Consider the following 71,908-nt stretch of genomic DNA (forward strand, 5'->3'; position numbering starts at 1 on the left):
CCGATCTGGATAATAATTTAATTTAATTAATTACATTAAAACGTTTAAAAGTGAAGTGAGTGGGGACGTTTGCACCTTTTTCCATCTACATGTTTGTTCTAACGATCTTTGACGGGAACATTCCTGCCTTTACTGCAAATGTGCAAATTTAATGTGATGTGGACATGAATAAGTGAGTGATTATATGAAAGATTTTCTTCCTGTTCCCCTTGACGACCTTTAACCCTCAACACAATAGTGTATGTTTTCCAAGAGAATTGTGACTCAGTGTGAAATATTATGTGTTTCATATTAAAGGGAAAAAAGAGCCACACTTTATTTCAGACGGCAGAACATGAAACATGAATTGTACGAACCGAGATGTCTCCTGGAGAAGACGTTAGGACGTCCTCTGGTTTTCTGCTGCTGGTCAAACTTACTCAATTTCTCTGTACTTTTTCACCAGAATGTGTGAAACTGTCTCTGTTATCATCGTCTTATCACGCGGCAGAGCTGAGTTTGTCTGCACAGGGCGGTGTGCGCGTGTGTGGGTGGGGGGGCGTGAAACATTAACTTTGATCATTTTATGTGTTTAACCCCTCGACCTCCAGCTTCCTCCTTTTCCAACCTTGAGATGCTTAAAAGCTGGACAATCTATTTCTACCTCTTGTATCCTGTCTCAGCTTTATTCATTCTACTTTAAATATGCTTCATATGCAGCATTCTTTCTACTCCTTATATCCTGTAATAGCATACATTCTAACATGTTGTAAAAAAACAAGTTAAATGACAATAAATAAGCGTTTTATTCATAAATGTGATATCTTGTGACACATATAAGGAAAGCCTGTCCCAAAGCAAGATGATTGACAGCTTTCCCCTTCGAAAATGAGCAAAAGGTAAATGGCAACGTACAAAAAAAACAATTAACCAAACTTTAAAATATGAACAGACAATGAGCAAAACTTTATGCATACAGAAATACATGAAAGTGAAATTAACCAAAAAAAGGAGGCACAAAGGGGGATATATTAAGAAATCGCAGTAATGATTTAGTAATGAGTATACCAGTCAAAGGTTTGGACATATTTAATTCAAAAAGAAAATGGATCGAGACCTTGGACTGGAACTGGTATTATTGGTTTATTCTGGTTTCAGACAGGTTTGTGATATATTATATAAAAGTCAGCTCTCACCTCGTGGCTCATTTCCATGACGGACTCTCTATTGGCTGCGCGCAGAGCTCGCAGCTGATTGGCTGAGGGAAAGTGATGGGCTTCTCTTATCGAAGCTCGCACACACACAAAAACACGGACACACACTCACATACACACACACGCACACACAAGACCTCGCGTTTTATTTTTGTCGGACACAAGGTGGAGCGGCTGAGGACCTGTGGACTGATGAGAGGCGCTCTGCTCCGACCGGAAGTTGCAGACCTCGAAGAGCTTTATGATGGATGACTTCATCGCGGGATGCATCGGCGGTGAGTTTTTACCAACTTTACTAATTCATGGTAGTACGTGAGAAGCTCTCAGTTATGGGTGGAGAACGGTTCTCGTAGATGCATGAGGAGGAGGGGGGGATTAAATCATGTCAAATAAAGTTTGTTGCATAAAAAAAATCTGATTTGCATAAAGAAAACAGGGCGCCCCATGATCCAGTGTAAACAAAGCCCCCTCTCCGCCCCCCCCACTCCTCACACCGATGGATAAACACTCTCCCACGTTTTGCCTCTGAACTCCGATTAAACCAGCAGAGCCGCGCGTCATCTCCCCCCCCAGGCGCGTGCAGATGATTTGCGGCTCCGCTGATTTTGCAGAATCAATCGATTCTACCGACAGAAAACGTATTTTCTCTAAGTGGAAGACCTGCTGCGACGGGCCCGGCCGCTGGGGGCGCTGTTTATGCCCAGAGTCAAAACAAGTAGGCCGCTGGTGCTGAGACCAGTGTGGCTGCTCCGCTTGTGCAACACAACCTGACTCAATACGGCTTTGAATGCATTTCTACTCTAATTAATAATATTTTCAAGAGTTGCATGTACAGATGAAATAAAATAAAAGATCAGTTTAAAGTTCAAACAGCGGCTTGCTTTGGGACCCTGTGAAAGAGACAGTGTTTAAAGTACAATAAGTGCCTTTCAGTATTGTCAAGTGAAATACAATGTTGTAAATTTACAATATCCATGAAATAAAAGGAGAAAAATGCTCTAAATGCTCTAAAAGTCTGAGCCTGCTGAAGCTCTGATTGGCCGGTCATGCAAAGCAGGAACATACCAATGAACTCAGAAGAGATCAAAACGATGGCATCCAAAACCTTATTTTTCCCCCTGAAAGAACATAGAATCACAGCTTTTTTATTTATTGTGACATAACAGGAGATTATTACGTTTTAGAAACTCAAAGAACCCTCAGTCACAAACCATTTAAGTCAATGGGTTAAAGTTATAAAAGTTGCATCTTTGTCTTGCCCTTGAAAGTGTAATCATGGTGAAGCTCGTTATGAAAGACGTCTCTGAACGCTGTGTGCTTGTTAGGTATTTGGAGGTGGAGTGGGGAGGGTTAATTATGGGACAAAGGCTTGTACCCCCCCCCCCCCGGGGGCCTCATGATGGCAAATGTTGTTACGGCATCAGCGACTCAAACTGAGGACGGACCGAAACATGAAATAAAAAGTACTTTTAAGAGAATCTCTTCTTCTTCCGCAGTATTTCCATGGAAACATTTTCTTCCTCTGGTATTTCATGCATTTATTTTTCTATTTATCTTTCTTTTGGGTTTTTGGTTTCAGGAGGCTGCAGCGTTGTTGTGGGCCATCCGCTGGACACAGTAAAGGTATCTGTCCCAGAACTAATAGAATAAATACAATCGTTGAGGAAATATGAAGTGAGTTATAAACCTTTTAATGTGTCGTCCAGACGCGGCTCCAGGCGGGGAAAGGCTACAAGAACAGTTTCCACTGCGTCCTCACCATCTACAGAAAGGAGACCGTAAGCATATTAAATATTAACGGAGATATTAACAGAATACTCCAATGATTGAACAGATTAAGTAGTGCATATCGCTTTGAATATAACCCTCAAAACAACACAGTCAAACAAATAAGGATTCTCAAAACGACACATAGCATAAATGAAACAATCATAATATGATCTGTAATCTCAAGTTATTATTGCACACTACTGATAACATGATAGAAATAAAAAACAACGAATTGAAATGTCATTATTTCTTTTGAATGTTCTTGTTCTTTTTTTTTTCCTCATTCGGAGCAGCCTGCTCTGTTGCACATTTGAATAAAACATTCTTGCTTTTCAATGTGCCCCCTGAATGAATCACCGAGAGTAACGCCCCCCCCCCCCCCCCCTTCCTTGTTCTTCCCCTCGGTCTCCCAGGTGACGGGCTTCTTTAAGGGCATGTCCTTTCCACTGGCCAGCGTCACCGTGTACAACTCGGTGGTGTTCGGCTTCTTCAGCAACACGCAGAGGCTCATCAGCCAGTATCGCTATGGCGACGGCCGGCGGCCCTGCAGCATGGCGGACCTGACCTTGGCCAGCATGCTGACCGGTCTGATGTCGGTGGGCCTGGGGGCCCCCGTGGACCTGGTCAAGATCCGACTGCAGATGCAGACGCAGATGGTTCTCGCGGGTAAATCAGTGTTTATTTTGGAGTGGCAGGAGGAGATCTCGCTCCTTCCTTTAGAATTCCCTCTGAAAATGGAATGTGAAATGTGTAGATAAATGAACTGAGCGTTTACATCTGACGATGATGACCATGAATCCCTTATGTTAGCAGTTAGCATTTGATAGCCACGGGTGCTTCTCATGCCCCAGAAGCCCAGTAGGACTAAAGTTGTCCCAGAAGGATGATAAATATCTGCCGGGCCTCTTTAAAGGCACCACAGCCGCCCCCCCTCATAGAGCCATTGAAAGGAGTTCAAGCGATGACAGGTTCAACTATAGTGCTTGATTGGACGTGCCGGAAGGAGTTCAATTGGTCTCAGAGCTTGAGATTTGAAATATAGTGCTGGAAGCTATTGAAGTGGAGGTCTAACTGGACGCCCTGAAAGGTCAAAGTGTAAATGCTCCATGGAGTTGAGGAGCCAAAGTGAGACGCAAAGGAAGTGTAGCACTGAAAGGAACTGAAGTGTTGCATCGCTGGTGGAGTTTAAACGAGTCTCTTTCTTCCATCTTACTACTGGTGCAGCACTTATTCGCTTGTCCTCAAGTTGTCGTGTCGTAAACCATAAGGTGGGAGGTAAAACCCTCGTATCTGTTTGGTTACTTATGAGTCGGACATGAAGGCAATGCATCCTACATTCTCTCACAAGTACAAGTACAAGTACAAAATGTCTTCTGCGCTCATGACAGGACACAGGTCAGTGCAGATTCAGTTAAAATAACTTGAGTCTGCAGTTTCCGCCAAAATTCCACAATAGTCCAGGTAGGAAGAGGGCGAGGCCACCGCAAACGACGAACCGCCCTCAGGCATGCTCTCCCCCCTCCTCACAGAGAACCTGCACCTCGCCACCAACGTGCCGAGCGGCACCACCATCCCCCTGCGCTCCGTCGCCCTCCCCGCCCCGAGGCTGTACCGGGGGCCCGCGCACTGCATCGCCAGCATCCTGCAGACGGAGGGCCTGCAGGGCCTGTACAGGGGCGCCGGCGCCATGATCCTCAGGGACGTGCCCGGGTACACGCTCTACTTCATCCCTTACACCCTCCTCTGCGACCTGCTGAAGCCCGACGGCACCTCCAGCCTGCACCCCGGCTCCATCTGGCTGGCCGGAGGACTCGCAGGTATGAACGTCACCATGTGCTCACCGTGGATGTTGGAGTCAAACCCCCCACCCTGCCCTCCCGATGGGTCAACTAGCAGAGTATCCTGGTGACCACTGAGAAGCACTGTGAGAGGCCAAGATGCATTTGGTTCAGAGCTAAGTCGGCTTCAGTTACCACTGGAATCTGCTGCTGTGCTGCTGTCACAGCTATATATATTGTATACACACCCTTATCCATGAAGAGAGAGAGAGTTTTTCTTCTACATCTGACGGGTTTTTCAAAGTAAAAGCTCCTCTCTGCACTGATCTGCAGAGCGGGACTTGGACCCGGGGTTCATCATAACACTTTAAATACCAGTTCATCATTGATTATTGTGCTAGCTATTTCCTTGAATAATCCATGGCTTCTGTTATCAATAAACCTGTAAAACAGATTAATGGATGACATTAGAAAAAAACTCATTTAGAGAAAACGGCCTTTAAAAAGAGGTTTAGTCAAGTTACAGACATGTTGGAGGCACCACGTGCGTGGGAATTTACCGATAGATATCAACATATAACGTCACCAGTTCACCACTGACCTGTTGGTCTTTAATGTTATGTTTAAATATGCAAATGAAGCCTTATGTGATGGTAAGTTCGTCCTTGTCCCAGGTCCTCAAACCTGACCGAAGTCCTCTCTCCTCCAGGGTCCATCTCCTGGGTCACGGCCACGCCGGCCGACGTGGTGAAGAGCCGCCTGCAGGCGGACGGCCAGCTGCAGAGGAAGTACAAGGGCATCGTGCACTGCATCGTCAGCAGCTACCGGGCGGAGGGCGCTCAGGTGAGCCCCCGCCTCGCCCTTTCAGATCGAGAGGCCTCTGAATGCTAATGCTAAGCCGTTGCTAACGATGTGCTAAGAAATTGTTTTTTTTTTTATAAAAAAGCCTCAACAATGATTATTATTATTTTGTAATTTATCTCGTAGAAGTAATAATTGTTAAAGTGGAAGTATCATGTGTTGCTTCAGTGGAGGTCAGGTGATCGACTGTAACAGCACGGTCACGACCACGGGTTAGGGTGATCGCAGTCAAAGGTCAAAGGTCGCAGAACGTAAACTGAAGCCAGCAAATGACCGACGTGGAAGCCCTGTAATAAAATATGTTTTTGCTGGTGTGATCAGTAACAGGAGGTCATTGGTGCTGGATTAGAGTGAAACTGGACCTCGTGGGTCAGGTTATTACAGTATACACTGCTTAAAGTAGTAAAAACACGTAATGACAAAAAAAATGTGTATATTTATATATTATTAAAAAATATATATATATATGAATATAACATGCTGAGGCTGACCGATGTTCATCATCTTGTCACAACTCTAAAATTAGATTAGCGGCCTGAAATATGAATCTATGCACCACATATCACATTGGTACTTTTTCACAAGCTATAGCTCCACATAACACAGATGTCATGAATTTGATAAAGCAGTGGGATTATATAAATTCAAGTTTAACTGCATTTGATGTGACGCAACCTAGATTATTTTATCAAGAGAAGAAAAGTTTACAGTTTTACATTTTGAAAGTCGCTGAACATAAATGATTTAAGATGCTGTCCATAACTTCCGCCTCCACTTTTTAATTCTACATATACATTCTGAAATATATATACATGAAAACTAAAAGCCGCTTTCTTGTGCGCAGGTGTTTTTTCGCGGTGCGTCGGTCAACGCCGTCCGAGGCTTCCCGATGAGCGCCACCATGTTCTTGACCTACGAGCTCTCCCTGCGCTTCTTCAGGAGTTTCTAGGACGGGGCACCATGTCGGGGGGGTGGGGGGGCGTGACTGAAATCAGATATGCAAACAGGCCGCAGTGTCTTTCGGACACCAGACCGTCACGCTAACCTGCGCTTAACAGTTTGACCTCTGCGACGACCTTAATCAGCGATTGGTTGTTTCATTATTGGAGCGTGATTACTGATTGATTGGGTAGTGACAAATTTGATGAAAAGTTATATTATTCATCACAGTGGATGTAAAAAAAAAAAAGTTTCTTCACATTTGAGTAAATTACTTTAATAGAAATGGTCTTTTTCTGCACAATAGCTATGTTCTAAATAGTTTTCTTGACATGTAAATATTTGTAAATATGTAAACTGCCATTTCAGATGGCAGAGAGAGAAAAGCGTTTTATTGTAAATAAAGCTTTGAAACAGACGCTCGTTCCTGCTTCTCAATGGATTCTTCTCAGAATAGTGGGGGGTGGCCCGTCACGTGTCACGCAGATACGGATTTGCTACTAGATAAACATTAAATTCTCTTGCAGGCACGTTGGCCCGTCTCCTGCAGCCTGTTGATAAGAGTCTGAGGCTCATAACATCAGTAAACCCATTGCTCCGTGTTTGTTGTGTGCGTTAATCGGAACGTGCCTGTAGTGTTGCACAGTGTCCACTAGAGAGCAGCGTTTTACAGCCCTGAGACACTCAAAGTGGTTCATTATCTGCATTAAAAAAAAACTTCATGTCCACCAGAGTATGTAAAATATGTCTGCAAGTACATACTATAATGATAAAAAGCTGTTAGAAATAGTAATCAGTAATACACAAGAGCGGGGCCAAAAGTTCCCCATGAATCTAAATCAATCATCTTTGGACTAGTTTTTTGCTTTTATACAAATTGGTATTTATTACTTTTACACTAGTTTGGTCTCCCTTTCACATTGCAAACAGAGCCTGGATGTAACAAGTGGATTTGTTTTGGAAAAAAAAAAGAAATCAAAAGAAAGTTAGCATTTGGAAGAAAATCATTTAAAAGTAATAGCATTGTAAATAAGTCACAGTATTTCAAGTATACATACATTTAAAAGGAAGTAAAAGGAAGTCATATCAATGCAAGTTGAAGAAATGTCATTAACGTTCAAGTATTCTATATATGCATTTAATATTAAAAAAAAAGTAAAAAAAATGATTTAACAGCCTCTCATGGTGACACACGACCAAATGAAAGAGCCTTGATTAAAACAAAAGGTATTTGAAATAGAATTTTTAAACTGTTTTATTAGGAAGTTATTTTACAAGAAATATGCGAGAATTGGAAATATTTAAACATTTCTATTTAAGAAAATGACAAACTAGCATTATTAATGTGTTATTTTCTTTTAACTGAACAGACATAACTTTGGGACTGTATCACCTGAAAAAATATTTGGGTTGATTTGGGTTGGACCTTTGATAAAAAGTAGTTCTAAAGGTATCCGTAAAATTCAAGCGTATGAATCTTTTGTCCTTGAGAAAAAACTATATACAGAGAAATAAAACTAAATAAAGTTTAAATTTCTTACAATTGGATGAATCAGAATAATGCATCAAATTGTTTGAGTGTTGTTCAGCTCGCCCATGGATCTTTTCCTGTCTTTTCCTGAAACAAAAAAAGGCTTTTGTCACAATCAGCAGAAGTGAGGCGAGATCAGCACCAAAAAAAAAGTTAATTACACAAATATTAACAGATGTAATATAACACCTGGTACTTCCTGTAGTGCGTCAGGGTGCTGCAGTGCTTCAGCTTGGCTTCGTCCTCGTCAGCGTAGATCAGCTGGCACAAATTACAGAAGTATCCGACCACCGGACGGACAAACTCTGTTCCTGTAAGAACGACAAAGAGAGGGGACAGTGAATGCACCGCTGATTTTGACCCAGCGACTCAATCTCGATTTATTAAGATTGAATCTACAAAATGCACTCTGGTGTGTGGTGTGGTGAGGTGTCTGCCCTGCCCCCCCCCCGCAAAAAAAGCTCTTTTTTAGCTCCAGAGTGGACTCAAAAATCCCTCTCACAAACCCCAAAAGGACCAGAGTAGTCGCCCCCTGGTGGACAGCAGGGACAATGCAGGTTTTAACTGCAGAACCGGAGGTTTCCTCAAGCTGTGTCTCAAAGTCGCCAGGCTGCATCTTTCTAGCCTCCAGCCTCCATATCTGGGATATGCTAAGGCGCAAAGGAAAGATCACATGTGTCCTCCAAATCGGCTCCTGGAGGGCTGCGTCCGGAGGAGCCGACGGAACGGAACAGGCGAGTCGCCGCCGACGAATGCGTCCTTAAGGATGAAGCCCAGCGACTTTGAGACACAGCTTCAGCGCACACAAACAAGGTGGACTTCTTACCAACTGGTCCGGTGGGATCCTGCCGCTCAGCAGCGCCCCCTACAGATTGTTGCTGCTCTTGGAGTGCAGCCTCAGAGTCCTGCAGCCCGTCAACAGCAGCTCCCTGTGGATCTGGACTCTTCTTCAGTCCAGGCTCCTCCCCCTGAGCTTCAGAGGGCTCGTCCTTGGCTGGAGTCCGCTCAGTTGATACTTCATTCTTGTGGATCGATAACCTTTTTTTCTCATCGTTTGCCGACTCGTTCTTTTCTTTTTTTCCGGGAACAGAGTCGTTCTCGCGAGAACCTTTTCTTTTTAAAGTCTTTTCTGGACTAGTTCTAGAGAGGGACTCTGCCTGAAGTGTTCTAGCAGCGGACTCCTCGCTAGAGATCTTCTCGTCAGTCTGTTTTAAATCTCTTTCTGAAGTATTTTCATTGACAGATGTTTTCTGTGATGTCTCTGTAGACAAGTCTTTCTCCACAATATTTTTACAAGTCGACCCTTCCACTGGAGACTTTTCACGAGTCGCCTCTTGCCCTGGAGGCTTTTCACGAGTCGACTCTTGCCCTGGAGGCTTTTCACGAGTCGACTCTTGCCCTGGAGGCTTTTCACGAGTCGCCTCTTGCCCTGGAGGCTTTTCACGAGTCGACTCTTCCCCGGGAGGCTTTTCACGAGTCGACTCTTCCCCTGGAGGCTTTTCACGAGTCGACTCTTCCCCGGGAGACTTTTCACGAGTCGCCTCTTGCCCTGGAGGCTTTTCACGAGTCGCCTCTTGCCCTGGAGACTTTTCACGAGTCGACACTTCCACTGGAGACTTTTCACGAGTCAACCCTTCCACTGGAGACTTTTCACGAGTCGACCCTTCCACTGGAGACTTTTCACGAGTCGATCCTTCCACTGGAGACTTTTCACGAGTCGACCCTTCCACTGGAGACTTTTCACGAGTCGACCCTTCCACTGGAGACTTTTCACGAGTCGACCCTTCCACTGGAGACTTTTCACGAGTCGATCCTTCCACTGGAGACTTTTCACGAGTCGACACTTCCACTGGAGACTTTTCACGAGACGACTCTTCCCCGGGAGACTTTTCACGAGTCGACTCTTCCCCTGGAGGCTTTTCACGAGTCGCCTCTTCCCCTGGAGGCTTTTCACGAGTCGACACTTCCACTGGAGACTTTTCACGAGACGACTCTTCCACTGGAGACTTTTCACGAGACGACTCTTCCACTGGAGACTTTTCACGAGACGACTCTTCCACTGGAGACTTTTCACAAGACGACTCTTCCCCTGGAGGCGTTTTACAAGTCGACTCTTCCTCTTGAGTCTTTTTAGAAGTTGACACTTTCTCTGAAGTCTTTTTGGACGATTTTCTCTCTTGAGGATTTTTAGACGAGTCTTTGTTTTTAGACGCTGACTTTTTCTCTGGAGTCTTTTTCAAGGACTCCTCTCTCCCCTCAGACTTCCTCTCCTTAGATCGGTCAATGTTTACTCTCTCACTCCTCCTCCTCCTGCTGCTGCTGCTGTCCTTCTCCACGTTCCACTTCCCCTGAGGAGACAACCTGTGAAGAAAGGGATTCAGGGGTTAACAGCCTGAACCAAGATCTGAACGCTGAAGAGGACGTGACGGTTTTGGGACTCTGACCCGTTGGTGAGACGCTTGTATCTGTTGGAGATGTGTGCGCTGACTCTGAAGCCGGAGACGCTGAACGATTTGGACCTCATCTCTTCAACGACTCGGAGAGCCTCAGAAGAAGTGGACATCTCAATGAAACCCTGGAACACACAATAATGTTGAAGAGATGTCATCGAACCCAAATCCCATCGCTGTTTCCCTCAATTCAAAATCCACTTTTACAATGAACGTGCTATCCAGTATCTAGTATTCAGTTCTGGTTGTTCATCAGTCACGGCCCTGATGGACGTGACCTTTGCATGGCCACACGGCGATGTTACAGGTAGAACAGGTTCTGACCGCTCTGCGTCCGCTCACTCGGTAGAACTTCACCGCCGTCCCAAAGTCTTTCACCAGCTCGACGAATTCCGCGTCGTCGAGGGAATAAAGGTTGTTGAAGTAAACCACCCGGGAGGAGAAAGTCTTGTGAAAAGAAATTAAAATAATACCATCAGGGCACGTGTGACAGGCGAAACAAAGCGCTTTATTTAAGGGATTATTTCTTCCTTACGTTGGATCCATCTGAGTCTTCTTCATCTGCAGGAGATCCAAATAAAACAGGAAGAGATGAATTATACATAATATAACCAAATTAAATCACATTACAGTATATACAGTCTGGGTTTACCTTGTTCATCAGACTGGTCTTCTCCCAGTTCATCCAGAGTAATGCAGTTCTCCAGATCTATGGGGAAATCGGAGTCTTTCTCCTCGCTCTCCACTGCTTCCTCCTCCTGCTGCTGCTCCTCCTCCTTGATTTTGGTAGGTTCCCTCTCTTCTTCTGTCTCCTCCTTCTTAATCTGCATCACTTGCTGCTGATCATTGACCTCCATCTTTATCGCTATTACTTCCTCCCGATCATCAGCCGCTTCCTTCTTTATCTCCATCACTTTCTCCTGAACCGCCGTCTCCACCTTCACCTCCTCCTCATTGACTAAAAACCAGAAACGTTTGTTTAAAAATCCATCTCATGTTTTCCTTTTAAGGACAAAGTTTATTTTTTTTTACCCTCTTTAGGTAAGTCTGTCCTCTCTGCAGGACAGTCGTCTTCGTCTCCATCTTCATCATCCAGACTCTCTCCGTCCTCTCCAATCACCTCCATCCCCTCGATGTCGCTCTCCTCGGCAGACGACCTGCAGCACGCCGCGACACCATTTGTGCGTTGAAAGCAGCAGTCGGGTTTAAACGTCAGTGAATCGTACAGAAAGAGAGAAACTCACCCGTCTTCCTCCTCAGTGGCGTCTTTGTCTTCCGCTTCGGGTTTGGAGTCCTTGACAGGAACAGGATCTGGATCGATCCTGGACTCACAGTCTAAGAAGGACAAAAAAAATCTTCATGTTAGAAGATTTTGAAGTGGAAAAACTCTGTTTCCTTGATCCTGTTCTTTTCACTTCACTAATACTTGATTTGATTAGTTAAGAGTTCCAACCTTCTAACTTATTTGCTGTGTAGATCTCAGAAAACAAAGCCAAGTTAAATACTATTTTCATTTCACAATTTTCATTATTGATTGACCTATATTTTCTTGGTCAATGTCAGAAAAGAGTGAAAAATGTTCATCACAGGAACAACGTGTCTTTAACCGTATTGGTTCATGACTTGTTTAGCAAAACAGAAGGCAGCTAATAATCATTTATCTGCCATTTTCTACAATTCTTTTAATGATCGATTCTTAAAATATTGGATAACAGGCTTGACTTAAAGTCAAAACTTAATATTGTAAATAATGATACAAAATACATATAAATACACATTGCTTTTTTTACCAGTGGTTTTCTCTGGCACCACCAACTCTCCAGTGGACCGGCTCTGCCCAGAGGACTTGCTGCTGGATTCCTCTCTGGACCTGGATCTGGTCTCTCCAGTGGACTTTTCTCTGGAATTAGACTTGGTTCTGGTGTCCTCGTCTTTGCTGGATTTGTCCCTAGACCTGGACCGACCCTCCCTGCTGGACTTTTCCATTCCTTTATGTCCTGATCCAGACTTGGTTCTGGGGCTTTTCTCTTTCGTAGACTTTTCCCTTGATTTTGACCTGGTTCTGGTTGTCTCGCCACTGCTGGATTTACCTTTAGACCTGGACTCCTCATCTTTGCTGGACTTTTCTCTAGTTCTATCTCTTGATCTGGACCTCCTGTCTTTTCTGGACTTGTCGCTGGATCTGGACTTCTCCTGAATAGACTTGTCCCCAGATGTGTCTCTGGATCTGGACCTGGTTCTCGCTTCCCTGCTGGATTTCTCTCCCTCCTTCCTTTCTTTCTCCCCCTCCTCACTGCTCCTCCTCCTCCTCTTGGTCTCGTTCTTCTTTTCTTCATTCTCTCGACTGGAACTCTGTGTCCTTTTGGACAAGGACGTTTCCTCGTCGTACCTCTTGGCCGAGGGGACCCGCCTGCAAGAACAAGTAGTGTACTTACTGATCCGTGATCCATGGATTAGGATCAGCTGATCAATTGGCCCTCAGATGGGAGGTACTCACATGAGGCTCTTGTATTCTACAGAGAAAGACACTTTGATGGACTCATTGTTGACCATCAGAGCTTTTGAGGAATAGAAATCCACCATCTTCTGAGCATCGGGAGTATTTTTCATCTCTACAAAGGCCTGAATGATAAATACTAATCAGTGTGAGAATGGTATTATAGAATGCTACAGTACAGCACTACGTACTACAGTACTACACAGGTATTACTACTACTGGACGGTTCTGCAGTATTGTTCTAAATACCACAGTATGTTACTTTATTACAATATGACATCCAGGCACAACAGTGAGGTACTAGAGTATGTTACTAGATACAATATAGCACCGCGTTGCGGTACAACTACAACAAGAAGTCAATTTTTTCTTTCAAAGGAGGACTTCTGTCTCTAAATAAAATGTTTCCGCTTTTACAAATTTTGTTAAAAGCAGGAAAGCAGTTGTCTCACCTTCGACGGCAGGAACAGGGTGTAGAGCGGTGAGCCGAAGTTCTTGATGATGGTCATTAGATCCGAAAGGCTCTCTTCTCCCACTGGAGCCGGAAAGAAACTCACTACCCGAGAACTCTGGGAGGATAAACAGAGGAACTCATCAGATTGGAAGAAAAAAAAAAAATAAAAAAAATAAAAACTTTTACTAAATTAGGAGAAGAGAGTTTTGTTCTCTTGTTCTCACTCACTGGGGAGCATTTGTGCTTTTGTTTGTTTACAGATTCTTTGTGAACTTCCCAATAGTTGTGCAGAACAGAATAAGGACTAATAAAAAAAAAGTAAAGTCCTCCTCATATGAGAGTTCAGACGCCCGCTACGCGGTGCTGACAACGCAACAGAAGCTGCTTCCTCCACATGTCGGCAGTCTGAGAATGACGCATCATGCCGGAGGAACATCTACCTGGAGGAAGTTGAAGGTGGTGGAGATCCTGAACTCCAAGTTCTCCCCGTTCACCACTGGTGGACAGCCCGCGTAGAACTTCACCAAGTCTTTGGCCTGGTCGACGGTGCCCAGCTCCACAAACGCCTGCAGATTTCACAGCAGAGGGGGAGAGAAGGGGGCCGTGCTTCAAATAATCGGCTGAAACCCATTTTTAAACGTCGTCGTCACTGACGGAGAGAAGAAGAGCATCGATGTAACACACAGCGGACTCACTAGAGACGGAAACATGAGGACCGTGACGATCTTTCCGAAGGGTTCGGCCAGCTTCCGGAGGTACGCCTCGTCCACGGACTGAGCCGGGAACCTCACACACACCACTTTGCCTTTCCCTGAGGCCTGACAGGAAGGAAGGAAGGACACACACACACACACACACTTTAAGAGCTCAGAGGAGCAGTTGCACTATAAGTCAATGCTTTCCAAAGTTTCCAAGTCTTTACCTTCTTTTTATTCGGCGGCGGGACTGTTAAACGCAGAAAAACAATTATAAGTATGATAAGAACAAGAGGAACATAACGAGCAGTGAACCGGTGCAAAAGAAAAATATGTCTTTACTGGAGGCGCTCTGATTGGCGGTTTGCAGCTGCTGGGGCGCTTTTTCTTCATCTTTTTTCTTCTCTGGTTGGTCATCGGGCCTTAAACAACAAGACAGATAGCATTTAATGATAAGTAAAAGTCATCATCAGAACAACATGAAGAGACTTTCTAGTTAAAGGGATGAAACAAATTTAAGTTATGGGGTTCAGAGACGTCACAGCTTCTTTTTGAAAATTTGGATTGACCTCTTCCCGCCAGAGGTCAAAGTGAGAAACCTATAGCAAAATTTGTGATTCCTATTGCATTTATTTTGGTTAATCCACGGTTCATTGACAAAAAGAAATCTTGTAAATAGATCCAGCTTTTTGTCTTGTATATTACTTATTTGTACCACTTAAATCTATATATTGTCTGTGTGTAGGTCTACACCAGTCGTCATGGACAGGAGCATCCGTTGACAGTCACCTGCTGATTGTCTCCATGCGACAGTCCCAGTTAGGAAACCTAAAGAAGAGACGCACCGTAGTTATTAAAATGCTGAATGACAATTCAAAAATTAAGTCCTAAAACTACAAATGGTCAATTCACAAACTGATAATTAACTTTTTCTGCAGCTAAGGCTCCTAAATCATTTTAGGTCCCCGAGAACAAACCTCTTGCTTTCAAAATGAAGATGTCCAGAAACCTTTAAGTGTTGGCGTATCCACAGGTAAACGGACGTTTGGGCTGGTGCCGTCAGAGTGTGCGCTTTGATCTCCTCTATGGAGGCACCACTAACGAGGAGACACTTTGTGCATGGCCGGACGTGACTGACGTCACCGCTACACAACCCAACATTATGAAAAATAAAATTGGTTCATCTTTGTAAGTTTAGGGAGAAAATATAGAAGCGTTGAAAGCCCATTTTTTATTGGTAAAGAAAGTTTGAATATGGACATTAATATCACTGAGCAGGGCGCATGTGTGGCTTTTAGTGACCGCGGCTAAAACCCTCTGAACCACCAGCAGTTTTATGCTCTGGTGACAATTCAGCCTCTTTGGCCTTGTTTCTCTCTACACTCACCGGCCACTTTATTAGGTACCCCATGCTAGTAACGGGTTGGACCCCTTTTCCCTTCAGAACTGCCTCAATTCTTCGTGGCATAGATTCAACAAGGTGCTGGAAGCATTCCTCAGGGAGTTTGGTCCATATTGACATGATGGCATCACACAGTTGCCGCAGATTTGTCGGCTGCACATCCATGATGCGAATCTCCCGTTCCACCACATCCCAAAGATGCTCTATTGGATTGAGATCTGGTGATTGTGGAGGCCATTTGAGTACAGCGAACTCATTGTCATGTTCAAGAAACCAGTCTGAGATGATTCCAGCTTTATGACATGGCGCATTATCCTGCTGAAAGTAGCCATCAGAAGTTGGGTACATTGTGGTCATAAAGGGATGGACATGGTCAGCAACAATACTCAGGTAGGCTGTGGCGTTGCAACGATGCTCAATTGGTACCAAGGGGCCCAAAGAGTGCCAAGAAAATATTCCCCACACCATGACACCACCACCACCAGCCTGAACCGTTGATACAAGGCAGGATGGATCCATGCTTTCATGTTGTAGACGCCAAATTCTGACCCTACCATCCGAATGTTGCAGCAGAAATCGAGACTTATCAGACCAGGCAACGTTTTTCCAATCTTCTATTGTCCAATTTCGATGAGCTTGTGCAAATTGTAGCCTCAGTTTCCTGTTCTTAGCTGAAAGTAGTGGCACCCGGTGTGGTCTTCTGCTGCTGTAGCCCATCTGCCTCAAAGTTGGACGTACTGTGCGTTCAGAGATGCTCTTATGCCCACCTTGGTTGTAACGGGTGGTTATTTGAGTCACTGTTGCCCTTCTATCAGCTCGAACCAGTCTGGCCATTCTCCTCTGACCTCTGGCATCAACAAGGCATTTCCGCCCACAGAACTGCCGCTCACTGGATGTTTTTTCTTTTTCGGACCATTCTCTGTAAACCCTAGAGATGGTTGTGCGTGAAAATCCCAGTAGATTAGCAGTTTCTGAAATACTCAGACCAGCCCTTCTGGCACCAACAATCATGCCACGTTCAAAGTCACTCAAATCACCTTTCTTCCCCATACTGATGCTCGGTTTGAACTGCAGGAGATTGTCTTGACAATGTCTACATGCCTAAATGCACTGAATTGCCGCCATGTGATTGGCTGCTTAGAAATTAAGTGTTAACGAGCAGTTGGACAGGTGTACCTAATAAAGTGGCCGGTGAGTGTATAATAATGAAGTCCTGCACCTCAATTGAAAGAGATCAAGCGTGACTAGAAGTAGAGAACTCAAACATGATTTTAGTACAGAATAAATTGGGGAAAAAACGCTAGTTGAATTGGAAAACAATGGACTTCCTTATTTTCAAGTGCTGACTAATTGAGACATGTACTTGTATTTTGATGAAATATTACAATTTGGAGGTTGCTATTCCCAACCAAAAGCGTTTTTTTTTAACATAAAGTCTTTTGGAAAGATGGAAATCTGACGATACTGTTAACATGTTTTGTCAAATGCAAAGAAAACAGCCTGGTCAATACTGCTGGTGGGTTTTGAAGGGTTTGAAGTGGGCTTTACAGAAGAAACCGGCAGAGAGAAACTTACTTCTGCAGCAGGTTAAGTTGTCCGTCTGCATGGTGAGGCCCGTTTATGTGTTTAATCCACACCTGAAGCACAAGAATAAACAAATATAAATAAATCCACGTCACTGGACTGCGTTCACCCGACACCTGAGGCCGCTGCATGCAACTTCCAACCCACCCCTCATCAGACCCTGTTGGGAGTGGTTTCGGAGGAGGAGGAGGAGAACAGGTGGACTTACCTTCTCTGACATCACAGTAATATCACACAGAGAGCATGAGTATGGGAACCCCGGTGGAGACGTCCCGTGGAAGTCCAGAGCTTCTTTCTTAGAGGGCATCGGGCCGGCAGTGGCTGCGCCGGGTGCGATGGCGAGCCGGCTGCAGCTGCTGCTCCTAATGGAAGAGATCTCTGGCTTGCCCTGCTGCCCAAGAGTGGTTGGATAGTGCTCCTCAGGAGGAGGCACTGCCATGTGATCAACTGCTTCAAGCTGAGAGAAACGCGAACGCCGAGTTCTTTTGGGTCCACCTGCAGAGCTGAAAGGGGGTTGATCCTGTGAGAGCGCTGGAACAGCGTCTCTGCCTGTCTTACCATAACCAGAAAGTCCTGGGGTTTTATTGTAGTCCAGAGAGGACACTGGATCGGCATCTCTGCACCCCTTGCTGTAATCAGAAAGTCCTAGTTCATAGTTGTAGTCCAGAGAGGACACTGGATCGGCATCTCTGCCTGTCTTGCCATAATCAGACAGGCCTGGTTTGTGGTTGTAGTCTAGAGAGGACACTAGACCGGCATCTCTGCTCGTCTTGCCGTAATCAGACAGGCCTGGTCTGTGGTTGTAGTCTAGAGAGGACACTAGACCGGCATCTCTGCCCGTCTTGCCGTAATCAGACAGGCCTGGTCTGTGGTTGTAGTCTAGAGAGGACACTAGACCGGCATCTCTGCCCGTCTTGCCATAATCAGACAGGCCTGGTCCGCGGTTGTAGTCTTGTGAGGAAACTGGACCGGCGTCTCTCCCAGTCTTGCCATAGACAGAAGGTTGTGGTCTCTGGATGTAGTCTTGTGAGGAAACTGGACCGGCGTCTCTCCCAGTCTTGCCATAGACAGAAGGTTGTGGTCTCTGGATGTAGTCTTGTGAGGAAACTGGACCGGCGTCTCTCCCAGTCTTGCCATAGACAGAAGGTTGTGGTCTCTGGATGTAGTCTTGTGAGGAAACTGGACCGGCGTCTCTCCCAGTCTTGCCATAGACAGAAGGTTGTGGTCTCTGGATGTAGTCGTGAGAGGATACTGGACTCACGTCTGTCCCCGTCTTGCCATAGACAGAAGGTTGTGGTCTCTGGATGTAGTCGTGAGAGGATACTGGACTCACGTCTCTCTCCGTCTTGCCATAGACAGAAGGTTGTGGTCTCTGGATGTAGTCGTGAGAGGATACTGGACTCACGTCTGTCCCCGTCTTGCCATAGACAGAGGGTTGTGTTCTGTGGTTGTAGTCCTGGGAGAACACTGGACTTGCGTTTCTGGCGGTCTTACCATTATCAGAAGGTCCTGGCCTATAGTTGTAGTCCACCACGAGCGACAATAATGACTGTGGTTGTGTTCTAACTGAGCTGCCAGGACTGGGATTCCCCCAGCAGTCCAGCTCAGGTGAAAGAGGACCATGTGTTACCTCTCCTGGAGCTGGCTGGCTGCGGGGATAATCCCAGTCGCTAGCCGTGGTGTTGACGCTGGATCGACGGGAGGAGCTGGGGGTGTAGGAGGAAGACGAGGAGTAAGAAGGAGGATGACTACCGGAAAGATGTGGTTTGACGGTCCCCCTTTTCCCCTTGATCTGCTGGAGGACTTGGGGCAGCGACTCAACGGTGAGGACGTCTTCGGGAAGCTCTGCCAGCAGCGCCAGGTCGGCGGGCTCCAGACCGCAGCTGTTCAGGATGCTGAGAGCGCCGTCCTGCGGCAACTGAGCCCCTCTGGAGGAAAAGGATGTAGGCGGATGGGACACAGACAAGGACTCCAGAGGCGGCCTGTGAAAGTCGCGGTCCGATGCGGCGCGGCGGCGGTCCGACGAGGAGTAACGGCGGTCCGGAGAGGCGTGCTGGCGGTCCGGAGAGGCGCGTCGGTGGCCCGATGAGGCGTTCCGGCGGCCCGATGAACCCTGCCGGCGGTCCGGAGAAGGGTGCCGGCGGTCCGGAGAAGGGTGCCGGCGGTCCGGCGAAGCGAGCGGCGCGCGATCAGGTCTGCGATCGGAGTCGCCCGCAGGTGGTCTGAACCGGTGGTTGTGAGACATGATGGAAGTAGGAACGGTCAGGGGAGGGGGGGGTGGGGTGAGGGGCGTTTTCTGCAGACAGAAGGTGTCAGGGAAGACAGGAGATGTAAAATCGGAAGAAATGTGGACGGTTCGTCTGAAGGGAAAAATACTCAGGAACTGATCAGGTGAGTGAGAAGGACACAGGAAAGGGAATGGTACCTTTTTGACATTGACCCGAAGAAAATGAACAAGCAATGAGTTTTAAATACATCAACTTTAAACTTCTTACCAAAGTGTTAAAGTAGCCAAAAAACAAAACCTCAATGATCCTGAAAGTGTTAAATCATTGAATTACCATCAGAAATACGTACATTAACGCTATCAACATGACCTCAAGACACAAGTGAGAACGTCCCAACGTTATATATAATTTCATGGTGAAACTAATAGTAATATGTTATATAGTAATAACACTGGTTTGCCTTGATGTTGAATGTTTGTGATAAACTGAAGGAGAAAGTGTTGCTTTCTGTGTTTAGAAATCCTTTTAACTTACACCTTCATGGCGTTGGTGGGGCATTCAAGAATATGTTCGAATGAGCCTAACACTGATAGGCTAACAGTGTTAGCCTCTTTCTAACGCACCTAGCATACCTTATGCTCTCCGCAGTTAGCTAACGGCTAACAAACCTCCATTAGCCTACAGAGACAACAGCTTATACGGCAGCAGACTTACCACAAATGAAATACTCAGTTAAGAAACCCGCAAATTCTCTTTCTAAAGTCAGCCGGTAAAAACCCGCTAAGCCGTGAGAACGTCGTTTGAAGCCGAGGTCAGAGAGTCGTCGAGCTATTGTTGTTTTGACAAGCTAGCTACGTCATCGAAACGGTCCACTTCTTCTTCTTTGGTAATTTGTTAAGCGCCACCTGCTGTTGCGGAGGGCACATTGGAACCTTTATATAATGAGATAAAGTAGAATTGAATAAGTAAAACATTTTGAAATACTATATTATTTATAAGAGATACATATGTAATAATATAAACTAATATTTTATATATGCGTATATGAATTTTATATTTGAAACAGTAAAATAATTATAAAAACCAGCACATTTCTGTGAGGGGTGTGCATGTTCTCCCTGTGTCTGCGTGCGTTCTCTCCGGATACTCTGGCTTCTTTCCACAGTCCAAAGACCTACTCCAGGGTTTAGGTTACTTGCCCGTTGGTGTATAAATGTGAGAGTGAATAATTGTCTGTCTCCATGAGTGATTGACTTTTAGAATAGGGATGATACATGCTCATTTGTACTTTTACATCATTTTATTTTATACCCTTTCATTACATTATCTTTGCACATTGGCCAGGATGCGCTCTATGCTCATTGGTAATATATATATTTTTTGGACACACTTCAAGAAAGTAATTCATTTTCATTTTATCTTAATTCTAATTAATTGTCTAATGAATCTTTCCCTCTTGCCTGTTAGTAAATACCAATGAATGAAGTAAAATTTGGGCAAAAAAGTTGGCAAATTATGTTTTCAGTTTTAACCACCAGGTGGCGGCTGACGACTATTAATTCAACATTCCTCATTTATACAGTAAATAAAAGGGATGTGAAAAGCCTGACTAAAGGTAACTCAACAAGGGAAAGTAATTAATTTAAAACCTTATATTGAAAAACAACGTCTGATAGATTAACCGTTTAATGAATGACATATCATAACCCTCTTGTAGATAGTTTAAGACTGAAAAAACTATATATTTAAATATTTGAAATTACTTTTCCTTCTCTTCAATTTTTTTATTTTTTTGTTTTTTTTATTTTTTATTTTAATTCAATTTATTATGTCCAGATATATTTGTTCATACTGATTATGAAATAAGAAAACATATGTTATTCATCTGAACAATAATATGTAACAGTAATATATACCATCTGCTACTCTGTTCTGGAGCTTTCAAGTCAATCTCATGGTTTTTCTCCAAAGATGGACCACTTCAAGTACTCAATGTTGGCTTAAAATGGACTATGATATATAGTATAAATACACAATAAATTAACAATACATTTAAAACGTATAAATGAGGAGGAAAAACAATAATAAAAGATGATATGACTATTCACTGTGAAGAATCATTCTTCGCTCTTTGCGTGGCCAGTAGTACTGGTAGTACATATACATGTAGTAGTAGTGCTAGTTGTACAACAGAGTACAGCAGGTGGAGCCACAGACCGCATGTTAAATATAGCGGATTCCGCTTCAGTTTGTAGAAATAAAGATAATTGCAGTTACAGTTGATATTTAACATTGAAGCTGGACTAAAAATAAGTTAGATTTAAAATGTTTGTATACCTAGAATATGTAAATTTGCTTATTTTATGTTGATATATTTGTTAAAGTATTAAACACGACAATAATCCTGATGTAAATTTGATGTTAATGCCTTGTCAGACTTCAATTTTTCACATGAACATTTGCAGAAATGTACTTTTTTCAAACGGCATATTTTGCGTTTGAGTTTAAGATTTATTTTTCTTAACCAGCACGAAAAAATCAAGAGGAATACTTTGAGTTCATCGTGTTTGAATAAATCTCTCAAGTTCCCACTATCATCTATACATTTTGCACAGTTGATGAATTGCTATATTAAGACTTTATTAAATATAGTAGAACAATAACAGACGCAATGTAATTCAAAATGTAGCACAATGAAAACATAATTAAATCACATTATTAGTAGAAATGACAGAAATGTTAATATATCAAGTTGTTTATAACAAATCAACTTTTATAAAAAGATTATAAGCATAAATCAAGGCTAAACGTTTTTAATTAACATTACCTTCCTGATTTATAACACTACATATTTCTTTGCTTTCCTCCTCCGTGCTGTTCTCATAAATATTGTGTGAACGTTAAATTAAGAAGACTATTTTCATTCTTCTTAACATTTAAGAACATTCTCCTTTGCTCGTTTTATATCAAACACTTTAAATGCACAAAGAACAACTCAAATAAATTCACAATTATAAAAAAATAAATTGAACCGTCAGCCAGTAGTTTTGGTCGAATTGTGTTTATTTTATTTCCTCCTTCATGTGTTTGTGATGTAACTCTATTGTTGTGTAAAGCACATAAATACCAGATAGATCATTGTGAAGTACAGATAAAGACTAAGCCGTCAGGCCACGGGAATTACATTTCAAATGTTTAAAGATGTTGGTTTTACTTTAATCTCATTTGTTTTAGTGTAAATGACACATGTTGCATCTGTGAAGTAAGTTACATTATAAGCCTGCACGTTGAAATCAATTAATAAACAGTTGTGAATCTATTGTGTTAATTACATGAGCTGTTTTCATAAACAAGACAGTAGAAATGGGGATTCAAAATATATATAAAATCCCCCAAAATACAGAAAAAATCCGTGAAAACATGAATCGTTCCGCCTGCTTTCCTCTAAATCTGATTCTTGGTATCATTTGTACACGTATTGCTGACTTGTTGACGTGAAGCTAATCAGTAATTAGCTGCTTAATCGTCAGCATGTGGAGGAGCTGATGCCACCGGATCACCTGTATTTAAACACCTGTGTGTGAGTGAGTCTGATTCTGAGGCCTCGGTGCCTTTGAGGGTTTCACGAGATTAAGGAAATGTATCGACGGTGTCTAATTCATAGTTACTGATTGAAATTTAAATAGAAGGATAAATGTATGGCTGCACATCGGCTAACAACCTAAACTCTCTTAGCTTTTCAGTATTACCTTCCACAACATTGTTTCCCCTTTAAAAAAAACCTGAATAACTTTCTAAGACCATCTATAGCTTATCTATTTTTGTAAAATTCCATATTTAAAAGGTGACCAGAACATTTTGGGCACCTTTTTTTTAATAAAACAAATCAAAATGATAATGAAGGATTTCAAATGGAGGCGTATTATTTCGGAGAAAGATCTATAAAACATTTTAATAAATATATATATATATATATATATATATATATATATATATTCTGTGTAGATCTTGAAGTTTGTCACCTGCTGCAGAGGCAATACAATAATTTGGTTTTGTAAAAGATGATGACAGAATACATGTTTGAATCCTCTCTCCTGTTTGCCATCACTCACATTGAGGTGCACCACTTGTTTTCTGCTTTTTGCCCGGGACTCCTCAGTGATCGCAATGCTGCGTTCTCTCCAGTGACCACCAGGGGGCGACTCCTCTGGCCCTATAGAAGTCTACGAGAAAATTACTTTACTTCTCCCTTGATTTACTCCCTCAGTAAAACATTGTTAACGTGAGTTTATGGTCTCAATCTGCAGCTTGTAGTCTTCTCCAACACAGCGTGATGTTCATTTAGTAAACGATGGTTCATTTAGAGTCGAGGGGGGGGGGGGGGGGGGGTGCGCTTTAGGGTGAGGCCAAAGGCCGATTGAGTACTTTGACTCAGAAAACTAGCGGACTTTAGCTTTTAATAAAGCGTGAAATAAAAACTTTCACGCGTAAAATAAAATAACTTGAATTCTCCAATCAGTGTTCAACCACACCGAAGAGCACGCGCACACACACACACTAGTCCATTGTGTGATTCAAAGTGGTTCCTGTCTCTAATCGTTTGACGGGGGTCCGGCGCGTCGTCCTGGGGGGATAATTAAGAACCTGCATCGTCGTGTCTCAAGTGTTTAATAACACCGACTCACGTGTCCTCCTCTTCAACGGAGGCCTTCCTTCAGCTGTTTCCTTTAAGATCTGACTTTTGGCTTTTGTCAGAAGCCTCTCAGACGGGGGGGGGGGGGTCTGCCTTTGTGTCTTTAACACTCAGAAACTCGTGAATAATGACAGCAACGATGAGCATTCAGAGATGACAAATGGAAGCGTGTGCATTATACATGGCCGCTTTGTTGGGACGATGTTCATCCCGAGCACTTAAGTCTCTCCCAACCTGATGAGCTCCTCCTTCAGGTTTCTGCCCCATTTCCCCCCCCCCCCCCCCCCCCCCCCACCTCCCCACCCTCCTCCCCTCCTCTTCTCTACTGGATATACATCTGCAGGAAGCATTAATGTTTAAACCCGATGTTTTGTCTGAGCGGCGGTTCGTTTTGTCATTAAAATATGGAGGAGCGGCTTTCATTGTTTCATGTCGGCCTTTTCTGAAAGACAAATCTGCTAAGTGAAATCACGGTGAAATATTAATCGGATGAGTTGATTTATATTTATGCAACACTTTGCATACGATAAATGGAACTAAAGTGAGCGAGAGCGGTTCTGTCACGAGGAAACAAATCGCACGAGTCCGAAAACAAGATGATGAGTCAACAGTTTGTTTACTTCTTGTTTCCACGTCTTTAAATTAGGTTTGGGTTCAATTTCTTACCAAAGTGTTAAAGTAGCTTTTTTCTTCCATATAAAACACGTTTTGTAGTATTGGAGGTCTAAATAATTGTCGCTGACCAAAGGCAACCAAAGCTCTAAAACTCAACGCCAGTGACAAAACAAAGCGAATAGTCCAAAACAATTGGGAAGGATACAATGGCTTTAAAACGTGTTTGTTTCTTGATTTAGTTCTTAAACCCATTCCAAAACAGCCAAAGCATCTAGTTCCTGAACGCACCATCACCATCTTAGTTCCTGAACGCAGCACCTTCATTTTAGTTTCCCGAACACCGCTCTGCTGTGACCTCCTGGGGGGCCGCGGGCCTCGGGTTGGGCCCCTGCGCTGGTTTATCTGCAGCCTGACGGCTCCCAGCGGGAGAATTCAACGTGATAGTTTCTTCTGAATGCAGCTTTGTGATTTAAATTGCTAATTATAATGGTGATGGAACAAATAAATAAAACATGACCTTAGCGTGTTTTTATCTCTCACTGTAAAAACTTTGGAGGTCAGTAAATCAGCCGCGGTGGCGTTACGGCGATGACTCGTCTGTTGTCGGGTAAATGCTCAGTAAATGTCACTGTGGAAAACAACGTTGCAGTGGGTTTAACGTATTTAATGATATGAACAGTTATTTACATCAAAACATTTTTGTGACTCTTGTTTTGGATGACGTTGAAAAAGACTTTCTTGTGTTTTTTTAATAATGTTTTATCTCCAACATTTTTATTGTGTCCATGTACTTGATCGTTGCTATTTTTGTTGGTTTATGTTGTATTTAGTAAAATTTATTTTTGTTCTTCATTTTTGCAAGACATATTAATATTATATAATAAATAATGTTCCTGTTTCTTGAAGGCTGACTGTATCTTGTTCCTTTTCATTTGTGTCTCATAGTTTTTCAGGATCAATGAAGTTTTAATTGTTTCTTTTTATTTGACATATTATCTGAAATCAACCTTAATAATCTCCCTTTAAAGATCTAATTCAAACGAGAAAAAAAAGTTTCAATGTTTTACATTCCGCAATTGACACAATAACTCAAACAGGTCCAAAGTCTTTTGTAAGTCAAAAAGCGATCTGTTTAAAAAAGAACCCTCATTTTGCTTTTTTTATTCGATGTACTGGAAACACATGTGTTATTTTACTGTACGGCACTAAAATAGAAAACGCATCGACAGGATGTGAAGAGGCTGCGGCCCTCTCGGGGCTGTAGGAACTCAGCACATATGCAATGGATGAATGTAAGGTCTCCGACATCATTTATTGTCACCGTGCAACAGAATGCCCTCACAGCCCGTTTGCTGCAGAAGAGGAACGTGAGAAAAGCTACAAACAGTCATGTGTTCCTGCGGTGCAACGTTAAACATCTGCATCAGGAGGAATATAAACAGATGATCACAGGTCACAGTAGTAATACCTCATAGTACGGAGGTCACAGTAGTAATACCTCCTAGTACAGAGGTCACAGTAGTAATACCTCCTAGTACAGAGGTCACAGTAGTAATACCTCCTAGTACAGAGGTCACAGTAGTAATACCTCCTAGTACAGAGGTCACAGTAGTAATACCTCATAGTACGGAGGTCACAGTAGTAATACCTCATAGTACAGAGGTCACAGTAGTAATACCTCATAGTACGGAGGTCACAGTAGTAATACCTCATAGTACAGAGGTCACAGGAGTAATACATCATAGTACAGAGGTCACAGTAGTAATACATCATAGGTCGCCTGCATTGATCATGAGTGATGCCGTAAATCTGTCTCAAGGGTATTTTCCTCCTCCTAATGTATTTTACATGTTACATGAGAGACAAATGAGAGCATTGTCATGTTATCTCTTCTACAAAGCGCATTTTTACTAGAGCTTAAACTTCTTTTATTTTAAAAGGCGTTTCTGTGTTTCCTGCGGATCACCTTCACAGCGCCGTGTTTTCACAACTGGAGGATTTGTTCCCTTCTGATCTCCATCGACAGAGTGGAGGCTTGGAGCAGAGGCCTCGGCCGCCGCGAAAGCCTCCATCGCGGAAACAAAGACGCGCGTTGAACAAAAAAACAACGATAAGCCGCCGTGAAAAAGGAGCTCAGCATCATCTCGTTTGCAGCGTGACGACACCACCACCACCACCACCTCCTCCTCCTCCTCCGCCTTCTCCTCCTCCACCTCCCACAGGGCCGCAGACGGCGAACATACCAAAGTGTAATTATGGGAAGCCTCGGAGGGACGGCCCGACACCGGGCTGATTAGAAAACTTATTTACGTCTTCAATAGAAAGTGACTTCATAATGTCATCAGACTGAAGAGAGTTATCGTCGCGAAAAACGACTGCTCTCAGATCAGCCGGAGGGTCTGACTCCCTCTCTCCAGGTGGGAGTCTCCATACAGATGTTCCTCAAAGACCAATTTGGGGATTGAGGGAAAAAAATAAGATCTTCTAGCGTATTGGCTTGGTGTCACTATGCTTTTATTTGGCTTTTATTTTGTTCTTTGTATAAACTGAGCAGTTTATCTGTCAATCTATATAAAACCCTGCTTTAAAACTATTTAAAAAGAATTGTGATGTATTTACAGAATTTCTTTCATCAATTTTCTCTGTGGAAGAAAACTTAAAATGTACCCAGAGGAGTCGTGAACAGAACCTTCTTCGTATTTTGTTATTGTCATCAGTACTTTCCACATGTCCTTTAATGACATCATGTTAATTTGACTGAAGTTATGAACTCATTTGTTTTCTTATAATTGTATTTTGTGGTTCTGTTTATGTCCGTTGGATTCCATGTGCAGGAATTATTTTTTACAGTTTCTTTTTAATTCAAATTTTTGTGACAAATAATGAGCAGGTAAATATCTCGGATTTGAAATGTGTTGAAAGTTTAACAAAACGGAAATAAAACCCAAAACATAAAAATAAAAACATGGTGTTGCATGTGATTTTTAGCAACTATTTGAAATAAGATAAATGTTAAATTGAGCCTAATAAATACACCTCATTGTGAGGTGGGCCGAGGATAAACTCCTTTCTCTCTTACTTTGGTCAAACTTTCCTGAATATTCCTGAAACAAAGAGGAGAAAAGAAATAAATCAGTAACGAGAGTGAGTTTGCTCCACGCCAGATCCACGGGGCGCTGTGATGTAATATTGATGACCCTGCTCGTCTCCTGACGACCTCCGTTTGGTCGTCTCATGTTTTATCAAATATTCATCGAGCCCTGCGTCCCCTCAGATCCCATAATGCATCTGTAATGTCCTGTCAGGTGAGGCATGATGGGAGAGCTGATGATGGAGTGAAGCTCCTGGAGGGACGGAGGAGGGTAATTCCTGATCACAGCTTGTTCCGCTCTTCTTCTCCTTCTCCCCTAAAGTTCTCCAACTGAAACTGAGGGGGACCTGAGGTGGAACCCTGAGGAACACCCAGCAAACAATAAATCCAAACTAATAGATAGTTACATGACGAAACACTGGTATAATTAACTAAACTTGCTCATTAAAATGCTGCATACTTAAGCACAAAGAACCTTATTATTTTAATTGGAAAGAGGCCTTCCTGCTGCCTGACCTTTACTTTCTTTAGCATGTATCTTTATGTTTTTGTTACGGTCATTTTGTGCATAACAATGAAAATGTCCATTTTTTTATTTCAATCTCTTTTAAAAGTTTATTGATCCCAACGTCTGAACCATTCATGGTGCCCATGTCTGGATTTTCATCACTTCAATCATTTACTCTCTCACTAGTCTAACTTTCGTCACCTGTCTTCACCTTTCTTCCCTCCTTCCTTCGGCCTCCTGATGTTTTCTTATTTATCACCCTGGCTAATATCTCTCACCTCCACCTGGCCTCATTAACACAAAGCCCTGATGGATGTCGGGGCGAGGCCCGGCTCACCCTCGACTCTGCTCCCGCCCCTGATGCTCAGTGCAGGAAACCTCTCGGTGGGGGTGGCAGTCGAAGTGGCCGTTTCGGTTGCTACCGAGTGGGGGGGGGCCCATCTGCTGCCACCTCCCTCCCCACACAGCTGCACGCCCGCCGCAACTGTCGCTGACGCCCCCGACTCAGCTTGGAGACCGAGGTGATGATGGGAAAGAGGGCCTGGTGCTGACGACGCATTCAGGGCCCACACGGAACGTCGTGCGTGTTGACTTCCAGAGAGGATGTGTGAGATGTTAGTAAACGCTACAGAAGGTACGGTTCAGTGTGTTGAGTTTAGGGTGGTGCGTAATGGCCTCTTTCATGTGGTGGGATGGGGTCACACGGGGCCCAACGGCAGGAGAAGAACAAGATGTGGGATGTAAAGCGCTGTGAAGTATTGATTCCTTCTCCGATCTGCCACCACCAGAGACATATTCATGCAATGGAATGATGTTTCATCAGAGGACGGATTCTTATATGTCACCCTCATGTTCTTGTACCATCAAGAGTTCATGTTGAGAACTCAGCAGTCATTTGGAGGATGCTACGTCCTGGTGTGTAGATGCTAAATTTGACTTGGTGTACAGACGAGGTAACACACTCAGGACTTCTCCTTCAGTCTGTGACACGTTCAGTGGGCACGTTCTATGTGTTTAACGTGTTTTAATGTGTTGTGTGTTTAATGTTCAGTGTGTTTAATGTGTCGTGTATTCGGTGTATTTAACATGTTGTATGTTTAGTATATTTAATGTGTTGTGTGTTTAATGTTCAGTGTGTTTAATGTGTCATATATTATGTGTATTTGACGTGTTTTATGTTCGGTGTGTTTGACGCATCGTATGTTCTCTCCGTCACATGTTCATCCTCTTTAAAAGTTGTCCAGCCTCTGGTGTCCTCTCCAACTTCCTGATCTCCGCTCGTGATGCTACTGATGGTGGATGATGATGATGATGGTGATGATGGTGATGATGCAGATGACCACAGAGTCATTATCATTCACTCCACTCCCACAATCCTCTGCTCCAACTCCAATTACCGTGTGATTGTATGCTTGGCACTGAAAACATAATTAACAACAAGCCTCTCTGCCAAAACCAAGCAGCCAACGCGCCGTTTGTGCGGCGCGTTCGATCCGCACGCAGGAAACGCAAACACAACAACGGCAACAACAACAACAACCACAGCCACACAAAACAGCTCGCCCCGTTTTTTTTTGGGAGGGGGGGTTGGAGGGGGGTTCAGAGGCAGAGCGCCGGCTCCGCGCTCCCCAGAGGCCCGACGCTATTCGGCGTAATGGCGGCGTCGGCTCGGCACTCTTCCCTCTGATGGACCGCAGGCTGCTGCGGGGAGGACACTTTGTGGTGCGGACAAGAGGAATTATGGGAGAGCACGCCAAGAGAGGCCCGCGGGGAGGCAGGGATGTGTGCGTTATCAGGCTTTAAAACACAGTGAGAGATATCAGTGGATCACAAACACAAATGTGCTTGTTAGAGGCTGTTCAAGTTTAGACACGTACATAACACACACACACACACACACACTGTGTGTGTGGTCCAGCCCGATATCCTGGACCCGAGTCTCAGACTCAAAACTAATTAACTTAAATAGTTAGATAAAGTTGTAACAACCCGCCAAGTTTCCGCGTCACTTCAGAGACAAGTTGATGTGTCATGATGAGAAAAGTTACTTGTTTTAGGAGTTCGGGAACGTAATGCAACTGTTTGTATCACATTACACAAACGGAGCAGAAATCTACATATTTGTCCCCCACATGCATACGGCCTTTTCAAAATGAATTTCATCTTAAAATTGAAAAACAAAACATAGGTCTCCCAACGGAAAGACACTTCCACCTCTGTGTGTGGTATGTGTGCTGGTCTGCTTCTGGCCTCTTTAAACCTCCTCATTAATGATATCCTGGATAACATAGTAAATCTTTTAATGGAAAAACCAAGAATTATGCTACATTATTTTTTGTAGATAAGGATCCATGTATGAAATCCGCCTGTTTTATTTCATATTTGCAGTTTTTTTTTTTTTCATCACCACCTGTGAACGATTTCAGGAAGTCACATATTTCCAGGCTTGTACACCTACAGTACCGTACCCACTAAATTACACACCGGGATACTGTTCATCATCTTCGTGCGCGCTAACATGCAGCCGCGTTTGCACAAACAGACTAAAGATCTCCGATAAAACACAGACGGACAGAAAGAGACTCGGAGAAGCAAATGTGCTCCAACAGCATCGCTGTAAAAGAACTGCTGCTGTGCAGAAACACGTGTACGTACAACACTACTGTGTGTGTGTGTGTGTGCGTGAATCCATCATATCTCATCAGCAGAACAACCAGGAAAACAATGTACGACTGTGTGTGTGTGTGTGTATGCAGATTGTGGAATCAGCAGAAAGAGGCTGCAGCTTCTTCTTCTTCTCCTTTTTATTTATCGGGTGGCAGCGAGTCGCTGCTGCTTATTTACAGCAGATTGTTTCTCCAGATGTTTTACAGGGAGAGAAATCCCTAAACACACACACTCCTCTCTTTGTCCAGATGGAAGTCATTCTTTATAAGACTCCATAATCCCCCCCCCCTCCTTCCCCCCGCCCCCCTCTCTCTGCGAGAGGAAACAGAGGGAAGGTGGAAGTGAAGCGTCTCCTCCTCTTCGTGTCACTGATGTTTTCCAGTTGTGTCGACATGTTTTTTGGTAAAACTCTCTTGACGCCTAAAATGTTTCAACTGAGGGTTTGAAAGAAGTAGATTTACGTAATTGAACCACTTGAGTGGATTGAAACGCAGTCGACCTCCTGAAGAGTGAAGAGACAGCGGCTGAAGGGACCTCTGTTTCCTCCACTATTACATCAGATGACATCACATGGTACACCTGTCTGATGAAAAATCAAGCGTGTATGTGTATGCTCTGAATCATCGAGGTGGACCTGACATCACTTCCTGTTTCGTCTGGATGTTTTGAAGGCCGTCTTTGGACCCCAGAGGTGAAGCTACAGTGTATTTTGATTTAGGAGAAGTCACATAAAGACCTGTCAATCACAAGGTGGCCCCCCTCTCACATTAAAGCGTTGTCAAACTGCGGCTTTTTGTCTTCTCCGCTGTTTTAGATGCTGAACTAAACAATAATCCAACAGTTGCCAAACGTATTGGGACTTACCCACTAAAGAAATTTCCATTGTTTCCGACAGCTTGGTTCTTAAAGAGATTGTAACTTTGATATCTAATTTGTGTAAAGAGGAGACAAATGGCAGAGGAGCTAAACTTCAACGTGCATAACAAAGACATTTCATAATATTCCCACAGCTTTATTGGAAAAACATCTACCTCTGTGAAGTCCAAGTTTCCTGTGAGATTTCCCCCCCAAAACAAGAGCTCATTTCTAAACTGAACTACAATAGAAAGGCTTTGTTCTGAGGCTCCTCTCAGTCTTTCCTCCCTCTCGCCCACACTGAGGGAGAAAAATAAAGAAAATAAATAAATAAAATAAAGGAAATGGCAGATTGATGAAAAGCCAAACTAGTCCCAGGATGACACGTTCTTCTTCTCTCCACAATATTAAAAACTCCCACCCGTTTCAGGAGGAGGGCAGAATTAGCCTTGCCGGGACACACTGTAAACCGCCGTAATGACTCATTTCTTTCATCCTGATAGATGGCTCTCTGGATGGAAGAGGACCTTGTCTAAAAAAAAAGAAAAAATGAAATGAAAAGGCGGCGGGGCGAAGAACGGCGTGCCGAATCACGGAGAAATGTCTACGGCTCGCCGCTTCAAAGAGGGCTCGGACCACCGGGGGACGCTCCGAGGGGCGAAGAGGAGGCCATAAAAAATCCTCTAAACAAGGAGCCAACACACACACACACACTAACACACTTTGAAGCTGATGTTTAACCGCGTGCGGGGGGGCAGGTGGTGCTGATGAATATTCAGATGGAGGGTCGGCACTCTGCTGCCAAACAAATCGCCTGTTTGCTTCCTGTCACCTTCCAAATTCTGATATATTGTTTTTTTGCCTCGGCGCGACTCAGATCAGATGTTTGTTTCCGTTGGTCTGGACGACACGGGGGGGCTCAGGTGATAATCAGGTGATTATGAAGTCAATTACCGGGTGGTGTGCAGGTGATGCTCGGGAGAAACCAGGCGGAGACGAGTTCTGACGAGTGAAGCCAAAGCTTCATGTGTCAGATCTGCGATCTCTCGAGCCACCACAAGGGGGCGACTCCTTCTCCCTTGATTTGTGACGTTAACATTATAAACATTAGTTTTTGATCTGAATCTGTAGATTCAAGTCGTCTTCAGCAAGGCGTGATGTTTATTTAGTCAATTTTGTTCTACTTAGAGTCAAACTTAGATGTTTTAGGGCGGGGCTTACTGCCATTACTTCTTGGGCCAAATATGGTCACTGGTTGCAAAAAAACAAGATGGCATTTGAGGCTTAAATATCGCAGTGCACAGAACAATGGATGACATCACCATGACTACGTCCATATTTTCACATAGTCTTTTAGCCGTTTATTTTGTTCCGTGACGTAAACTCAAATTAAACGTTGACTTCTGGTTTCACACAGGACACGAACAACAATCTGCTGGGCGAAAGTCCTGTGTTCCCTGTACGCTACGTCACTCAGATTAAAACACGTATCCCTGGTTGACTGTTCCAACCTCATCAACCATATTTTCTGCCAACGTGACGTTAAAAAAAAAAAAAAAAAAAATACACATGTGTTTTATTTTATTTTTTGTGCGATGCCGCTCTGTCACAGACCAACAGCCGCATCCGAATGTACTTCTTCTTCTTCTGCTCGGCTGTATTCCATATGCTTCATCATTAAAAAGCGCGGCTGCCGTAAAGGACTCATGTACAAATGTTGAATCGAGCGGCGGGCCTCCACAGAGACGACAGATGTTGGTGCGGAGACAATTAATTAACAAGCCTCTGAAAGCCGGCGAGAGTTTGGACGTCATGGTCTCGGAGATGTGGCTGTGATCCCGGGGGGGGGGGGCGGTCCGCCAGACCAGATAGCGTCTTCTGGGACGGGTCCGGTGGCACCGAGTGTCACCTCGTCTTACTCAACGATATCGTCGCTGTGTTCAGGAACCAAAAGCTGCCAGCGATGAGGATAAAGAATATTTACACTCCTGAAATACAAGACCGGGAGAGTTAGTCTAGTCAAAGAATGAATTCTTCAATGGCCATTTTCCTGTAAATCAATGACAAATGAATAAAACCTTGAATTTAATTTAATAAGTAAAATGTGCATATTTGTATTCATGCCAGCATAGTAATTGTATGGCATTAAAATAAATGTATTTATTACACTTGAATAAATATGTGTACATTAATTATTGCAATAAAATGAGTACATTCACGGCACTGTAATAATTGTATTTATGGCATTATAATAAATACAATACATTTATTGATTGAACTTGAAAAAATATTTGTGTTGCTCCAAAATAAATGTAAATTCTGCAATAGAATGTAAAAAGAGCATCATCAGACAGTTGCTGCTGCATATCGTGATTTAGTTTCCTCAACCCTGCAATCTTTAGCATTCCGTTAGCCGTTAGCAGCAAGCGTAGCACGAGTCTGAAGCTCTGTGGTCGGATGCTATTTGGTGAAATGCATCAGTAGGGAGCATTCATTGACTCTTGTCATTAACATTTTAACCCAAACCGGTTTGATTTTTAACAAAGAAGTATCTTATTTCAGACAGTTTTTCCTTCTTCACCTGGGCTTGATTCAACGGTAACACCTTCCAATGATGATGTCATGGCCAATAGACGCCATTCAAAGAAACCACATCTGCAGGAGGTCAACCGCCGATCAGTGACACCTGTTATTCTATCGTGTAACGCAGAGCGACACGCACACGCTTCCACGCTCATGCTGCTACAACCAGAACAACATTTCCCATCAGCCCCCTCTCTGACCCTGAAGAAAAAGAGGAATGTTGACTTTAAACTGGTTGGGATCCTGCAACAGATGCATTTTATCTGTGAGCTTTTTTAGTTAAGATAAACACACCGGATTAAAGCTTGAATTATTTTGAGCTAAAATGTCACTGAGTTCCTTTATAGCTTTACGTGAGGTCATGTGACCGTGGTGGAGTTATAGCCTAACGTCAGACAGATGTTGCACAACCACTTGTTTTAATTAATGAAACACTTGTATTTAATAGGTATCAAAGTGTTTTTACTTGCCTTCCATTAAAAGAAAGCTGGGTCGTGTTTGGGTTATTTTCATCATAATTCTTATTGATATTATTGATAATTACATGTATTACCCAAGAAAGCCGAGCAGTTCTTTCTCCCAGCATTTAATCAAGCACTTTGCCACCAGCTCAGCTTTAACGTCTGCCAGGTGAAAACAGTAAAACTTCATCTGCACCTTTTTGCTAAATACGATCCTCCGGGGAGACGCTGTAACGTTTCTTAATTCGATGTTTGACAGCTCTGCACTTAATAAAAACAGATCTGTTTCCATTCAGCCGCAGGAAGTGACATCAGGACTTTATCGTCCCCGAGAAGCTCTTAAAAAAAAAAACGAGTCGTGTCACGTTTGTCTCGGAGAACGGCGTGATTTAGTGGTTCCAAACGCCGCGAGGAGGCCGCGGGGTCGGAGAGGTCTGCCGCCCACGTGCTCCGCGCCGCCATCGCCTTTTTCGCTTTCGAAGCAGTCAGTCCGAATTAACCCGGCGCCTCCGCGACACGTTAGCGGTCCCGCCGCTAACGCTAACGCTCGGCAGCTGTGTGAGTGTTTCTGTGTGTTAACAGCTGTGTCTGCGGCTCAGTCTGATTTAACAGCTGAGAGGCTGCAGAGAAGAAACTGTTCTCCATGTCACTATATACATATATATATATATATATATATATATAGATGGCGAGAAGGTGTAAATGCTCTTTGGTAAGGTTTCCTCCTCCCTGCGTGTGGAACCTCAGTGGAACGTGTTACATTCAAAATTAGGGGCATGTATATTCCTTATAGAATCTAACAGCGTTCACCTGAGAGTTGGGAAAGTCATGAGGTCTCCTCTTAGCTGGAAACCCTTGAAGAGGACTTGATCGGACCACCTCGACTCTATTCTCTACACATGTGTGTGTGTGTGTGTGTGTGGGGTTGTCTTGAGTAGGCGATCGAAGGCCCCGAATGACATTGAGTCGCGTTCCCTCGGAGGTGCGTTCGCCCCACATCGGTGTTCGTGCAGGAGACTCAGCCACGCCACGGGAGGAGATTCCTCCACCCACCTCCACCAGCAGCACGGCCTGGCCCACATCCCTCCCTATGTGTGTGTGTGTGCGAGTGTGTGGTGGTGTGTGTGACTTCCTGTGGTCTCATTACGTTCGTCCCGTTTCCCTCCAGCGCACATCAGATGTAACAAAACCAGAGGACAAAATAAGAGCATTACTTTTTAAAGACGTGTCCTGAAGAAGGGAGACGGTGATGCGCGCTGACAGCGGCTGCTAATTGGAGTAAATTAATTTACCTCGGGCGCCGATGTTCGCACAAAGCGCCGCTCGCCGCGTGAATAAGTGATGATCGGCAGCGCCCGTATAAGCCCCGACTTTTTGAATCATTTAACGCCGCAATCTGCTAATTAGCAGGGAGAAAAGCCAGCTTTCAGCCACAATTAAGATAGGCCTCTGTCAGTCAGGGGTGGGGGGGGGGGGGTGGAAGGAAGGGGTGGGGCGGGTGGGGGGGTGGAGAGGGAGCGCTTCATTTATTCATCCTCTGAGCAGATGCTGAGTGCAGTGGGGGTTTGGATGGAGAGATGCAGGGATGGAGAGGGAGAGCTGAGGGATCTGAAGGGCCTGGATGGGGATGAGGGAAGGTGGGGGGGGGCAGAGGGGGAGAGGGGCGTGAGGGGGAGGTAGGGTGTTGGCGTGTGGTTGTAGAAGAAGTTTTCCAACCTCCCCTCCACACCCCCTTCTCCACCACCTCTCCCCTCTTTTTATTCTTCTTCTTCTTGTTCGGGGAGCCTCAGAGGAAGGCGAGCAGCGTGGAGGGGCCCGCCACAGACCAAAACAAAAGCAAAACAAAAGAGCCGATATGTGAGGAGGACGAGGGAGGAAGGGGCCGGTGTGTGTGTGTGTGTGGAGAGTAGGGGATGGTGGTGGTAGCGCTTTAGCATCTCCGAGGCGAACACGCTGGGAGGGTTCCTGCTTCACACGCAGAGTGTTAACCAGTTGTACAGCCCAAGGTCAAACACGGCCCGCAGGTTCCTCGGGTGATATCACCAACACACAGCCAGCCCCGCCCCCCCTCGCCCTGCACCCAGCGGCAGCTCCGCCTGGCACGTATTCAAGTGAGCATTCACGTGGTGGATCTTGCTTCAAAGTGCAAAGGCAGCCTCGGCAGCCGAGTGGCAGCACGGGTTCACCGGAGATTCCGACATCATCAACTGTTCACGCTCCGACCTGCTGAGGTCTTAGTTGACGCCGATTTGGGTCCAAAACGTGATTTAAAACCACACGTATCCCATCGAGAATCATCATCGGGTCTGATCTTCATGAAGCCCGACCTTTCGCTTTGAGGTGCGAGCGGAGAGCAGGCCGTCCACGCGTCTCTTCGGATATCCGGCTCACGGCCTCAATGGAGGTCACGTGACTCCTCTAAAGTTAACCACGGGTCTCACGTTGAGAGAGATGAAGAGATTTCAAAACAGTTCAACATAAGAGGAAAATGTCTCCACAGCTTCCACCATATGGCGTTAAACACAAAGACAGCAACAACGTTCAAGTCAATTTCTGTGGGGGGGGGGGGCCTGATTTAGTGTCACGTGATGTGCAACTTAAATAGGAGCTGATGCAGAAGAGGAGGAGGAGGAGGAGGCCAGTAAACCTTAAAACCACCCGACTCTCACGCTGCTGCTGTAAATAAAAATCCGTCCAACCGAGACATAAATACAGTTGATCACAGAGGGAGGGGGGTGGGGTGCCTCCTCCCGACATCGCCTCGCTCTCATTACGACACGGAGCGACCCGGTGAATTTATTCACACTCAGGCCCGGGGAGTCCTGCCCCGGACATCCGGCGCCGAGCATTAGCGCTGCTTAGCACCTCCGACTTGGAGATCAGCGGCGGGCCGGAGGTGATGAATATGTTAAAGCAGGAAGCCCTGAGGATTTATGTCCGACACGCGGCGCTGAATGTATGCATGGCAGGCCGGTGTTTATGCAGAGACGACCCTGTTGACTGCTGATTATTTATCAGCGGAGGAGGCAATGCAATTGTACAAGTAAAAGTACCCCGTAGCAAATGTTCCCTTTGTCTACTTAAAGTGCGTCAGCTTACTTGGCATAATGTTGACTGTTGTACTATATATTCCATCACTACTCATCATGAGATCATTATATAAGTATTTTTTCACATTCATGAAGTAATATGTAAATTTTTTTAATAACAAAACATCTCTGTATGTTTATCGACCCTAAAGCCAAGTAGCAGTATGTAGTAAAATCGTGTGTTTTTTACTGCAGTACATTTATCTGGATAAGGAAAACAAAGTACCTGGACGTGTATTTAAGTACACAGCACTGCAGGACATGTACACACGGTTGCATTCCACCACTCCTCCTGACGTTCCTGGATGGTTCTCTCTCGGCTTGGCAGCGCCGCTCAGGCCCCCCCAGCCTCCCTCCCTTATCCCATCCTAAAATAAAATTAAAAAAAGCCTCCTCGTGGCTCCTTCGGAGGCTGAAGTCTTTCACTTTGATCTGAAAGTCTTTGCAGCCTCATTGACTGTAATGAGATCTGGAGAATCCGTGAGGACGGCGAGGATTTGACGCCGAGCCGAAAAAACTCCGGCCGGGGAATCGGCGGCGGGCACAAACAAAATCGAAAAACGGGAGGGAGAGGAGGAGGAGGAGGAAGATCTCAGATGGCTTGGCAAGCGATTTGCCTCCAACACCACCGCCCTCCTACACCACCACGTTAATTTCCCCAATGTCTAAGATTCCAGGGTAGGTGGGAGGGGAGAGGAAGGGGGAGGTGGTTGGGGGGGGGGGGGGGGGGGGGGGCTGGTTGGCACCAGGGCTGCTGGATGTTTCTCTGTGCAGCGGCGTCCCCAGACGAGGAGGCGGCGTTTCTGTAATCTCACCAGCTGACTGCCGTCCAGTCCATTAATCAGTCAGTCAAGGTCTGGAGGGCCCCGAAGACCACCGCACACCCCGAGGTGGGGGGGGGTGGGAGTGGGGGGGACATCATGTCCGCCGGCTCTGGGTCAAGGAGACAACGTCGGTGTCAACGACACAGAAAACATTTTCATTGTTGTCGTTTCCCACAATGCACCTCAGCGTCTCCGCTGAGCTCCTCCGCCGACCGCAAGTCAGAGGCCTTGCAGCCAATCACGAGCCGGCTTGTCTTTGTTCCAAAGACTAGAAATGTGATGGTACCGACGTCCCACAACGCAACACTCGGCATGGAGAGGAGTGACGCAGGTCTGAGAGGAAGAGACGGATGCCTATGAAGGTCAGTTATTTTGAGACGGATTGTATTTATATGGGAAATAACCTGAGAGAAGCGTCAAAATAAGAATGCAAATTAAACATCCCATTGAGAAACCAAGCAAAATACACCGTACCATTAATTCGTTTTACCGTCAAACACCCAGGACGGAGAGCAGCATTGTGCATTCTCTCTAATGACCACCAGGGGGTGACTCCTCTGGTCCTATGAGAAGATGACTATTGAAAAAATTGGTTTATAATCTCAATCTTTAGTTTCAAGTCTTTTTCAACACAGTGTTATGTTTATTTAGTCAATTATTAATTATTTATTGTCACTTTGTCCCTGCTGGAGCACATGAACGCACCACGCTTTGTCTCTGCTGTAGCATTTGAAAGCACCACACTTTGTCCCTATTGGAGTACTTGAACGCACCACGCTGTCGCCCCCATGATGATGCTGCTGCTGTCGCAGGGTTCACCTCCTTCCCGCCTTCACGCCACCGCCACTAAATAAACTCTTCCTGTGTGTTTTGGATTTCACGCTGGAGTTCTTCATTTCATATTAACGAGCGTGTCAATAATAAGGGGCGTTAAATCCAACCCAGAGGTCTCCGGCTGAATTATTGTGGCGGTGTTTCGGGCTCTTTGGGGGTCTGAAGCTGCCCGGGACTGAATCCCATCAGCATCTGTTCAACCATCCGACCTCCCAGCGTCCCTTCTGACCTTCATCCCCTCTTTCTGTCATCACATAAAGTATATGGAAAAGATACAAACACACACATCATAACCAGGTAACACCTGACTTCAGGTTTTCCATGAATAAAGCAGTACCTGAAGATGAGGCCCCTTTGGATTAAAATAGAGCATAGGGCGGGCTTTAGGGCGGGTCTACATGCTGATGGACAGGTCTCTCGCCGGCGTTGTAACATATGGGCGTAGTCCTTGGTTTGTCTTTCAACTTTCACCCTTTGACCTGTGACTGAAACATCCACAAAGCATTAGCTGCTGTCAGGGTGGTCCGATGGACAGGCCCCTAACCCTTTTATTCATGTTTTCATGTGATCATCATTCACTCATAATTAACGCTGGTCAGATGCTTCATTTCAATGTGTAGTTTCTAATTCATGCAGTTGATGTTTTTTTTGTTTGAACCTGAACTGAAAACCCCTGCAAATATTCAAACGACACGGCCGGTTGCCGTGTCAAGTTCACCGTGAGCATGTTCAATAAAAAAGGTTCATCCAGAACACTGTGTGGTTTAGAAGAGACGCGTTCATTCCAGGAGGCGATAAAGAGACATTTAGCAGCATATAATCCTACATAAATAAATTGAAATCCTATTTCCCACAAGCACATGTGGATACGTGTACAACAATGTGAGAGTTGCTCGTTAATAACCTCACGACCCTTTCACAGTCATCTCGCGACCCCTCCAAGGGGCTCCCGGCCCCCAGGTTGAGCACCGGCGCAATGAATGCGGAGAAGATGGATTCAGGTGCACTAAACCTCTGGATGACAGTCTGTCTCCGTCTCCGTGTGCAGTTTAATTAAAGCAGTGCACGAGTAGGAGAGGTCATTAGCGCGGAACAGATGGGGCCCCCGGTTGCCACGGAGACGTTCCTCATTGTTTACCGCTCCCCTCTCTTTTGTTTGGCCGCTCCCTCCCTAAATGAGGCGCCGCTCCGGTCGACGTGGGACGCCGCCGGAGTTCGACGGCGCTTTTGTTTCCTCCAAACGTTCATTCAGCGCAACATCTGCACCTTTTTAAAAAAAAAAATTAATATTCTGTTTGCAGGGGTTTATGCTAACCAACTGACGATGTGCTAACGGAGACCACGGGGCTGGCGGCCGGCACGGAGGGCAGAAAGGGGTCACGTCCCCCGAGCCCGGGTCAAACCGGCCTCCTCCACCTCCACCTACACGCTCCCCTCCGACATCCATCTTTAATGTAAAAACCTGCGACAGAACAATGGCCCTTCCCCCAACGGGGTGAAGTAGGGGGGCTCACTCGCTAATAATTAGCCGAGGGGGTCATCACTTTTTGATAAAGCCGAGCGACGGAGAGACGGGGCCGGACGGAGGGACACATTTCATTTGCATCATCTCGTGTTAATGCGGCGACTCCTGGCGGCGCGGGGGATCGCCGGCGAGGTAATTAGCATCCAATCCCCGTTGCATCGTCTGAAATATTGAACATCGGTGGGCCGAGAGGCTGCAGAGAGAGAGAGAGAGAGAGAGAGAGAGAGACAAGGCAACTTTACTTCTATTGCATATTCCAACTACAAGGCGATTCAAAGTGCTTCACATCAAAAGCATCAAAACATCAGGCAAAAGAAAAGGAAATTAAAAAGGAAATTAACATTCTACACGGACATTCAAACAACAATTAAGAGTTTATTACATAAAAAGTAGTAAATTGCAGAGATTTAGGAAAAGACGTGGTTTCACTGAAGCAGGCAGAGGAAAGCATTTGTTGAGCTGGGTGGGGGTGGCAAACTGTCCCGGGAGGCATGTTTGCTCCCAGGAAGTTAACCAATGGCAATATAACATCAATAAAGCATAAGCGCACACGCGTTTGTGGGAAGCACAGGGAGCGATGGGCATCCTCAGAAGGCCTCATTCAGGACCTGTAGAGGCCCCACAAACACTGGTGTATCGGTGGAGAGAAGCTTGTATCAGATCTGTGTAGAATAAACTCCTACGGAGGGCATCCACGCCTGGAGGTCACACTCAACACGCGCTGCGTAGCAGAAATGAGGGTTGTGCAGTTGTGTGGTTTAAAATCGACGTTCATTTGTCTAAACTGTTTTTTAATTAATTTAATTTAATTATGTTCAGAGAAAATCGTGTTTCGTATTACGGTGAATTATCACAAAACAATCTGGTAAGTCTGTAACAAATCTTAAAGCCAGTACGATGAACTCTCAATAAGGTGTTGCTTCTAGCGCCCCCTGTGGACTAAAGTGGTAGTGAACCCCACCAGGGTCCCTTCAAAAACACTTCAAATCATTCTGCTGCAGCAGGCTCTCACAGTCTGACCCTTCCAGTCCTGGTTCTGTCGGGACTTCCTCCCCTCCAGCAGATGCAGAGCAATGCATTGTGGGTCCCCAGCAGCATGGTGTTGGCTCCCAGCAAAGAGAAGCTCTGCTTCTGGAAAAGTAGAAGGTTAAAATATTGTATTTATTTTATAGGAAAAAAAATGCTGGATTCAGGATGCTTAGCTTAGCATAAAGACTTCTACCCTCTTCCTCCTTCCCGTGCTTTCTCTCTCTGCTCCTTCTCCCCTGAGTAGATGAAGCATGGAGGAGATGTTTAAATATTTCATGCTACTTTCTCCCTAGTTGAGGAGGGAGTTTTTGCAGAAACAAAGACGAAGAGCCGCAGGTGAGTTCTGAACAATACGGAGCTTGAGAGGATAAAGTATCTGGGCTTTGGTGATATTTAAAGTTTCACAAACTAGAGGGTCCGGAGGTCACGAGGATTTGAAAAAAAACAGACTTCAAGACATTCAATTCGCAGAATAATTTCAAAAAGGGAAAGAAAAAAATGAACCAGAATCAGGAGAGAAATTATTATGTCCAAAACATGTTAGTAAGCAGTGTAATCAACAATATTATAATAAATGACAGAAGGGACCAAGTCTGGACTGAGGAGGACGTAGAGACACCGTCTCCGTTAGAGACCTGCCACTCAGCGTATAGCCCCTCCTGCTTTTTATGGACTCCAAATGGACCATCATCATAAATAAATGAACATCATGCTGTATTGAAAAAGACTTGAAACTAAAGAATAAGACCATAAACTCATGTTTACAATGTTTACTGAGGGAGTAAATCAAGAGGGAAGTAGAGTCATAGACTTCTATAGGACCACAGGAGTTCTGAAATGTGACTCATTAGATGAAAAATTCAAAAAAGATAAGAACTCTTATTTTGCAGTTAAATCTTCCTTAAATTAAAATAACTGAAACTATACAGTAATATGACATATAAAAACAACATTTAAAGGGGCAGAAGAGTTCAGTTCTGTAGAAACAGTCCCTCTGTCACTGGAGGTTTAGACTCTGTATACAGGTGCATTGTGGGAAATGTAGGGATTTTAATATCACAACATGTTTTAATCCGCTTTAAACCATTTAATCCCACAACAAGCACAGTATATTATACTTTGGATACCGCTGTATATTTTACTTGAGTTAGATTTTAATTTGATATTAGCTTGTTTACCTTATTAAAGTACCTTTAAACCACTACTAGCCACAGAAAGAAATACATTTTTGAAATGGAAGCAGTTGAACTCGACCCCTTCCAACACACCTTTGGGATGAACCTCATCACTGCAGCTTTTAAAACACTCTCTCCTGCATCACTGATCACAAACAGCTTCTTTATATTAAAAATCACATAATAACTCCCAGAAAGCTTCTTTATTAGATTAAAAAAAAAGATCCATATAGAAATTTCACTGCCGCATTTATGTTCTGAATATTAATTTACAGATGGATGGAAACTGGGGAGTCGTGGTGGAAAACAAATTATTTCAGAGGCAGCGATTACGGCGCGTTCGATTCCCGGGGGGCAGCAGATGATATTAAAAGTAATGTACATGCTGAGGTGAACGCCATGATGGACGTCTAAATTAGCCCAAGAAGAAGAAGAAGAAGAAAAAGAAGAAGAGGCTCTGCAGCGGGAAGCTGTCAGCCGCTCGGAGCGCTACACCCCGTAACACCGAGACTTCATTACGAGGAACCCGAGGTCCTGTCAGCTTCCTTCTGAATCCAGAGGGGAAGACGGACACAACCTCACATCGAGGTTCACAACAAGCACTCAAATCCTTTAATTATGGTGGTAAACGTACTGGGTAAGATACACACAGGGGTGTAAATATGCTGATGCATTAATGTATAATTAATGTGCGTTTTACCAGTGGTCGTGTACTCAGATCCTTTATTTAAAAGAACAAGTACACCAGTCTGTATTGAAATATACTCATAAGTACTAGTTAACCGACGCGGTGGAGCGGCGGCCCTCCCGCTGCAGAAATACGTGGTGCCTTCAACGCAGGCCTTCTAAAACCTTCAGTTCAACCAAACTCCATCTCCCCCTTAATTAGACGTGATTATCACAACAACAAAAAACCTCATGTTCGTGCACCCGAATGAGAATCACAGAATTATTTTCAGCCATCGGACACAATCAAAGAACATCTCGAACAGTAAGGGAAAACGCTGACTAATGTTCTGGGGGACTCGTTCACTCGTACGCGGAGCTCACGTCAGCGTAGCTTCTCTTCTCCAGATTCTGGAGTAGTCCAAATTTTAATTCAACGGCGCTAATTTCCTTTCCGGGGAGCTTTTGATGTGAATACATTTGAGTGTTAATTTTGGTTTACAGGCTAAACTTTAGTCTTTTTTTTTTGGTTGTATTGATGAAGGAACATTCTCTGCCGGATCTCATCGCGGCGACGGAGTGCGGCGGCCGAGCCGGATGGGAGCGAGAGGTTAACCGCCGCCCGTTTTGCACCGCGACAGCTGGGCAGAATTCCGGATTGCCATTTGGCCCGGGAGCGAAAGGGAGGAGACGCCACATGTTCTATTAAAACGTGATGATCCCGGCTCCCAACCGGTTTTGATGTCCTGCTCTTTAGGGCCTCAATGGGAGACGACTCGGCCGCCTGTCTCTCTCTCTCTCTCTCTCTCTCTCTCTGTCTTATTTACGCCGGCGAGTTGGCTTCCTGTTTTATTCACGGCGGTTTGCGATGTTCTCATTGGCGTCCAGATGTTGGTGGTGGACCCCCCCCCCACCACCATCCCACCATCCTATTTCCCGCTTTGTTTTATTTAAGAGATGTGAGAGGGGGACGCGCCGCGGAAAAACTAGTTAACAAGGAAAAGGTGACGGGTGTGAAGCTGACATGTTTGTTTCTGTCAGTTTTCGAGGCGCGGTGTCACTCTGCGTCGGCCTCCTCGTTGGGTCGGATGCGACAACAGCAGGAGGTGGAGAGGAAGGAGGAGGAGGAGGTGGGGCAGATGGCGCTTCAAATGGAAGATTTGTCCGAGACGTCAACTCACTCAGAGGTCTAAATGTGTCGACGCGTCGTCTCACGTCGCAGCGGCGAAGAAGTGACAGTTCAATCACAAATTGATTATGGTGATGATTTAAATACATGCAAGCATCTTTTTTGAAAATGTTACATTCAGTCCATCAGGCCGTGTTAGCATTTGTCTCTGATATGTGCTTTCCTCCTTGGTTTGGTTCTTTATAGAACTTTAGATTTGGACTTAATCAGAAAGTTTTGAAAAAAAACGACATTGTTGCGGCTGTTTCCCACCCCGTCGATCGGACCATCTGGAACGGCCACAGATGGTCCGATCGACGGGGGCCGGACCAGTGGAACCATCGGCGATGGTCCGTTCGACGGAGCCGGGGGAACGATCGCGGATGGTCCGTAGACGAGGGTAGCGCGACCCTCCGTAGATCGGAGCATCCGCGGCCCTTTCTCACCCCCGTTGATTGGACCATCGGGTGTGGGAAATGGCGGTGGTGCGCGGTCGGATGGCCGTCCTACCCTCGTCTGCGGGACCATCCGCGATCGTTCCCCCGCCCCGTCGAACGGACCATCACCGATAGTTCCACTGGTCCGGCCCCCGTCGATCGGACTATCTGCGCGGTACCCCTGCTCTATAACAAGAGCTAATTCATACGGACTTGCCACCTTCGCTTGCTGCATAAATTACCGTAAGTATTCTAATTGTCAGTCGTCATGTCTGACATTTAAACTCAACATTTAGATTTAGATTTAGATTTAACATTTACATTTAACATTTATTTATAGCATTTAACATTTATATTTATATTTAACATTTACATTTAACATTTATTATTAACTTTGTTGTAAAATAAACTTTTGTTACTGCCAAACATTGTAAAAGTTGTTGCATGTATTTACATGATTTTGTCTTTAAATGTTGACATGTGAATATTGTCCTGTTTTTTTTAATTCATATGATAACGCTAAATGTATGGAAACTGCGCAGGATTTTAGAATGTGCAACATTTTACAAACGGCGCCCCATAAAAAGGAAGCATGGAGTTGTGTAGCTTCAACCTTAGCGACGTGAAGTCAAAATAACTCAAAGTGTGCAGAACGCTCTTTCACCAGCCCATGTTTGTAGTGCACTCACGAAGCAACATGCGACCATCGCAGGATTCCTTTGATACCAAAGAAGACTTGGACGGACATCAGAGATGACGAGGTACATTTTGATCCGTGTCCTTGCCGTCGTCTGAGTGGACTCTACACAGCACAGAACCCCCCCCCCCCCCGTCAGTGCGTCTCAACTTTGACTTTGTGTTAAAAGCTAAGCCTCCGAAGCGCGCTTGCGTTTGGCTCTGAAGCTGCGGCGGCATTAACAGCTGCAGCAGGGAAGCCATTAAACCCGTAAACACCGGTTAAGTGAACGCGCTCTAATGATGCGAAGTGAGGGAGGTGAGCTTTTATTACACCCGCAGAGCTCCTCGCCTCGCCGCAAGTCACACACAGCCCCTCTCCCTCACCTCCCAAACTCAAAAGCAAAAGGGGCGCGACCGCCTCCCGCGGGTCTGCTCTGCTTTGCCTAGCGGCGCGGCGTGTTAGCGGCGCGGGCTCCCTCCCGAACCACATGTTGTCGAAAAAAAAGGGGGGGGGGGAAACACTGTTCGGCTGGGTTCAGGTAAACGTCCTAAATACTTTGGAGCCGACCGCCATACGCCCCCATCTTCCCGCACACGCACGCATCATCGCATCGCGCCGAGCATGCTAACGGCGTAGCTTCCCTCCTCCCCTTCCTCTCCCAGACCTCCACACGTTCATTTCATCCCTCCTTCCTTTCTCTCTCTCTCTCTTTTCTTTATTTCCCTCTGGCTGCGTCTGCTCTCTTTACAAAGCCCCGGAGCATTATCAGAACATTACCGCGCGCAGCATGTGTTTGATTAAAAAAGTGTAAAGTTACAAATTAGTTAATAAAATCATTTAGGCCGATCGCTGCAAATGGTGATAAATGTCTTCCATATGTTCCCAATAAAACAGCAAAGTGCCATGTGCCTGTCCCCTCTGTCTTCGCCATAAACAAATAAATTAAAACAATTACCACGGCGAGCGCCTTCCGTCTTTAATGAGAGCGCGGCCGTGTGAAATATGTGACAGCTCTCGTTTGCCCGGAACGGCGCCTGTCTCTATCGAGAGGCCGGCCGCCATCTTTGTGATAACCGCTCCTCCGCTCGCAGTTCAGTCTGTTCTCTCTCCTGAATTGCCCAACATGTGGGACCCCATTGGGCCTGAAGGATCTTCCAGAGGGTCCGGAACGGTCCCCAAGAGGTCCAGAGGATCTTACAGAGGCTCCAAAGGAACTGATGGTCCATAGGATCTCCAAAGAGGGTGAAAAGCTGCACCTGGACCTTTAGTCAGGAAGGATTTGTCAAACTAAATATCGTCATGGAGACATCCGACGAGTCCACTAATGAAAAACCCAATATGCAGGTGCACTATGAGAAATGTAGGATACCTTTAAACAATGCAGTAAACACCTGTTTATTTCACCACCTAGTTTCCTCTGTGATAAATATTTGTTTTCTTGTTGACTTGTCGTCTTTGTGAGCTCCCTGTTGTAGTATTATCTCACCCGCAGAAATCATTGATTTAATTTTGCTTGTCTATTTTTAATCTCTTAATTTAAGCAGTGTGCTTGTGGGTTTTTTTCTAATTAACTCCATAAAACAAGTCAGCCGCTGAGTGTGTTTTTGTCTGGCTGGTGTCCTCGGTGTCCTCGGTGTCCTCGTCTTCGACGTCGTCTCAGTGACCGAAGCTCAGGTCAGATGTATTTATATATTTTAAATAACGTGCTTCATATTGTCCTGATAAGAAAGCTGTAAATCTCTCAGCTTTCAGCTTTTTCTTTCATTCAGATATAATCACACGTTGAAGTGAAAATATTTGACCTTTTATCACACAGACATATCGATTATAAATCTGTTACTAATTAATTCAATTTGTGTATATATAAATGATTGGCAGCTAAACTGTTCAATTCTTTGAGGATGTTTTATGACGTTGGGGGCCTTTTTCATTACACGTTAATTCAATTATTCAATATTAACATGGAGGTTTTTACTTGTCAGGTCGATCTCATCTCAACTGTTTCAAAAGCATGACAGCAGTTCTTCCACATCTGGAATCTTACGTTCTCATATTTAACACATCTGGAGTCTTTATCGCCTCAATCAGAAGCTCTGTGGTCAGATCGCTGTGACCTGAATGTGAACGTTTAACCAGAAGAAAAAAAGAGGCATGTGAATCTGACTTTATTTTATAAAATGATTAATGTGTTAGATGAACAATACGTTTCAAAACAAACAAAAGTCAAAACTCACGTTGACTTTATTGACATAAGATAACATGATTTATTGGTACACAGGCATCTATCTTGCAGATAACTTTTGTCTCGTCTTGGCTCCAGGCATCGTAGCTGGTAATGGGTGATGGCGGCCTCCAACCTGCTCTCTCTGAGGATCTCAGTTGTTCACGCTCCAGAGGTTTCACACGGCGGCTGTAAGTGACCCGGGCTTCACAGGGTGGTGATGCAGACAGCTTGATACACAGAGATTTAAGTTCTTGTTTTTGGGCCTCCCAAAGGCATCTGATGCTTGTCAGGTTCTGTTTTGGACCTCGCCGTCGATGTTTTTGTACTCAGAGAGGATCCTCCGCAGGTATTTAAAAGATGGTGCTAGAGACAGATGCTTATGAGGGATGCTGGAGGTGGGTGGAGTGGGTGGGATGTTGGTGTTTCACTGACAGACTACCTCTGTTTTGGTGATGTTTACTAGTGCTTACTGTGGAAAGGGCTCGATTCCTTTTCATGTGTATTCTTTGTCAAACATGTGAACTGTAGGGACTGCAATGTAGGTTTGTGTTGATACGTTTCACCTTAACGACATTGTGTCCAATGACCTGAGAAAACCCTTAAATGCGTCATAAAGACACAGAGAAATGAAAGCCTTTAAATGTGTAATAACGACACCGAGAAATTAAGTCTGTATTTAGGCAGCTTGATGGGATCTCTTCAAATATTATAATCTTACAATCCGTACGAATCTTCAGCTTAAATTCTCTGCATATTTAAATAGCTTTTTAATACATAAACAATACAACACTGATGCATACATGTGAGTGTATGATTTCACCTCTGAAGGTCTTTATGGGGATTTGGGACAAAGCCACAGTTTTAATGGGACCCAGGTAATGGTCCTTAAACTGGCCGAGGGGGGGGGGGGGGGGGGGGGGGGTGAAGTCCAGGTTTCTCTCCACTGACCTTCACAGCGTTTGAGGAGCCGGTCATCTGGACTCAGCAGATCAAACTACATAAAACACACAAAGAAGCAGTTTAGAGGAAATGAGCCCTTTAATTGGTGCGTTTATTAAAGGTGCAGAAGGAGAGCGAGATGCAGAGAGGAGGGGCTGGTCCGACGAGGTCAAGTTCACGAGGACAATCGGATCACGCCGACGCGGCTCAACGATGAATGGGGGGAAATTCAGATTTCCTCACATTAATTCATCTTATTGATTGTGACGACGTCTGACTGCACTCAGACGCAGCCTGAGGGGAACTCCACCGGAGAAGAGGCGAAATGATGATGATGATCTCAATGATGAGGGTGCTGTTGTCTCGGTGACGATCCACAAGCACGCTCCTCACGGACGTTCACCTGAGTGCCGACATCCTCGTGGTATTTTTTCACGTTCGTCCGCGCAAATAGACTCACCGAGGAGCCGTTTGGTGGAAACGCTCCCCTCGACTCTTGCAAGACTGCTCGTCAACAGGACACACGCACACACACACACACACACACACACACACACACACACACGCACACACTGCCTGGGTGTGTTCAGTTGATCGGCTTCTGATGAAGGATCACACACCTCTACAAGGTTTGTCCCTGAGAGCTGCTTCAAGGAGCCGAGAGTGCGTGTGTGTGTGTGTAGTGGGAGCACTGGGAGACAGGGGGACTGGGGGGGTAGTGAAAAGAGAGAAAACTACCTCTTGTCTTTTCCAGTTTGGGGCGTCCAGATGGGAAGTCATTTTTTATTCGTCTTGAGGCGGCTCTTCACATCTGTCGGCCCAGATGCCTAATGAATACGGAAGCAGGCCGTGCTGTCGCCTCATTAATACTGCACTCGCGTGGGGGGTGGGGGAAGGGGGGGGGGGGGCGCGGCACCGGCCCGGCTGCGTTGCGCCGCCCGCCGCGTCCCTGCCGCGGCACCGAAGCAGAACGTGGCGCCGCGGCAATGGCGTTCCTCTGGGCCCGGCGCCGGCAGCTGGCGCCCCGCAGGAACAAAGCTGCCGCACTTTGTCGGCCTAATGCCTCCCCATGTTGTCACTTAAGGTCTTCATTGGTATTAATTGATACAATCGGAGTAACTTTGCCCCTCAGAGCATCCTGCCCCCCCCCCTCCCTCCCCTCGCGCCTCTCACTCCTCAACGAGGCTTCAAACAGGTGGACGGGGGGCCTCCTGCTGAATGTACACACATCGCTCATCAGATCTTTAAAAAAGTATTATTCAGTATAATAGATGAATCCCCCTTTAATGTAAAAAAAACACACACACACACACAATTGGTTCTTTATATTTTTAACATCTTTAAAATCAGGACTTTTTCCCTGTGAAGGTCACCTCTAACGACATGTTAGTATGTTAACATTTGAATAGGTTATTGTGTTAATATGTTAATTCCTTTCCCGTCACTTCCCGTGTGACTTTTAAAGTGACATCATCAGTGAGATTATCAAGAGACTCAAGTACTCACCTTCAAGTACTCTCTTACCCTTCACTTCATCTCAGAGGTAAGTTTGTCTCTATCGTCTTCCTCCCAATATGTAGGTATTCATCAAATGTTTCTGATTTTGCTTTGAAGCCATATTTTTCCACAGATATTGACGTAATGCTTTTCATAATTTTTTGACATTTTCTTTATTCAATTCATATTCACTTTTCTACATGTTTTGATTACAGTGAATGAACTATTGTAAACATGTCATTGTCAACAATATTGAACATTTTCTTCACGTGAAACTTATTCAAAGCTTTTTGGTTAAAGTTGGAAAGATGGAATAACATTTAAACTACAAGTTTACTATCCTCCAGGGAAATAAGTAAAAAAGTCATCCCCAGAAATACCAACAGACATCAGATACAACAAGCTGGTCCTCACAAAGTGTCTTTAAAACATTTCTGCTGTTAATGTCAAAATTATTTATCTGTTTTGCTTGATTTGAGATCGTGGACTCAAAATAAAAAGTGAATGTGGTTTGTGGAACGTCCTCCGGTGGTTTGTGCACTGTCATCTGCCGGTTTGGAGACCTGTCAATCACTGTGTAGCCCCGCCCTAAAGCATCCCCTGCCTCAAAGTCTATGTGACTCTAAATGGACCATCATTTACTAAATGAACATCATGCTTTGTTGAAGAAGACTTGAAACTATAATTTGAGACCATAAACTATGTTCACAATGTCTACTGAGGGAATAAATCAAGAGAAGTAGAGTCTTTTTCTCACTGACTTATATGTGACCAAAGGAGTCGCCCCCTGGTGGTCACTACAGAGAATGCAGCTCTGACAGAGAAGCGCGGAACAGATATTGTGATTAATTGTGGCCACAGAGCTTTATGGGGGGAGACATATATTGAGAAACCAGACGACCCCCCCCCCCCCAAGAGACAAGTGTTAATCCAACGATTGTTTCTGCGTTAAGGTATTGTCTCCGAAAATTAAGTTTTTTTTGTATTTTTTTTTGTTTTGTAGTTATAATAATATAGTTTGCTTTAATCCGAATTTAAGTTGAAATAAAGACCATAAGTCATGAAATCTAGACATTGTGTTACTTTGTTCAATGTGGTTATTGTGTTGATGTTCAGATCAAATCCAAACAGTATGTTTTTTTGTATTATGACGGAAGAACTGTTTTAAAATCAAACACAAAAATGTAAACGTAATGAATAGAGCCTGACTAGAATTACATTGTTACCACAATACTGTGGTTTAAAATAATAAAAGGTCTGTATATATTATTGAACTAACGGTATATTTAAAGACACATTAGCTTGAATGTGTCTCTCTGATGTTTTTCTGCAGATCACGTCGTGATAAAAATTGATATCGACCTCCAGAGGGAAGAACGGCAGATCTCTGAAAGCCTGTTTTTATGGAGGTTTTTCTATAATTCATCAAATCTGACTCGGGGACGATTTGTGTCCTTGTGTCAGTCAGCCGGTGATTCACGTGAGAGGGGATCGCTTTCCCTTTAGCGAACGCCGCTTCCTGCCCAGCATCTCCGTAGGTGTAGGTTAGAGTGTGCGTGTATGAGCTGTCACAATCTACAGCAGGAGGATCGACCCCATGAACCCTAAACAAGACGCTATGAGCCTTGACGTGTCGGCCAGGTGGATGACGAGGAGTAATTGATGTCATTCTGGGGATATATGCATGTATCGATATAAAGAAACAGACGGGTTAAGTTAAGGTTGAGATACTTCTTTAAGCTGCATTCTCTCTAGTGACCACCAGGGGGCGACTCCTCTGGTACTATAGAAGTCTATGAGAAAATGCATCTTGATTTAAACATGGGTTTATGGTCCCAATCTCTACTTTCAAGTCTTCTTCAATAGAGCATGGTGTTCATTTAGACTCAAAACAGACCATAAAGTGGGGTATCCTTTTAGGGCGGGGCTACCTGGTGATTGACAGGTCTCTGCCATAGACGTATATGGAATCCCTACGGCGTCCCTACGGCGTCCCTACGGCGTCCCTACGGCGTCCCTACGGCGTCCCTACGGCGTCCCTACGTCCTCATATGGACGATTATATTGTGTCTGCTGTGACATTCATACCGACAGCCCTGTGTCAACTAGACATTTAAAAATGAACTTTTGAGGTCTTCCGTCGGTTCTGCGTAGCCTGGGAGGGGGGGATGAGGGTTGCGGTCAGGCGGGGGGGGGGGGCTTTGGGGGTGACATGGGAGCTGAAGGGCGGCTCTCTGGCAGCTGCTCGGCGGCGGCGTTCTCCAGGTGTCGGCGGGTCGGAGGGAAAGGTCACCTTATCCAAAGGCGGACAGGTGGCTCTGGCTGCTGGTCCAGATGTTTAGTTTGTCCCCTTTAGCTTCCCGTAGATGTAGTCCGTGTCAACGGGGGGGGGGGGTTCTGATCTTCAGCTCCGGAACACATGTCCCCCCCACCCTCGCTCTCGCTCAACTTCTTTCAATGTGACATTTGTAGTATTTCTGTTTTAACTTTCTGTTAGTTTGTTCCTCATAATTTATTGTAAATTCTCATCTATTTACATTGTTTTATTATGTCTTGTACTCATAAACTGTGTTTATTGTCAAGCACCAATCATCAAACCAGATTACTTATAAGTATTTCAAAAACGTTTCCGAAAACGTATCTGTTGCTTCTGTTTCTTTATTAGCAGTCATTTATTTAGTTCCATGTTTATCTATTAAATGGATCAACAGATCATCTTTTAACGCTTCTCAAAACAAAAGAGCTTGAAGTGTATATTTATGAAAGTTTTCCGCCTCTTTCATGGAATACAAACTTAAGATTTCTTTATTCCACAAACAGCAGCGATGTTGTGCCCCCCCCCCCACTGCTGCCCCCATCAGCTTGTGTCTCATCAATACATGATGGGTGTAAAATAAATAAGTCATCCAGACATGTATGACGGATGAATAATGGAAACACTGTTTCTTTTGAACGCTCTTTTGTCCCTGAACTCGACCTGAAGGCTTCTTTAAATTGGAACCTCACATCACAGTCTCGCTCTCGCTGTGACAAGAGGAACTCGACCTTCTGTGGCTACGGGGGGGATCAGTCTCAAAGAAACAAACAGACAAATATGTAAACCTGCAAATCAGAGCCGGGGGGAAAAACTCCCAATAATGAGACATTTGTGTGAAGTGAGGACATTTATTTAAATTGAGGACATTTGTGTGAAGTAATGATATTTATGTAAAATGATGATATTTCTATGAAGTGATGTTTTTTGTGTGAAGTGATGATATTTGTGTGATTTTTTTGTGTGTGACGTGTGTAGGTATCCGCTGCTGTGTTTGAACCAAAGGTAAGTGAGACCAGAGCGGAGAGGACACACCGAAACGTTCATTTGTTGATTCCACATGTGGAGCTTCTGATTCTGCTGTGATCAAAACCTTCCACCAGGGGGCAAACAACATAATCACACACCAAGAGACACAAAACACACACTGGTGAGAGGCACCAACACAAAGAAAATAAAGAGAAGTTACACACTGATAACAGCTCTGCAAGAAGAAACGTGAAGAAATGTGACACGTGTAGTGTGCTTGGACTTGTTTTAGTTTTGATTAGAATGTGACAAGCCAGTGATGATGTAAAGAGTCAGTGATGGTATGATGAGTCAGTGATGAGACAGTGATGGTATGGTGAGTCAGTGATGAGACAGTGATGGTATGACGAGTCAGTGATGAGACAGTGATGATATGACGAGTCAGTGATGAGACAGTGATGATGTGACGAGTCAGTGATGAGACAGTGATGATATGACGAGTCAGTGATGAGACAGTGATGGTATGATGAGTCAGTGATGAGACAGTGAAAATATGGCGAGGCAGTGATGAGACAGTGATGATATGACGAGTCAGTGATGAGACAGTGATGGTATGACGAGTCAGTGATGAGACAGTGATGATATGGTGAGTCAGTGATGAGACAGTGATGATATGGTGAGTCAGTGATGAGACAGTGATGATATGACGAGTCAGTGATGAGACAGTGATGATATGGTGAGTCAGTGATGAGACAGTGATGATATGGTGAGTCAGTGATGAGACAGTGATGATATGGTGAGTCAGTGATGAGACAGTGATGATATGGTGAGTCAGTGATGAGACAGTGATGATATGGTGAGTCAGTGAGTATGTTATATGTGTCAATGATGAAATTCAACCGAAATGCATGTGTGTAATACTTAGCACCACAACTGATATTGACTGAGAGACACTTGAAATCCGAGGTACATTGAACTCACCAGGAGACCATTCCCAGGAGGCGTGTACACTGACTTTCACACCTTTCCTGAATACGTGGAGTCACCCAATGTTCTGGAGTTCTCTGGTGGAGTAACAGGCACTAGGGATGGTCAAAGGTCCGCCCTGTGGCTCCTCAGCTGAGACCTGACCTTTGGTTAAATACTCTTCATTCCACGATGACTTCTGTCCGTCTGGCGTTTCTTCATTTTTGAAACACAACAGCACACACAAATGCTGTCCTTTCCCATGTTTAGATACTAACGGTTTCCTGGACTTTCTTCTATTTTCTTTCTTTACTGTCTTGTACCGTATTACTTTACTGAACTCTACTGTTTGTTTGGGAATTTTTTTTGTGCTTGTACGACCAAAAAGCGATTGCCTTAAGGAAAAAAAAAAGATCTGGGAATTTCAGACCTGAAATATCTTCAGATAAACGTTTCCTCTGTTACCTGCGTACAAACCAGTATTTTAGATCCTCACCAGTAGAATTTTAAATAATATCTAAATCTCAGATACTTAAACCTCCTGTCACATGTTCAACCATCTTCCTCCCGTTAACCCTCTCTGTCTCTCAGTGAATATTTAACCCGGAGGGTTTCGCCTTCGACTGACGTGTTAAAGAGGTGTCGCCCCCTCCACGCCGGCAGCGTTGCTTTGGTAACACTCTGGGTCCCTGGCAGACACAGCGGAGGGGCTAATTAACCCCCCTGATTACTTCAATTAACCCCGACACATTAGAGCTCATCAGAGCAGTGTGACGAGTCTTCCTCTCGAGCCTGAACCCGGCGCGCCGCCCAGAGTCTCTGCGGCTCGTCGGAATGCCGGAGGAAGTGATGTCCGAGCCGCACGCGGCCCGAGCTCAGGTCCGTCCCCACTGACTTTGAAGGTCCGCCGAGCTGCATCCCCAAATACTATGAAGAAAAGAAAAAATCACAAATAATATGCAACCAAGGAGTCATTCGGGAGGAAATCTAATATGAATGAAGGGTAATTTGGCCCTGGAAAGATTTTCTCCATTGACCTCCATTATGAATGTGACACCTTTGATACTGTAAAACCTCCAATTGCTAAAAACTACATCAGTTGTTACTCTAATTGGGATTAATCCTCTGGGAATGGAGGTTTTATGTTTAGGAAAAGAGTAACAATAATAATAATAAACCAGATAATGTTATAAATTATGACGAAACAAATGAACAAATGACAGGGGGACCCTTTAAAATTGTTTGTTTGTCGCTTTCCTCTCAGGCTGTGAAGAAGACGAGAGAAAACAATCGAGAGCCAGGAGACTTGTTTCAAAGACCCCCCCTCCCCCACCCCCCTGCTCAGGGTGACACACAAGCTGTAGGTGGGAAATAACAAGAACAGATATAATAAGCAAGTCGTTCCGATAAACGGATGGAGATAATTCCTATAATGAGATTATAATAGGTCTGATAGGAGTGAAGGGGATGATCAGACGTCCCGTTGTCACACAGCAGAGGAGACATGAAGCCGCTCATGTTTTCATAATCCTGTTAAGATTTTAATTAGTGAGACGGTGAACTTTAAATTAACAAATCCTCCGAACCGTCTCTTACTCATTTAATCCTCTCACTGATTTGGTTCACATGTAAACTCTAGAATAAAGTAAACTTGTGTTGTGAAGGACCAACGTCTTTTCTTTGTCAAAGGTTGTATACGGTGTTCCACAGAACTCAATACTGGGAGCCCATTAGTTCTTTTTTTTATGGTTGTGTTAATATTTTTTAAAGTGAAAATGTCGTAATCCAGACAGTATGAAATATGGAAACTGTCCATCTAACCTTCTTCTCCGGTTCACAATCAGAAAAGGCCGTTCTTTAAAGTATTTATAAACCATGAATGTTTCAGGTTCAGCTTTGATCTTTGTTGACTGATCAGCAGGTTGGAGCTCATGCGACTGTTAGTGAAGCGCGCACACAAGTGAAGAAACACCATCGGAGCCGGGAGAGAAAACCTGCTGCAGTCAGGGTGTGATTTTCTCACCTGAGTTCGAACATTAACATGAGAGCTGCTGACATGTTGGCCCTTTAGCTGATGTTTTCAACAGGAACGTGAAAGTGTAAAACCATCTAATAGTTACTGAAAAGGACAGTTTAATAAAGAGAGTTTAGTTTGAAGCTAGCAAACGGAATTAACAAGCAAACCTGTCGTCTGGAAAATACACTTTAACTGAAATGCAGGCGTCGGTGTTCTTCAGGACTAAAAGTGTCGGATCAGTTTTTCCAGTCTTTATGGAAGAGACGGACCGACTCGCTGGCAGACGGAATGAAGTTTGACTCGTCTGATCACCATCAAACGCCGAGTGTAAATCCTAATTTGACCCTCACTTAACAGCCGTCTGAGTCTGAGGAGGATTTAACGCCTCCGTGATCCGAATGTTAAACCCCCGCTCGGGTCGTGCGGATGGGAACCGTTTTTCACCCGACCGGCGGTGAGCCTCAGATACGCCGGGTTGGAAAACTCCAGATGGAGGAGCTCACGGGTTCATTAGCGGGCGACTCTCTTCTTGTCATTAAAAAAAAAAAAAGTTGAACATTAAACAGGGATTACCTCCGGCTTCGTTTCCCACATCCAGCCGAAGAAGAAAAAGACTGCTTCGTTAATTGCGAAGACGTCCTTCAACCGGGCGGAGTTTCATTAAACAGAGATCAACAGGAACCCAAGGCCTCTGATTGGCTCCAAGAGCAGGTCACAGGGCTGTTTGACTGGTTTTACTTTCATTTGTCAGGAGCTCTAATTGATGACCTTTAAAGGAAACACATTTGTATGCGGAGAGTCGAGATGTCAGGGTGAAATCAGCTTGGACCTCCATTAAATATTAGTGACTAGGTTCGGATTGATTGACTGACTTATTTCTAAAACCCTTCAGCAGGAGAGAAGAAGAACAAACTCAGAAGAAGAGGCGGCGGTGGATGCAGAGAGAGAACAAAGAGTTGAGGACAGATAAAAAGTTGAAGGAAGAGAGACGAAAGGAGGCGAGAAAAGAGATACTCAGAAGTATTAACATTTATTTTCATGTTTGATGATTACAATAGCAGATACTTTTTGTTTGTATACATTTTCTACATCACATAGTCAGACGCATTTATACCACATTGAATATTGTTACTACATCCAGTAGTACCTCAGGTGTTTGAATTTGGGTATATTAATGGCACATGAGATACTCACAAAACATTTGTGAATCAGACTTTAATTTTGTATACTGATTTTTGATTGTTTTGTATTCACCATACCAGATAATCAAGATACTTGGATTTCTTCTTCTACATTGTATATTCAGATATTTTTTGCTTTTTATCACATTAGATACTGAAGGTACCTTTATCTTGTATGTATTTTACTACATTAGTTATTTGATCTTGGATGTATTTGATGCATTTGGTATTTCATCTTGGATATATTTACCACATAGGATTTTGTTCGTATGGACCAAGTTTAAATTGGTAAAATAAATTCTTGGGATGAATTTTGCGACTCACCAGGTCCGGAACCCTGTGGATGAATAACTGTCTCTGCATCTTCTGCATGTGAGTTAACACGAGCAATTTGTTGGTTGGAGGAGCAGCAGGAGGAACAATGAGAGAGATTCGATTTGCTCGGCTGCAGGAGGCAGATGCCTCTGACATCTGGGTGATGTCAGCGTGTTGTCAACACATTGTTAGCGCCGCAAATGTGCAAACAGATTAACAGGAAGCAGGAGAGCCTCCGCACTGCTGCAGAGAGAAAAAGAGAAGCAAGGAAACGCTCAGACGGGTTCAAACCAAAGCAAGAGACAATGGACATAAACAGGAGAAAAGACAACCAGCAAACTGGAGAGCTAAACTCCCCATAAGAAAATCAGATTTTCATGATCGAGGAGAAACATCTGGAATAAACGCGCACAGACGTTGAATATATATTTAAAAGCTATTCAATTTGAATTTGCAGCATTTGCAACTCTTTCAAAACATTTTTTTTCTATTGGATTCCTGCAGTTAGACCCTGAGCGGCGCCTGGCGCACATAAACTGCTGTAAAGCCTAAAGCTACTGTAAGATATTTAATTAATTGTATTTCTAGCAAAATATGCTCTTGAGTGAAATCTATTTCCCAGAACATACGTCTGGGGTTTTTGTTGTGAAAGGTAAGAACAGACGGCATGGATCTGGTCTGTGGTGCCTTTGTCAAGGTTGAAAGGAGTAATAAAGTTTTGCTTCTTTCTCCACGACCAATTGCTTGATGAATTTAAATATGTTTCAAAAGGGCCGGAAAAATCACTGCTTAATATTTATTCATTCTCTGGTAACATTCTCAGAATTAAAAAAAAACGGTCCAGGCATATTTACGGTCCAGAATATCATATACAGATACATACTTTTATTCCTTTTAATTAATATTCATACAGATAGTTTCCCGGTTTGTTTTAGGGAGCTACCGTTAGCCAGAGAGCTAACGTTACATTAGCTCAGCACATCAAACAGACTATTAAGACCGAAAGCTACGCTTAATGTAGCGGTTAAAGCTAACTGCTGGACCTAAGTCTCGCCCTCGAAACGTTGGTTGAAACCGAGTCCGACCTTGAAGAGTTTTGAGGAAGTAAACCCCTCCCGGGCCTCCGGGGCCTCTCGGGCGGTGGGACCCGAGCGCTTTCCTCGCCCGCCCACGTCGGACCGGCCTGGACAATACGCCGCAGTGTGTTCTGAAAGCGGGAAGGGAGGTTGGAGGGGGGGACACTCCCATCAAGCCGAGGAGCAGGATGGGAACCGGGGAGAGTCCCGGCCGCTCCCTGAGTTTGGCAGATAAAACCCATGGCTTCCCACGACGGTGGCTCCGTTCCAATGAAAAGCAAAAACAGACACGAGGACAAAAGAGCCGCTGTGACTCGGCGAGTTCGTCTTTCTCCCCGATCCCGAAGTCTCCGGAGTTCACCCGGAACTCTCGGTGCGACCCGTCGGCGCGTTAATCGCCTCCTAAACAGACCCGCGACCCCCCGGAGGAGCTCCGGGAGTCCTTCAAGGTCGTTAGAGGGCAAAGTCTGTGTGTAACTTTACTGCGGTAAAAGTACTAATACTAAGATTTGTACTTCTTCTCCCGTGTGTGACGGCATAAACCTTTTGAGATTCCCAGTCAATTATTTATCTCCAGCTGTCTTTCCCTCAGTGTTGCTTCCTTCTGTCCTATGTCCTATTCCTACCTCTTGCCTTCCATTCCTGCTTATATGTGTCCTTCTTTCCTTTCAATCTGAAAATATTGAAAAGTAATTTCAAATTTAAGTAAGGTAATTTCATTCATTTTTGTAACTTCCTCGCTTAGTTCCCTTTATTCATGATTCCTTCCTGCCTCCTTGTTTCCTTCTGATGAGGAAGCAGGGGCCTTTTCTCCTCATCTCACACCTCAGTTTCACACCACTCTGACAGGAAGTGCTGCTTCTTCTGATCCAGGAAATGTGCTGATTTAAGAACATGTCTTCACTCTTCCCTCTTTTTCCTTTTCCTCATTTCTTGTTTTTTGTTCATCTGTCCTTCTTTTTGAGCCACACAAGTTAACAATGGTTTAAAAACATCAGTGCTCCCTTTGTACCCCTTTTCCTCATATTTGACCTTATTTCCTATTATCTTCCCTCCTCTTCATCCTTATTTTACTCCTTTCGGACCTTTTTTAATTCATCCTTTTTACTTTCTTTCACTTTATTTCATTTTTCTACTTTGTCATCCAAACTGAAAATTCCTAAATTTCAGTACTTGCTTGCTGCAGTAAAGTGTCGAATGGAGGACTTCAGCTTGCACTTGTACTCACTTTTCCAACTTCTCAGTGAACTTCAAACAAAGCGCGGCCACTTCATGTCACCATAAATATGGATGTTGAAGATTTCCGTTGAGTTCTTTGTTTTCTCTCTCTCTCTCTGTCTCTCACACACACACACACACACACACACACACACACACACACACACACACACACACACACACACTCTCCTTCCTGCAGGATAATTACTTCTTATTTTGAAATGTATATCAGAGCTGTTGCTGTTGCAGGATTTTAATTGTATGCAAACTCACATGGAAGGTTTTAAGAAAAGAATCTGGAGCCAGATGATGTGACGCCGGGCGAGCGAGCGAGGGGGGGGCGGGGGTGGTTGAGGAGGGTGGGGGGGCGTCAATCTTGTATTTCTTTCTAGTAGTCAGCAGAACCCTCACTGGTGTTGAGCGGCGGAAGGCGGAGGCCTCGTTGTTGTGTGTTGAGTGTTTGTTCGGCGTCGAAGGCGACGGCTCCTCCCACTCTAATTAGTGGAGGTTGTAATTGGGCGGAATCGGTCTCACTAAGTGATTTTCCCGACTGTCACACGCGCCCGAATTAATTTGAGTGATACTCTTCGTTCGGTTAGCGCAGAGCGGCCCCTCCACTCGGGCCTCCATATGGGCGTCTGATGCGGGCCTACGCCATTATGCCCGCCGCGGCCAGATGTTCTCCGGCAAACCCTGGCGTCATCAATGCAAATTTATTCATTAAACAATTTAATTGTGTCAGTGATTGACAGGTCGGGCGGCGCAATGACGGAGGAATGTTATGAAGCTAATAATCTGTTAGTCTTATTAACTCCCCGTGTCAGCGGCATGGCTGTCAACATTTATGGGGATTAACCCTTCTAATGTCGTCAGCTGCTCGCCGTGACAACAGACGCGCTCGCCGCCGTCGCCATGGTCACCGCGCCTCTCCCCGAGTGGCACAGTGAGGCGGTCAGGTGATGTAAGAGTGTGATTTCCATTCAGATGAGCTGCAGTAACACATTCATTGATGATTCTTTCTGGTTTGTTTTCAGGGTTTTTCGAACACACGTGGACACACACACACACACACACACACATGTGGACACACACACACACACACACCCATGTGGCCTCACTTTTCTCATTCTCATTTCTCATCATTTCCACTTTACCAGGAATGTCTTTACACAAAAACGTGTACAACAATATACAAACAATATAAAGTCATAATTTCCAAATCTATCTAATATCCCCTATCTAAAGCCCCCACCCCGCAACCCCACTGCAATGAAGAGGCTATAGTCAACTCCTCTTTAGCCCTAACGCCAGCATGCTAATATCCAACATGTCAATTAAAAATGTTCTTTGGACATATTCAGAGAGAAGTTATCGTCAATATAATTTCGGCCTTTCTTCATAAACTGCTTTTTCATCCACGTACATGAATAAAAACACACGGACAGAATTAAACAACGTGTGATGCTTAAGTACATTCCCGCAGTTATTATTATTCTTATTCATAGATTTCAGTTTTAATGGTGCATCGCGGTGGCTTTCCCTCCCCACGTTAGCATCATTAGGCGCAACGAGCGCGAGGAGGCGGGTCCGTGGGGAAATGTACGTTTACTCAAGTACAAACTTCATCGTGGTACCCAGAACCTCACTCCAGTGCTTCCATTTCATGCTCATTCATAGTTTATAGTTATTCGCCACTGCGCTTTTTACTTCATTAGCTTCATTTCATATTCACAATATGAATGACATGCTCAGGGTGTACATGTTGGTGCAGTACTGGATTATAGTAAACACCCTAAAATGACAAACTGTGGGATTAAAATAAACAAATAAACAACACAGTAGGGTATACTTTTAGCCATTCTGTAATAATGACTGAATGATTTTACTTGTGAGACATGAGTACATTTTGCTTTAGAAATTACAACTTGTATTTGTAAGTATTTCTACCCTGATCAGAGGTACTTCTTCCATCACTACTACTGTAGCTCTTCTGTGAGAACAGTGATTATTTTAAATAATTTCCTCCTCTGACAGACTGCTCTCCTCTCATATTGGCCATAAAATCTCTGATTTCATCTCTATCTGTCCGCAGAGTACCCCCCACCCCCCCTCCAAAGTCTACTTCTCTCTTGATTTATTCCCTCCGTAAACATGAATTTATGGTCTCAATCTCTAGTTTCAAGTCTTCTTCAATACAGTGCGATGTTCATTTAGTAAACTATGGTGCTTTCAGAGTCAAACAGACCATAAAGCAGGCGATGCTTTAGGGCGGGGCTACACGCTGATTGACAGGTAGACGTCCCATTTGAATGTTATCTGTGTTTTTGTCCTTTACCCTTTTCACAGAAAGGTTACTGTCCTCTGGATGCAAAAAACAAAGATGCAGACGACTTGTCGAGAAACTGAAAACTTTTCTTCCAGAACACCCGCCATGTGACTCTGTCCGTTTCTTCCTCACAGTCCGCGGATGTAAAATGTAAATCAGCAACAGAATTTCAGTGGAAGCTGAATTCTTTTTTTTTTTTTTTTCATCCTGCAACAGTTAGCATGCAGGCTAGCGTTTTCTCTCGCCGGACTCTGAGGTAGCTCTGGTTTGCGAGCCTCTCCACCCGAGGCCCGCCTCGCTCTGAATCCAACATGGAGTCAGAGGCGGCGCTCCTCGGGCCCTCGCGCTCAGATGCGAGCAGAGCGGAGAGGAGCAGAGGGGAGGCCGTCGGGTGGAGGGGAAACGCTCTGCGTGAGATTTACGCTGGATCACATTTTTTGTTTTTTTCTTACCGACATGTTTTCTGTGTTTCATTATTGACGAGGAGACGACCTCTCGAACATCCAAACTCCCCGAGCGGCTCCTCCTCCGGCCCTGCCGCCTCGCGAGGTCCGCGAGGAGCTCACCTCCTCCTCACTAATGTTTATTTCATCACATGCACAAGTTTGTTCTGCACTCTGCATTCAAGGTTTTATTTGATTTTTTTCATTATGCTGTTTTGTTTTATCTGCAACCAAAAGTAGACCTACACACGGCACTGTGATTTATTAACTGTTATGATCGAAATATTCTACAACCTAATTAATGAATCACTGACAAAGAACTGATAAGAGCAGTTTCCCAATTGCATCATAAAAGAATATTCATTTTTACTGTATCTTTCATTTGTTTCTTTGGAATATTATCTGAAAAAAGTCTGGTTACGTTTTTTACAGTCAATAATGAACATAATTAATATTTTAATGAAAATCAGTCCTAATGGCAATATTTTAAATATGAACTGGTTCTGTGATGATGTCCAGCTGGTTTCCTTCTTTTAAATGTCTTTAAGGAAATTGAGGTAAATTAAAGACTTTAAATGACACTCTAGTCTTAATTTATTTTTTCATTTTGTATTAAATAATAAGGACTTCATTAAAAGTGAATAATGCAGAGTTTGTCCACAACAGCTCACGCCTTCTCTTGACCAGATGTAATGAAACATAAATACATTTTTTTAAACAAAAATAAAATCAAAAGTCTAGATTCAAATAATTAAAAAACGGTACGAAAAAATACCAAAATCCTGTAGATGAAAACGAATGTAATGTGAATTTGATTCTGAATTAACTAAAAATCAGACGACTTCAGATAAAAGTCGTAGAAAGGGTGGGGGGAAAGCCTCAGACACCTGAATCCTAAACATCTCAGACGGCTCCGAATCTCAGGGAGAAAAAAAACACACAGTCAAAAAAATCCCTCACAGCAGACGTTAGAATAAATATTGTTGGAGCAGAAACAGCATGTTGGCTTTCAGGCCCCATTAGAGCCGAGAGGGAGCAGCCGAGAGCAGCGTCCAATCAAACAGCAGCGCTGCAGGACGAGTGGGAACCGAAAGCACATACAACCTCCCCCCCCCCCCCCCCCCCCGTCTTCCTCCCAAACCCCCTCCCCAGAGACGCAGCTCTTATCCTCCTCCTCCTCCTCTTCTTCTTCTGTGATACGCGTTGTAACTCGGACACCTGTGCCTAACATGTGGAACTTAATGTCTTTTCATCTGCCATTTGTTTTCCTGCTAAACAAGGTGCCGGGTCCGGGGTGGGTTCGCCTGCCGGGAGCCCAGTGCCAGCTGGAGGTTTACAGACGGGACGGGATGTGCCATTACAACCCCCCCCCCCCCCCCTCTCCGCCCTCCTCCTCACTCCAAGGTAACACACACACTCACACACTAACACACACTGTCAATGCTGTCGTAGGAAAGAAAAGATTGGTGTCTCTTCCACTTGGGTGAAGAAGAGACTGATATAATGTATAAGGAGGGGATGTTGTCATGGTGATGTCTTCTGTTGACAGATGTATTGAAGCCTTTTGGTTTTGTCGTGTTGGAATATTGCCTCCCATAACCAGTGGAGAGGAAGTGGGCATATGAGGAGGACTGAGGACGTAGAGACGCTGAAATCTGCCGTCAGCGGGTAGCCCCCGCCCCCGAAGCATGGTCTGTTTGATTGACCATAAACACATGTTTACTGAGGGGATAAATCAAGAGAGATGTAGAGTCATTTTCTCATAGACTTCTACAAGTCCTGAGGAGTCGCCCCCTGGTGCTCACTAGAGAGAATGCAGCTTCATCACGTGACGCTTTGGCTTCACTCTTCGGGGCCTAATGGTTTGTTGATATAGACTTTTCAATCATATATTTAGCTCAGTTTAGCACAAGGATTGTGAGCAGGACAGAACAAATAACTGAGAGACTTCTATAGGATCGAAGGAGTCGCCTCCTGGTGCTCACTAGAGAGAATGCAGCTTTAACACATGATGTTTTGGATTCGCTTTACAGAGCCAGGTGTTGCCACATGGTTTAAACTCAGTTACATCAGTCAAAAGCGAAGTAATTATTCAAACCCAAAAAAAGTACTCCCACCAACAAATTTTTAGAAAGTACTCAAAGCAGCTCTGTGGTTGTATTTTCCAGCTGACTCCAGAGGCAGAGAGTTTATTTAGCTGCAGGAGGACAATTCATCCTTCGGTTCATCACAAACATTCATAATGAAAATATTGAGCGTATTCACCTGCTCATCAGATCTGCCTCGGCTGTCGGGTCAAAGAGACCAATCCATTTAAAACACGGCCCTCTTGTTTGAACTTAATGGAGTCTTTGTGAGTGCAGATCATGAACCTCTCGTCACACATTATTAAACACTCTAAAAAAAATATCACTGCATTTAATTTCCATCAGCAGACGAGTTAATTTGCCTTTGTCTCTCTTTTTTGCCTTTTTCCCCCCCGTTTTTTTGATTCCAGGCGAGCCAAGAGGTCAAAGGTTAATGAGGACGCTCGCCGCGTCTCTCCGCCTGTTCCATATTACATGACAGTGATCGCCAGGACTGAGCTCAGCGCAGGCGGGCCGACACGTCGACGACGCAGCGCCAGGAAGAAAGTTCTCTCTTAGAGGGTCTCAAACTAAAGGAAAAACAGTGAACAAACACAGACAATTCGTATTCGTGGTGATATGAAACAGCTTGTGAAATACTTGACCTAAAGTACTTATCTTTGCCATTTTAACAACAAAAGAAAACAAACATCAAACTGACTTCAATTGATTTAATTTAACATGATGTGGATGTTGTCATGGCGATGTCACTCAACGACGTTATGAAGTCCCGAGGTTGTCGCTACATAGAGTGCGACCGCCGTGTTGTGAGTGGTTTTTTGGAAACAGTAAACAGGAAGTGACTATATTTGGACTGAGGTCCAGTTATTAAAGGGAATAATTGCAATATTCTTATGATGTCGTTTGCAATAATCAATTTACTTGGTTAAACATTTATTTTCTACTTTATTTTAGTTTTTTGGGGATAAAAACGCCGCCATTCGGGCCTACTGCTGGTCCCCCACGTCGTTCCGGGCCCGTCTCCCCCGACAACCCCTAACCCGACCCGGGCAGCCCCCGGATCCGCTGTGTAAATAAAGTTGCGTGAGTTTGAATGAGCCGAGGAGATAACTGTCTGAATGAAAATGATAAACTCTTCGTCTCCGCCGGCTCGCGTCCCCAGCCGGTGATTTCAGCCGCAGGTTCAAATCCCACGGCACAGGCACACATAGTAATGACCCCCGGCTCCTCCCAGAATGCACTGCTGCTGTGTTTATTTATCGGGGGTGGGAGGGAGGCCGGCTGACATGTTTATCGTGGCCCCTCGGATCAGCAGCCGCCGGGGGGCCACAGGTGCAGAGTTTTACATGAGGAGAGATTTACTGTAGGGTCGCCATGGAGAAGGGGGACAAAGAGGGTGGGGGGGGGGGGGGGGGACCGGACTGTAACTGAGCTTCTGCCAAGTTGAATGTACTATTTGTTTATTCATTTGAGCTGCAGCAGTGGCTAGTTAAAGTTGTGTAGATGTTGGAGTGTTGTTGTTTTGTTGTGTTTGCTTATTAAAATGAAAAGTCAAAACACTGACACTGTATTTTAAGCTTCAATCCACACCACTTATCTGACTGGTTTTGTTCCTTACAAGTTATAAATATAAAAAATAAACAAATACACATGTAAATGATGAAGCATTATTAAAAGTGAACCACTCAGCAGCTTATGAAATGATTCAAATCAGCATTTAACTATTTTAGGAACAAATGCATCAATACATATATTCCAGTGATATAATCTCTATTATACTGCATGAAAAGTACTTTAGTTCAGTGAAGCTACTTTGCCACATGATTAAAACGTGTTCTATAATCTATCAAAACAACAGCAATGAAAACTCTCCAAAAGGTCCGTTTAGTGGCGGCTCCGGTGCTTTTACACATGAATAAATAAAAGTATATTTATATATATATATATTTAAAGCAGCTTTAAAGAATTCATATGATCATCATGCATTTTACGTGTTCTTTTTATTCTGTTTACTTGGTTTTAAGGTCAAGAACCAACTTGTGAAACCACATTTAATTAAACTGAGTTTATTAACATGCGGATTATTACTTTTGGTTCTCAGACGCACTCACTTATCACTGTTAATAACATTTTGAACAGATGCAGATCTTCAGCCTGAAACTTGAGGCCGAATCCTGCACTTTTCATTTTAAATATATTGTTTTTTGCAAGTTTTTTTGAGTTGCTTGTTTTTCCCTTCACAGAAAAGGTGGAGGGTGAACCAGAGAGTCCACCTTCCAGTTGCAGTGTCCATTGGGGGGGGGGGGATCTGCTGATGTCTTCATGCAGGTGATGCTACAGTCTCACAATTACAGGAGGAGCAGAAGAAGAAATATGTTTACTTTAGCTGAAGTCGAAGAAGTTGATTGATTCTCAGGTGAGATGTTATCTCAGGAAAGAACCAACGTAATTACCTTCTGAACACCTGGAAGGTGTGCAAGGTAACTGGAGGAACTTAGGTGAGAGCTTTCATGTTTTTCTCTGTTTTGGTGTCACATTTGTTGTCAAAGCTTTAGTTTTTCTTCATGTGCCACAGGTGGTGAAAGAAAAAGCAAACAACCTGTTATCTCTGTGTACGTAGATATTTTACTGATATTCACCAATATTTCGACATTCTTTCCAACAATATGACCCCTATGTGCCGAGGTCATCTGTTATTCATATTTTCTTTTGGTTTCTTAAAGATACAACACACCATCCATTTTAGCTTTTACTTTGTTTGATTTAAGGATCATAATTTACACTAAATTGTCAAACATATTAATCTCATTATGAACCTTCTGAGTTCATGAAACTCATAATCACCATAAATGTGATCTCCTCTGAAGCAGGAGGTGATTAGATCAATAAAGAGACACATAGGGTCCTTTATGCTTAATCATATTCATCAACCTCCTCCCTCCTCTTCTCCCTCCTCATCCTCATTTCTCGTCTCCTCTTCCTCCAGTTCATCCTCCTCCTCCTCCTCCTCCCTCTTCTTCTCACTCCTCATCCTCCCTTCTCATCACCCTCCTCATCCTCCTTTCTTTCTCTTCTCTTCTTCCACCTGTGGATCATATTCTTCCTCCCTCTCCTCCTCTTTTGTATCATCACCTCCCCTCTTTCTCCTTCTTCTCTCTCATTATGTTTGTGTTCACCTCCCATCCACTCGTTATTTCCTCTCCGTCTTCTCGTTTCTACCTTCCTCCTCTTTTCCTGATATCCTTCCCACATCTTCCCTCCTCCGTCCTTGTTTCCTCACCTCTTCAGGTTGTCTTTTTCACTAATCCCTCCCTCACTAACATCCTCCTTCCTCCCTCTCTCTCTTCTCTCTCCCTCTTTACATTCTTTACACCTCCACCTCTTACCATTTCTCTTCCCGAATCCTTCTCTCCCTCCTCTTTCCTACTCTCTCGCTCTCTCCCTCCTTCATTTCATTTTCCGACACCTCTTTTTATCTGCCTCCTCGGATTTGCCCTCAATAATTCCTCCCTTCCTTCCTCCCCCCTCTCTTCTACCCGCCCCTCCTCTCAACTCCCTCTCCATCCTCTTACATTCATATCATTTTTCCACTTTTCTCTGTATTTCCTCCCTCCCTCACTCCCTCGCTCTTCACAAACACGCCTGTAACCATGCCCTTTCCCTCTTCAAACTAATTACCTCGGCTACCTTGTACCCGCCGCCCCGCGGGACGCCAACAACTGTCAGACCAGTATTATTTTTGAAATTTAAACAATCATCTTACGTGCGCTGCTGCTAAGATCCTGGCCTTTTCGGCAGCTTCGACCTTCAGTAATTAATACCCCCGGGCCCATTATTGGCAAAGCCTTTATCCTCTGGGCCAAGAAGCCTCTAACCCGCTAATTACGGCCAAGCAGCTAATCTTCCAGCCGGCTGATTGACAGCTACACCTATTCTACTAATTGCCTGTTGCAGACAACACCTGGTGAACCGCGGCGCCGGGGGAGAGCGCCAGGCTCTCCGGCAACGCCTGTGTCCTGGGGGAGGCCAAACAAGTGAGTGTGTGTGTGTGTGTGAGACAGAGAGAGAGAGAGAGAGGGAGGGGTGTATTGTCTTCATGTGGAGGAGGAAGTGAGTGTGTGTGTGTGTCTGTATGTGTGTGATAGAGACGAAGACGGTTTAGTTTGTGTTTGTGCGAGGGCAACATGTTGCTTAGTGGACACGAGAAAATAACAAAACACCACGAGCTCACGTGAAAATATTTAATGATTCGTTCCACGGGCGTCTCTGTGGACACATGAGAGTCTGTTCTGTCTCTGTGGACACATGAGAGTCTGTTCTGTCTCGGTGGACACATGAGAATGTGTCCTGTCTCTGTGGACACATGAGAATGTGTTCTGTCTCCGTGGACACATGAGAATGTGTTCTGTCTCTATGGACACATGGGAGTCTGTTCTGTCTCTGTGGACACAAGTCTTTAAGAGGACAGCTGAGAATTCTGCCTCGGGCTGTTTTACTCTATGGAGACACCTGCTTATCTACTGGACACCTGGAAGTACATTACCGTCTCTAAGTGGACACCTGGAAGTACATTAATGTCTATAAGTGGACACCAGGAAGTACATTAATGTCTATAAGTGGACACCAGGAAGTACATTAATGTCTATAAGTGGACACCTGGAAGTACATTAATGTCTATAAGTGGACACCAGGAAGTACATTAATGTCTCTATGTGGACACCTGCTTGTCCATTGGACGCCTTAAAGAACATAACTATTTCAACTTGGACACCTCGAGGTACATTACCATTTCAGTGAACACCTGGAGGTGTATTAGTCTCTAAGTGGACACCTGGAAGTACATTACCGTCTCTAAGTGGACAGCTGGAGGTACATTACAGTCTCTAAGTGGAAGTAGCCCACTGTCTCGCCCGGTGGTCCATTTCGTCTCCTACAGCACGTAGGACGATTTGACCTCGAACAAAAAGGTCCACGAGTTCCAACATGGCCGCTCGTGTTGAGCGTTTCTCTTTTGACTTGTGACCGAGCATCTGATGTTTGTTTACAATTCTTTGTGCCGACTGCACGCTAAAAGGTCACTGAGTTTTACTGCGCCGCGGTCTGTTTTTCTTTCTTCTTTTCAATCGGCGCGCTGGCGAGCTGGGGTTTGGAGAATAAGTCGCAGTGATATCCGAGCGCCTGACAGCGCCGGAAGAAGAGGAGGCGGAGTCACGTCCGGCGGGGTTTCGGGACTCGACTGTCAGTCGGTCTCCAGTTTTGACGGGCTTGGCGAGGGGGAAAGGCCAGAGCTCCGTGGAGGAGGGCGCCGCCCGCGTTCCGACGGGACGCCCCGGCACCACCGTGTTTTTGTGCAGATGTAGCCCCCCCCCCCTCCCCCCCGCACCCGTGGCTCCTGACCTCAAAAAGCTGGCAGTGCCCAGCGAGAGCAGGCCGGATCGATTGATCTAAATAACATTATGACGGGATTAACATAAGTGGCCCGTGGAGGGGCCCCCTCCCCCCCCCCCCCTCCGCCCGTCCGCCCCACCCTGACAGGCCGGACCACCACAGCAGGCGGCGTCACGGAACCACGGATCAGAGAGTCACAGAAATCTGTCTGGAGAGACTCTCCGCCGCGGCCAAATGCGCTGATGCAGATGATCACACATCCAAGAGAAAATATCATCGGCTTCGTGAAATTTATTTCCTGTGTTTTTTTAATAATTTCCCACCCAAACAATCAAAAGGACGTTCCTCTGATATAACTTTTAATTTGTTGATGAGAAAGCCCACGACCCGTCAAGAGGAAAAAATGTTTGCAATAATTAACGAATAAAGGTCTTTTCAGGAGACTATTTAAAAAAAGCGAGAATAAAGTAAAAGAGATTACTTAAAATAAAGAGGTCAGTTCCCGAGATGACATAAGAAATATTCATTTTATACCAAATTAGGTCAGAAATCTTTCAACCAAATCAGATTAAATTTACCGAATTGCTTTTGGATGAAAACGTTTATGTTTGAGGTGTTGGTTGCTAGTTACAAATGCTAACGCTTGCTAACACTTTAGCACTGAAGA

General features: G+C 44.5%; 2 protein-coding genes across 3 annotated transcripts; one reads left to right on the forward strand and one right to left on the reverse strand.

Moving 5' to 3' along the window:
• The first annotated feature begins 753 nt into the window (after positions 1-753).
• Positions 754-6,959, forward strand: slc25a48 (solute carrier family 25 member 48). The gene is made up of 7 exons (XM_037460653.2): positions 754-1,468; positions 2,773-2,816; positions 2,900-2,971; positions 3,377-3,629; positions 4,493-4,780; positions 5,451-5,584; positions 6,447-6,959. Exons 1-7 carry the CDS (start codon positions 1,435-1,437, stop codon positions 6,549-6,551), a joined length of 930 nt encoding a protein of 309 aa, XP_037316550.2. The 5' UTR covers positions 754-1,434; the 3' UTR covers positions 6,552-6,959.
• Positions 6,960-7,396: 437 nt separating this feature from the next.
• Positions 7,397-20,259, reverse strand: LOC119210537 (uncharacterized). 2 transcript variants are annotated; one of them, XM_037460646.2, is made up of 20 exons: positions 20,097-20,259; positions 17,363-19,450; positions 17,146-17,207; positions 14,958-14,996; positions 14,511-14,590; positions 14,396-14,418; positions 14,169-14,291; positions 13,914-14,039; positions 13,472-13,588; positions 13,020-13,144; positions 12,313-12,932; positions 11,767-11,857; positions 11,555-11,679; positions 11,175-11,480; positions 11,058-11,083; positions 10,847-10,969; positions 10,517-10,647; positions 8,899-10,433; positions 8,262-8,383; positions 7,398-8,159 (listed from the first exon to the last, which is right to left on the reverse strand). In XM_037460646.2, the coding sequence occupies exons 2-20, from the start codon at positions 19,397-19,399 to the stop codon at positions 8,127-8,129; spliced, it is 5,844 nt and encodes a 1,947-aa protein (XP_037316543.2). In that variant the 5' UTR covers positions 19,400-19,450; positions 20,097-20,259; the 3' UTR covers positions 7,398-8,126. The 2 variants fall into 2 exon arrangements, with proteins under 2 accessions (XP_037316544.2, XP_037316543.2); XM_037460647.2 differs by having other exon boundaries at positions 7,397-8,159; positions 10,865-10,969; positions 17,363-20,259.
• Positions 20,260-71,908: the final 51,649 nt, after the last annotated feature.

Source organism: Pungitius pungitius, chromosome 2, assembly GCF_949316345.1.
Source record: "Pungitius pungitius chromosome 2, fPunPun2.1, whole genome shotgun sequence".
Taxonomy (NCBI): domain Eukaryota; kingdom Metazoa; phylum Chordata; class Actinopteri; order Perciformes; family Gasterosteidae; genus Pungitius; species Pungitius pungitius.

What these genes read in the sequence shown, in the direction of transcription:
- slc25a48 (XM_037460653.2), top strand. Translation starts at nt 1,435, where the DNA reads ATGATGGATGACTTCATCGCGGGATGCATCGGCG. An exon ending in CATCGCGGGATGCATCGGCG is followed by an intron (nt 1,469 to 2,772) that starts GTGAGTTTTTAC and finishes TTTTGGTTTCAG; the next exon opens with GAGGCTGCAGCGTTGTTGTG. An exon ending in GCTGGCCGGAGGACTCGCAG is followed by an intron (nt 4,781 to 5,450) that starts GTATGAACGTCA and finishes TCTCTCCTCCAG; the next exon opens with GGTCCATCTCCTGGGTCACG.
- LOC119210537 (XM_037460646.2), bottom strand. Translation starts at nt 19,399, where the DNA reads ATGTCTCACAACCACCGGTTCAGACCACCTGCGGGCGACTCCGATCGC. An exon ending in TCCTCATGTTTCCGTCTCTA is followed by an intron (nt 14,040 to 14,168) that starts GTGAGTCCGCTG and finishes TGAAATCTGCAG; the next exon opens with GCGTTTGTGGAGCTGGGCAC. An exon ending in CCACCTTCAACTTCCTCCAG is followed by an intron (nt 13,589 to 13,913) that starts GTAGATGTTCCT and finishes TTATCCTCCCAG; the next exon opens with AGTTCTCGGGTAGTGAGTTT.